At 42.6% G+C, this 72,089-nt stretch overlaps 1 protein-coding gene, 1 long non-coding RNA gene and 1 pseudogene across 4 annotated transcripts; 1 reads left to right on the plus strand and 2 right to left on the minus strand.

The window, feature by feature from the left end:
* LOC122496126 overlaps window positions 1–5,390 on the minus strand; it is a 7,505-nt pseudogene extending 2,115 nt beyond the window's left edge.
* Window positions 5,391–17,922: 12,532 nt separating this feature from the next.
* On the minus strand, window positions 17,923–21,628 carry SNAI2 (snail family transcriptional repressor 2). Of its 3 annotated transcripts, none has more exons than XM_043601040.1 (3): window positions 21,399–21,628; window positions 20,054–20,599; window positions 17,923–19,148 (listed from the first exon to the last, which is right to left on the minus strand). In XM_043601040.1, the coding sequence occupies exons 1-3, from the start codon at window positions 21,475–21,477 to the stop codon at window positions 18,967–18,969; spliced, it is 807 nt and encodes a 268-aa protein (XP_043456975.1). In that variant the 5' UTR covers window positions 21,478–21,628; the 3' UTR covers window positions 17,923–18,966. The 3 variants fall into 3 exon arrangements, with proteins under 3 accessions (XP_043456975.1, XP_043456977.1, XP_043456976.1); XM_043601042.1 differs by lacking the exon at window positions 21,399–21,628 and adding an exon at window positions 21,180–21,330; XM_043601041.1 differs by lacking the exon at window positions 21,399–21,628 and adding an exon at window positions 20,688–21,156.
* On the plus strand, window positions 19,532–33,398 carry LOC122495397. The gene is made up of 2 exons (XR_006300433.1): window positions 19,532–19,784; window positions 30,162–33,398. It is a non-coding gene; the product is annotated as an uncharacterized LOC122495397 (long non-coding RNA).
* The last annotated feature ends 38,691 nt before the right edge of the window (window positions 33,399–72,089 follow it).

The following is a 72,089-nucleotide window of genomic DNA, read 5'->3' on the forward strand; positions in this document are numbered from 1 at the left end:
CTTTGACAGTATTACTGCTTTGGGGGGGGGGGTTATGATTTAATCCATGTCACATGTGACTGTGTGGAAACATGACATGTGAAAACAGTCTGTTGAAGCACTTTGGTATGGCTCTGTGCTGTCGCTTATTATCAGCACTTTACAGAGAGCTCACGTTCAAGGTGATCAGCGGAATGGAGGACAACCTCCAAACTTCTAATACCTGCTGGGAATTATGCTAGTCTAAAATTTCAGGAAATCCCTGAAAATTTTTCTCAGAATTAGAATGGAGATAAGAAGAAGGGATATGGTGATAATGATCGTAGATTTCTCATGAAGTTAGCTTTGCTCCTCCTAATAAAAAAATGCTCGTAAGGAGCTGGCTGTCTCAGATCAGCAGGGTTTCCACGTTAACATGGAGGCACCTTTGAAGGTTAAGGGTTACACACAGGGATTGCCAAACCCCCAAGCCCCCTGTTCTGTTTATATAGGTCCTTGGCGGGATAGTCAGTTCTGTTTCATAACTAATAATACCCCCCACCCCCCACCCCCACAAAAAAAGAACTACATTACTGTGCAAAAACAACAGTCCTGTAAAAAATACTGATAGCAATAGGAATCTTCAGAAAACAGATTTTATTTCTTTCAAGTAATAACTGGGAGTGGTTGTGTATGTATCATTCATTTCCGAGCCCTTTTCTCAAATCAAAATTCAGATTTAGAGACATATCTCCCAGATGGGATGAACATTCAGCAGGTGTCAAAAACTCTCCATTATACTGAAGTCTCAAACTATGATGGTAAAACCTCCCACGGAGGGTTTTTTTGTTTGTCTGTCTGTTTGTTTTGCTTTTACAATTAGGATTTTTAACATGTTTGTCTCTGGCGCAGATCTGTTTTAACAAGGTAAGAAAATATTTCTCAAGCAAATCCAAATATTCACCAATCTGATGGGAAAATGTAAGGGTTAACTAAACCTTCTCCATTTGTGTCTGAGGCAAAGCTTTGGTACATAATTAGTTTTTCTTTAAAATGTTTCCTAGAGAGAATTTTCTCATCCTCCAGCATCCTTCTCCAGCTTGTGTGGGAGGGCAACGTGGCCTTCGGGCGAATCCTCCCCACCGCTCTGTGCTCCACGGGGCGGGAGCCAGGAGACCACAGGCAGGTGTCGGGCTCACCCCCTGCCTTTGGTGGTGTCCCAAACTCCACAAGGTACAGAAGTCCAGGAAAAAATGTGAGATCAGCCACCCAAGTCGAATGGAAAATTTCAGGATGTTAGAAAATGTGGGGACAGCTGATGGCTGAGGTCATGGCTCAGAATGATTTTTTGGTTTACCTGTTTACCCAATGCATTTCATCCATTCCAAAAGAAAAAAAAAAAAAGAAAGAAAGAAAAGAAAAAGGAAATGAAAACTCACAAGAAGAAAAAAAAACGGTTGTTAATCTATTTTGACATGCAGGATAATGAGTATCTTTTTGTAAAATTTATATTCATGGATTTAGCACGATCTGTGTGAGCCATATGACAAATCTCTCTAGAGTTTTTTGATTTTTTTCTCTTTGTTCTTTGTGTCATTTCTCAGAAATTACTTGAGTGTATATATTTGTAAGGAAATCAAAGCCATTATAGAGCTAGAATTAGACTAATAGATGAATATTTAAATTCATTTGAGATTTTTTTTTCAGAGAGGCAGACACCCCTCATTTGGTTGATATGCTTTGCGTCTATGCCTTAGGGTTTTCAAAGAGGTTGCTGAGGGCTCCTGGAGGAAATGGAAGAATGTCAGGAGAGGGTTCTCCATTGAATTTTTGGTCTACACAGAGAGAAACAGAGAGAGGATATGGAATTTATTCCACTTGGCTTCATTTTTGGAAACTTGACCCAATAAATGCTGGTCCCTTTCTTCTTTACATTCTCCACTTCTCATGGGCCCCATTGAATTTGCGCCTCTCCACCATGCCAGGCCCTACTCAGCACTGTCACCCTGCAGAAAGTAGTCAAATAGGTCATGTGGATATTCTCCCCAAGGGTCTTCCCCCAGTGAGTGTGTTTCAAGGGAATGAGGGGAAATGCCAGGGGCTGGCAGTCTAGAATATATGACAATGTCCTTGACCTAAAGATTCCATGTGGTGTTAAATCCGTTAGTGTAAGATCTCCCTGGAGTCTTCCTATGTTAAAGTAAACTTTGAGACTGCTTGTGGCGGGGTGGGGGGTGGGGTGGGGAGGTTAGTATACACCATGTGACAGAATTCTGACCAAAAAAATCTTTGGGAAACATCTGAAAAGATTCATATTTTCTGGAGCACAGTTTGGAAACCGGAGCCAGGCACTGATTTTCAAACTTGCTCAATGAGTGCCTTGGAGGAAGTTTGAACAGAAGCAAAGAGGCAGAATTCAGGCCTGTTTCAAGAAGAGTCTTTCTTACTCATTTCTTTTATATATCTGGCTTTTCAGTGACTAAGGTTTTCTTTGAAGAAAGGTCTCCTTGACCAAAAAAAAAAAAAAAAAAAAGATTCTAGAAATATTTGTGGATGTTCAAGACTGAATCTCAATGTCAGCTATTTTTTCCCCCTGGCTTTGCTACTCCTCAGACTTTCTTATGGTATTTTTGGAATGAAACCACATATTCAAACTTGAGTATGAAATCCAAAAGCCAAAAATGTCTGATATTTTTTCCCACAAGTGCGTTAGAACCATGAGCAAATGAAAGGACTCCTCTTAGTGGGAGATCACTGTGGTGGCTCAACAGAAGGAAAGAAAGACGAGGGCAGTTCTGTTGATTTATGTATAAATTCCTCATGTAGTTCATTAGCTGGACACTCTCAGCGGAGCACCAGGCTGTCCTGGGCAGAGGCTGTAAGTCCCTGAATTCACCACAATAGTCGCCTGCAGGATAAGGACGCTGCATTCCACGGGCTTGTTCCATGGACTTCCACAAAACTGCAGCACTGTGTGTGTAGATAAGGGAGGCCCATTAGAAATTGTGATTTTTAATCACAGGCCCAAGAAGACGAGCAATCAAATTTGAAATAGAAAAAAAAAATGATTCTTGAATATCAGCTTGTGACCTTATATTTATACTGCATTTTCCTAAATTTCCAGATCAAATACATGCATTATTAAGCACAAGTCTAAATTATTATTTAGATTTAGTAGGTGAAAAAACAATAGAGGCTGATAAATGGGCCTGGTTAGGGTCCCGTGGCCGTATTTGGCCCCTACTGTCCACAGCTCAAGATCTCCCAGGAGCCCCCTCACTGGGCTGGGGCAAGCATATTTGGAAGGGTACTTAAGGAAACCCCTGGTAGAATGCTGTAAAATCAGTTTCCTGACTGCTGGTGGGTTTTTTTTCCTCTTTCTTTTTCCTTTTTCTAGTTTTTTTTTCTTTTTTAGTTACATACTCTATAACTTGCTCTGGGCAAAATTCTCTCATCGGGCTGTGGGATAAATTCAAAATGAGTAGCAGAAATGACAACTTATCTTTATTTCAACATGGAAATGTGGTTTCTCCAGATGTTTCTAATGTTCCAAATAGGGATTTTCAAAGGCTGAACATTGCATCAAGGCTGCCAGCCTGAAGGACTGTACACAATCATGTTGCTTCTGTGTGTGTGTGTGTTGGGGGGGGGGGTGTTCTGTCTGTCTGTCTCTCTCTCACACGCACAGAGCACGCATACACATCGTAAATGTAGACAGTAACATAAATCAATGCGTAAATAAAGATCCATCCGAAATGAATCACCATTTTTCTTCTTTGACATAGTGACTGATCACAATTAGACACAGATAATAGGCAACTGCCTTATTGGTAGAGCTGTTAAGGGTATGAAAGGGCCTTAAACAACCCAGAGCATTGAGTGGTGGCTGAGTCACTCTGAAGGGTGGTTTCCAAGACCGCAAGAAATCAGGAAGGCAACCTACAAGAAACATCGAAAGCACACACCACACCATAGGAAAATCCCATCTATGTCCCCCTCCTCAACATACAGGGGAGAGAAAAAAGGGAGAGAGAGATGCGCGGAGAGAGAGAAAGACAGAAACACCGAGACAAAGAAGTTTCACAAAGTTGGAAATATGGTTTTTGTTAGAATCACTGGTATTGCTGTTTTAATCGCGCCTTTAACTTTTCTCTGGGGAGAGGTGGAACCAGTGGCCGGAGCATAAGGATTTGAAAAATGCATTAATGTAGTGACGCTTTGCCTAACTGCTGCCGAGGAAGGGCTATCTGAGTGTGCGTAGATATGCAACGCAACGCATTGTTTCAGCTTTGAGGTGCTTTATGATACCTTTAAATGTTTACAGTGAGACGTGAAGTTATCCCCACAACCGGCTAGGTCGTGTCTACTTTGGGTCATTCATTCAATGAAAATGTTCTGTTTATCTTTTCGGTCCTGGGATTGTGCAAGGCACTGGGAGGGTAAGAGCATCACGTGATCTCTGAGTCTGCATTTACATTTAGAATTCATAGTCCAGTGAGGAGCTAGGCACATAGGCAAACAATTGTAGCACACATTATGTATGACGTGCAGTGAAATAGACATAAGAAACTCGATGTAGGTCTGGGAAAGTCAGGGAGGCTTCTTAGGGGAGGTAGCAGTTGAATGAGATTCTAAGAATATGTGGGAGTTAGGTAGACAGATCGGCACAGTATGTATAAAAATGTAGTTGGCTTGGGAAACTAGAAATTGTTCCGTATTTCTGGAGTATGCAAATATATAAAACAGAACAAATTATTTATTTATTGAGGGAATCAACAAAAGCTTACAGGTTTGAGTTCATATCTTAACATGTACGGACGTCGCCTTGAGTATCATGTGCTAAGAAAGCATTTTTGTTTAAGTTACTCTATTGTGCTAGATTAGAAAGATAGAAATATACATTTGCTGTATTACAAAGAGAGAAAGCCAAAGCTCTGTTTGGTGACTTTTCTGCCATCTTTCATCATGGCTGAAAGAGGGTGGGATATTTGCATGAAGGCGATGCAAAGGCCTGATTGCTTATCCACTAATATTACGTTTCCCTTGGAGTTAAGCCAGTGGGCCCCAAATTCTCCCATATTAATTTTGCCTCCTTCATCAAGACTCAGCCTAGAGCCACAGCCATCCCATATATTCTTACTCAGAGAGGCTGAGGTTTGGTCAGAATTATTTGAGAGTCTACACAATCCCCAAATAGGCACTTTCTGAATTTGTAAGACCCATCGATCCTTCCCACCCTTTCTGCGTGTGCTGAGGCATGAATAGCCCACCGGGGAACCGAGTATTTAATGTGGCTAATGAATTGGCCATAGTGTTTTTGTGGTAGACAAGTCAGCTTCTTGGGTTCTCCTTGCATATATTTAGGAAAAAGTTATTTGTAATAGGAAAAAATTAAACAGAACACCAGAAACATCATCTCTTACCTTCCTCATAGTCTTCTGAGTGTTTACCTATTACCTGACCAAATATAGTCTTGTGATTACTAGATATAAGAAGGCCAAGAAGAACAATGTGGACGTTTTGATACAGCTTACTGAGGTTTTCTTTTTTTTTTTTTTTTTTTCTGATGCCCTCCATAGGTGAATTAGGTGAATTAAATTGGGGTTTGGATCCCATTCTCTGTTTGCTGGGATCTATGGTTGCTGGATCCAAAAGCCCAGGTAATTGTTTTATTTCTTCTTTATTTTCATATTTTTGTTTGTTATGGAAAAGAGAGTAAATAAAACTTGGCACCTTATTAAATACAAGTTTACATTTTTCTCTTTCCTTTTGTAAGTGATAAGGGTTGGTACTTTGGTCCTTCACTGGGTTAAATGGGCTCATTTATGGGAAAGGGCCAAGGTGGGCTTCCTGCCAATGTTCAGCTCAATATTTTTTAAGTTTATTTATTTATTTTGAGAGAGAGACAGACAGAGACAGAGAGAGAGAAAGAGAGAGAGAGCCTGAGCAGGGGAGGACCAGAGAGAGAGAGGGAGGGAGAGAGGGAGAAACCTTAGCAGTCTCTGCACTACCAGCATGGAGCCCCACGTAGGGCTAGAACCGTGAGATGATGACCTCAGCCAAATCGAGAGTTTGCTGCTTAACTGACTGAGCTTAACTGACTGACTGGGGCCCAGGCGCCCCACAGTTCAACTTTTTTTGTTTGTCTTTAAGTATTTTTAAATTTGGTGCTATTTTAAATTGAGTTAATACAAAGGTATTGAGGAGTCTATGTTTAGAAACTAACCCGATTACTGTGCAGACTGGCTCTCGAGAGCTATGACGTCTGCGTGTTTGAGTCACACACATAGGTGGTAAAGAGCTTTCATAACAAAACCTACATGCTCAGCACTAATGGGACACCATCTTCCAAACCCAGCTCCCACTCAGGTAGACCAAAACCCTGTCTATGTTCCATTTAAACGCTAAATACTATTTTCAAGAAAATGCCTCAGTTTGGTTTAGAATTTATATTTTTCAATTTCCTGGATTAAGAATTTTAGACACCAAGTGATTTAGAATTTTAAGTGCTGTAATTCACACAGGGATGGACTTATGTCTTATGAAGAGCAAGAGGCTATTACTGCATTTTAAAAGTTCTTAAATGTGATCTTTTGATCTCACGTGACGTTCAGTGTGACAATTTTGAAGGGTCTGCTTGACTAGGGAGAAGGACTGTGGTCCATAGGTGACATGTAATCCATTCTCTGGAAGGCAAATGTCTCAGAGAAGCAGGTTGAGACCAGTCGCACCACCCATGCCTCCTCTTGGCTTGGGTTTTCTGGCACCTAAATAAATAAGGACGTTCTCATTCTTGTGGATGACCCCTGGCAGCCAAGCACTAATTTCACTTTCAACAAAAGTGTCTATATGTTCTAGTAATTTGTTGCCCTTGTTTAGCGTCTGGTCACAAGGGAGAATTTTGACAGGCAGAGTCCAGGGGTGTCAGAGGCAATTGCATTTACCAAGACAAAAGTGAAAATCCTATTTCTAATCTTCCTTTTCAACTGGGCTTCAAAATCTTTTTCTTCTGCATGTCATTTGAACCCTCCTGATTGAGTGAAAGTTATTTTGGTTTTTCAAATTACTTGGTCTTTGATATAGACCCAGATGATAGGTAAAGGATATAGGGAGAGAACAAGACTTTGGGCATCGGATGTAAGGTAAGCAAAGTATTTTGTCCTGTGATTTTTTACTTTTTTTTTCTGATTTCAGAAGTAATTTATGATTACTTATAAGTATGTGTGTTATATCAATGCATCATATAGAGGGTGACGTTTTCAAAAATCTTTCCGAACTCATTGGATGATGAAGCACTTCGTGAACATTTTAGTGGCTTGTAAATATGAGAAACATCATTCTGACTTTTTTCAGCTTTTTGCATGGTTCTAGGTGAGACAGCAAAGCTTATGGGCATGCTGCCTATATGCTTTAATCCATTATGATAACATGGTTGATTCTCTGATCATACCCACCACAGGGGATTTTCTATTAACTCGTGCTGGGGGGTGGGGTAGGTGAGAGGGACCGCCAGTGGAAGGAATGTGTCTTTCTGGTAGGCAAAGACAAAATAATAAAATGGATGAGTATGTATAGATTGCAAGCTGGTTTTAGCTTTAAGAAAACAAGAATATACCGAGGGGCACCCGGGTGGCTCAGTAGGCTAGGCATCCGATTCTCGATTTCTGCTGAGGTCATGATCTCATGGTTTGTGAGATTGACCCTGCATGGGGTGCCATGCTGGGCATGGATTCTCTCTCTCGCTCTCTCTCTCTCTCTCTCTCTCGCTCTCTCCTCCTGCCCCTCCCCCACCTCGAAGAAAGGAAACAAATATTGAGCTCCGCAGTGTGCACCCCTGTGACGTGTGCTTATCATAGATTCGTTTAGTATCTTTGCCAGCACCTGGACTCGGGATTGTCCCCAGTATACACCAGATGAGACTGAACACAGCTCTCCCCACTGACAACCTAGGCGACAAAACTGCACCTCGAATCCGGATCAGTCGGATTACAGCCTTTGTACTACCCTCTGTGCTCATGGAACAAGACCAGAATGACCTGGACTGCAGCGCAGCAGCATTGATTGGTACCTCTTTAAAAAATTCTATCATACATATTTTGATTGCTCACCATTATTTCAAATGGCCCCGACAGCAATTTTTGCAGGACACATGAAAATGCAGGCCCCTTCTTGTTTAAGATTTGCAATTGGGGAAGAAAAAAAAAAAACAAAAAGAAGAAGAAGAGTAGCTGCCTTTAAAATCAATCAGGACACCTCCATGGAAAATTCCCTGGGCTGTTTCGCGGTTGGCAGGAGCGGAGGAGAGAGCTGGCATCCCGGGAAGAGGCACACGCCCGGCCCTGGGCCGGCCAGAGCTCAGCCCCGGAGTTGTCAAGATTTTCCTAAATTGTAAAAATCTAAAAGTTACATTTCAGAGTCGTCTTTTCTTCTAATTCTTTTTTATTGCCTTCTTATTAGGAAAGCCATGACACAAAAGATCCTTTTACAACTTTTGATTTAAAATGCAGATTCCGAGAAGGGTTTGCCTGGCTTGTTCAGGGAGGAAAATCTGTAGGTGATGAGTGTTCATCCTGCAAGTCACAGCCCAATTATGGCAAATGGATTTGTTGATTGTAGCTTATGAATTCAAGAAAATGTTTGCAAAGTTCCCAATATATTAAGAAAATTGCCCTGTGTTCTCACCCAATTTAACTTTATAAAGAAATCATTCTAGCTATGAAAGCTGTAATTTCTTTCTCTTTTCTTTGTTTTTAAGTCTTTTTAATGTTTATTTATTTTTGAGAGAGACAGAGCGTGAACAGGGGAGGGACAGAGAGAGGGAGACACAGAATCTGAAGCAGGCTTCAGGCTCCGAGCTGTCAGCACAGAGCCCCAAGCGTGGCTCGAACTCCCCAGACCTTGAGATGGTGACCTGAGCTGAAGTCCTATATTTAACCAACTGAGCCACCCAGGTGCCCCACTTTCTCTTTTCATTACATAAAATAGTTTTTCACTGTTCAGGGAAGCTCCCAGCCCACACCTTTTCACCACTCTGTATTTTATAGCATATCTTTCCAAACTCTTTAAAGGCCCCTATGCTGTAAACTAATTTGTTACAGGAATTTGTAAAACAAATTGGAACCCGTGAAAAGATTTGTGCTTTTGCCCTTTACATTTTTTTAAATTTTTTTTTAATGTTTACTTAGTTTTGAGAGAGAGAGAGACAAGAGACAGAGCATGACCAGGGGAGGGGCAGAGAGAGAGGGAGACACAGACTCCGAAGCAGGCTCCAGGCTCTGAGCCATCAGCACAGAGCCCGATGCGGGGCTCGAACTCACAGACCGTGAGATCATGACCTGAGCTGAAGTCGGATGCTCAACCGACTGAGCCACCCAGGCACCCCTACATTTTTTTCACTAGGAAGTCTTAGTACCTCTTTCCATCGAGTGCTTAATACGGTGACAAGCAGGCAAACAGTCCAAAGCAATGAATAGTAGTGAGAAAGAGAAGGGACTCTACACTTCTGTACGGCTCATGATTTATAGCTTGTGAACTGCGACAGCTGAGCCTCAGCGCCCTGCCCCAACCTCCCATGGCTGCGATTCTGTCCTTCTCGGAGGGTGGTCCCCAGACTGTATCAGCCTCACCTGGAATCATGTTAGAAATTCAAAGTCTTAGGTCCACTACAAATCTTCTAATTCAGAAACTCTGGCGGTGGAACCCAGCAATTTGGGTTTTAACCAAGCTTCTAGCTGATTCTGATGTTCTCCGAAGTCAGACCCACTGATGCAAGCCCGCACTTGCCACGTTGTTTTCTTTTCCCCTCACCCTTGGCCTCTGGAACCTCCCCTCTGCTCTCTGGTGGCACCCAGGTTGCTTCCATCCACCTAATCCCCTCTGCTCAAGAGAGATGGGCTAGGTTTCTCTGTTTCTGCTTCTGTCTTCAGAACACAAGAAGACTGGAAGTGTCTTTAGTCTCTGCTCGGCTAAGGAGGATCAAGGACATAATCCTCACTCTTGCCGCAGTAGACAGATGGGAAGGGAACCAGCAGTCACTAATGCTTGAATAGTTGTGTTGGCCTGTACTCGAAAGAACGTCTTTGTCGGTGAGTGTGTATAATGTACAATTATGATCAGTTTGCTCCTAAAGCAGAACGCAACCCAGAACTACATGGAAAGGCACATCGGGAGAAGGGCAGAAACACGTAACTCCACGGGCAGGCAGATACCACAAGTTCCATCACTGCCTCCTGCCTATAGGTCAGTCCGTGCTGCTCTACGCTACTCTCAGTGCAGCTAGATCTCCTGTTAAACATCCAGAAAGGTGATGACCATGTCCAAAGGAAGCATCAGATTAAGCAAGTCTAGGCTAATTGAACTTGATAGGTGGCCACGTTGAAAAGGAAGTCCACATGAGTCTAATCTCCACACGTAGAAACAGATGCCAAGTGATGCTTTGTGGCATTTTGTACTGTCATGCCCCCAAAGGACTTACATTGTCTCTTACCTATTTGGTGAATTCTTGCTGAATTCCCTTCATTATAATCCAAAACTTTGCTTCATTTAGATTTGGTACACTTAGGATATGGTGATCTCCATATTATTTTGTTTTAATAAACATGGTTTAAAATAGGCTCACCTTGGGGCGCCCAGGTGGCTCAGTCAGTTAAGCGTCCGACTTCAGCTCAGGTCATGATTTCGTGGTTCGTGGGTTCAAGCCCCACGTCGGGCTCTGTGCTAACAGCACAGAGCCTGGAGCCTGTTTCAGATTCTGTGTCTCCCTCTCTCTCTGTCCCTCCCCCACTCGTGCTTTGTCTCCCTCTGTCTCAAAAATAAATAAACATTTAAAAAAACTTAAAATAGTCTCACCTCATAAAATTAGAGAATATGATGTGATCAGTACATTGTTAATAAAATGAAATAACATCACCAAATTGTTCCGTAATATAAGAAATAGGACAATCCTTCAACAACACACTTAAGTGACACTCAATTTCATAATCAATTATCTTTTTATTGAATTTTGAATAACTTCAACTATTATAAAATAGAAACACTTGAAAGTGAGGAAGAGGTCCTGACGACCCTCACCCCAGCTCACTCACAGGAGGAGGTTCTACACTGAGAGAGACAAGGCCAAGAAGACGAGGCTACAATCTTCCCCCCACCTCCCCACCAAATCCTTGCTTGTAAAGCAAGGGTGTCAGTCTGACAAAGTGAGTTACTGTCCGCACCACCTACCATAGAGCAGTGACTCAGAGATTTTGCCCAGAGGGACAGGGTAGCCATAAGAACAGAAAACTTCCAAGGTCTGCCCATGACTTTATTAGGAACAGAGTGTAGGGAAGCTCAAGCCTAAGGGTGCTCTCCAAATCACCCAGTAGATTTTGATAGTAAGTGATTAACAGGACACTGGTAGTTTCACGACCACAATAAGCTAAGCTAGTTTATGAGAGAGAGAACCACAGAAAAAGGCAGGCATGGGGAACCCACCTGGGGTAGGGACAAACCTCAAAGACTAGTTTGACAAACTATCCCCAAAAAGGGGTCCTGCACTTAACCTGCAGAGCAGTTTATATCCCAGGACATTGTTGAAAGCAACAGAAGAGCCATCCAGCCAACAGTGGAGCCTAACATACGGGTGTGATACCAACAAATGCAGACAGCTCACAGAGAGATGAAGGAAAGAGACGGTCGAGGAAAGCCCTGCCAAAGCCACTGTTATCCCAAGATGATTGTGCATGTGTCCAAGGCTGCACATGTTGAGGGGCAACATCAGAGGCTCACACATGCGCACACAAGCACACACACACACACACACACACACACACAATTGAGAGAGAGAAAGAGAGAAAGAAGATTTACTTGTCATCAATTCAGAGAAAATAATTTTCATCTAAGAATTCCTATTTGTAATTTCACAGGAATAGTAATAAATAAAATTATGAAATGAAAATGACATGAAAAAAATTAACCGAAGAGCTGGAGAAAAAAAATACATCAGATAACTCCCACCTGGCAAAGTGTTAAATATTTTTAAAAGATAATAGAGCAGGAAGAGCCTAAGTAGCTTGCTCGCCCAAGGTGGCCATAGACATCCTTGTTCAGGGGGGATCCTACCTGACACGGACAAGGGAAGCCCACAGATCCTGAGGGACAATGGAGAGAAGGAGCCAGAGGCCTCTCAGCAGTGGCCCTCCCCCAATCACTGTCAGCTGAATCAACATGGGTAGTCCTTTCAGCTCAGACAAAAATTACATTTTTTTTTTAAATTTTTTTTTCAACGTTTATTTATTTTTGGGACAGAGAGAGACAGAGCATGAACGGGGGAGGGGCAGAGAGAGAGGGAGACACAGAATCAGAAACAGGCTCCAGGCTCTGAGCCATCAGCCCAGAGCCTGACGCGGGGCTCGAACTGCGGGACCGCGAGATCGTGACCTGGCTGAAGTCGGACGCTTAACCGACTGCGCCACCCAGGCGCCCCAAAATTACATTTTTTAAACAAATTTTTAAGTAGGCTCCCTGCCCGGCATAAAGCCCAATGTGGGGCCTGAACTCACGACCCTGAGATCAAGACCTGAGCTGAGACCAGGAATTGGATGCTCAATTGACGGAGCCACCCAGGTGTCCCTAAGAAGGCATTTGGTGCTTCTCTGGAGTGAGGAGGGAAAAGTCTCCTTGGTGTGAGTTGACTAGAAAGAGCCAGCATGCATTTCTGGGCCCTCCAAAGGTGGGTGAGGAGTGACCAAGGCTGGAGACATCCTCAAAACTTGGAGCAGAAATTCAAACACCCAAGCATGGACCTGGTTAGGTAGATCCAGGATCATGGCATTGGGTGACTTATGGGGAGCAGAGAGGTCAGGAGAAAAGTAAGCTGACTTTGATGGAACTCCGTCTTGTCCTGTCTCCCCCTGCCTCTGCCCTCAGTTAGGCAAGCTGGGAGCTCAGGCATGTTCTAGACCCCACCTGCTGATGAATCTACCTGTTGCTATACGGATGCTCTCCAGACACTTATGCTTACTTCAGATGAGGAACTAAGGTTGGGCAGATGAGGAGCTTGGGTTGGGTGGAGAGAAAGGCATGGGACTAAGAGCGGCGCTGGGGTCAAAGCTTAGTTCGTTGGCGTGAGGTACAAGGATCAACAGCACGGACATGACCAGGAGCTGGCTAGAAGTTCTGACTCTCACACCACGCCCCAGACCCACCAAACCAAGAAGTCAACTAGACGGACAGGCAATCCTGTGCACATGGAGAGCAGGAAGCCTGGGCCCGTGATAGGACCTCAGAGCCTACGTGTTAGCGACACGGTGTATGGCTGAAGGTGACAGCCGCTTTTACTATACTTTCTGACAAATCTAAAGCAAAGTCTTAGCACAATACAGGAGAATTTTAAACTTCCTGCTCATGTGATGGATAAACAGGTAGACATGTTGGAACTCATAGGAGATATCACTGCCATTCATTTTCTCTGTAAGGGAATGTGGCACTATTTTTGCTTTCAATCGAATTCTCTCCTTTCCACTCCTTAGAATTAAACATCGCTACCCCCTAACTGAGTGGTGGAAGAAATAGAACAAGTGGTGTTTCCTACCTGGGACGGGGTAAGTTCCAGCCCCAGAATGAATTTGTGGAGAAGGTCCCCCAACTCAACCGCTACAGTGTGTGAATGACTGGTTGGTGTCTCTGGCCATTGTCCAAGGAAACTGCAGAGCGATAATGCAGAGGGCCTTACAACCGTCTCCCAAGACTTCCCAAAGACCTGGGTGGCTTATGCCGACCGTCCTAACCAGAGGAGCTGGCTGGATTAGCTGAGCTGGTACTCAAAATACACGAATGCCCCCTCCTTAATTCACAGCCGCCCTCCCGCTCACTGCTATAAATACCTTCCAAGCCCCTTTGGAGTTGGTGGACCTTGACACACTGCCCTTTCCTCCTCGAGCCTCTCCTTGTTTGGGGTCTGGCTAAGTGCCACAACGGAAAAGCTGCCATGCTTCTTGCTTTCCACACGCACGCTTTCCACAAAGTAATTATTACTTCCTGGAGGGCTGAGGGGCTCACTCTGACTTTAGCCAGAGATTTACTCCAATGGTCGCAGAGTCTCCGCATTGGCAACGAAAGATTGAACGACAGGTCTTTCCCTCCATACGTATCCATCTCAGGTGAAGGGAATGCTTTTGTGCTTCACGTGTCTCTGATGAGAAGACAAGGATGATAGAAGAGTCAGCCTGTTTGAGAACCGTTGCTTCCCCCGATGACAAAACGCTCCTTCGCAAATTAGTTGTGCTCAAAATGTTTCCCATACCTGAAGCAGGGGCAATTTCTCGGATGTGGCTCGTAGCCAGGGAAGCCTTAGACTTTGCAAAATTATAATTGCCTTGTTACACCAGAGTGTCCACATTTTAGTGGTGAAAGGAATGACTGTTTAGCTTAGAAGACTTTTTAGGCTAGGAAGATAAAAGCCAGGCTGAGGAGTATGTGTGTGTGTGTGCGCGTGTGTGTGTGTGCGAGGGAGTAGCAGTGGCCTTCAGAAGATGAAGTGTTAATGCACAGAGGATGGAGACCAGCTGCTTTTCATCGCCACAGAGAGCAGACCGGAGGAAGTGGGCTCGCAGTCACCGGGAGAACTTCGGGGGGGGGGGCTGTGAACGAGCATGTCATGACAGGGAGGGTCAATACTGGAGGAAGTAAGGCCAACAGGATTTCTAGAAGGAAATTGGGAAATGGCCCTGAAGATTGTTGCATGTAATTGCATAATCCCTGAATAATGATCGTCCCTAAATTCACCCTTAAAATATTTAATCTAGGGGCACATTATCGTTGTTCTTTTCAACAACTGTCCCAGAATGCCTACAACTTATGAATCACCATGCTGAGTATAGTTCAGTGGCCTCTCTATTCCCTTGGTGCAGTGGAAGAGGTGGGGTCTTTGGAGCCAGAAGAATCCAGGTTTGATCTCAATTTTGCAGCTTACCACCTCTGTCGTCTGACCTTCATCATCCAAACTCTCTGAATTTAATACCCTTATCTGTAAAATACCGACTTCAGAGAGAAACGTTTCCCATTGAAGATGACACAAGTAGGTTTCCTAGTACCAGAGCAGATACATCCTCAGCGTTTAATAAAGCATTGGGTACTTGATAGCATCTACAAGGCCTCTTCGTGCAAAGGACCATGTAAGTACTTCCTTGTGATACTCCAGAGAATCTATTCCTATTTTACACCCAGGAAGCATAGACACTGAGGGGTTAAATACGTTGTGTAAGGACGTAAAGCCAGTAAGTTGGAGGCAGTGATTCCGTGAACGCATACGTTGCCTTTGAAAGCTGGTGCTCTTTTTACTAGACCACGCTGCCTCCTGTCATAGGAAACGAATTAAGGATACAGAGAACCCTTATCAGCATATGTGCCTATGATTAAAATCCACAGTTTCCAAAGCTCAGGCCCTCAGAAGCCCTAACAGACCTGATCCGCATGCACCGTGCTTGTCCCTCTTCACTGTTGTTGAGCAATCAACCTGGTGGGGGGGGGGGAGGCTGCCATCACTAAGTTAGTAGTAGCAGTTAGTAGTAGAAACTAAGTTAGTAGTAGAGACACTAGTAAATTTGTTTGGAGGGTCTCTCAAAGACCATCAGCTCTCTTTGTGGTAAAGGGGGATACACCTTTGTGTACCACACCTTTGTACCACACCTTTGTGGTAAAGGGGGATCTTTAGTTCAGATCTGCAAGCTATTTTTCACCAATTTCCGTTCTTGTGTCCATTCGTTTGTTCAACAAACATTTGTGGACGTCTGTGTTCCGGATGACGTGTCGGGCACCGAACATTTATGCCTAAAGGATGCTCTGTGCGAAAAACGGAAAGGTACCACCACACAACTGCAATGTGGGGAGAAGATAAGTACTACATTATAAATGGCACAAAGCTTCCAGAAAGAGCACATTTGGAAAAGCGTTTCAGAGTCAGTAACATTTGAGGCAGGTCTTACGTGGTGCAGAAGGTCAGCTATCTAGTCCATCCTAGACCTTGGTAGAAACACTCAAGATGCTATGGGGCACTCGGGTGGCTCTGTCGGTTGAGCATCCAACTTTGGCTCAGGTCATGATCTCACGGTTTGTGAGTTTGAGCCCTACGTTGGGCTCTGCACTGACAGCGCAGAGCGTGCTTGGGATTCTCTCTCTCCCTCTCTCTTTGCCTCTCCTTCATTCTCTCTCTCTCTCAAATTAAATAGAGGTGTCTGGGCGGCTCAGTCAGTTAAGCATCCGACTTCATCTCAGGTCACGATCCCACGGTTTGTGAGTTTGAACCCTGCGTCGGGCTCTGTGCCGACAGCTCGGAGCCTGGAGCCTGCTTCAGAATCTGTGTCTCCTTCTCTGCCCCTCTCCAGCCCACACTTTGTCTTTCTCTCTTAAAAATAAAAACACATTAAAAAATTAAAAAAAAGAAACACTATAGATGCTGAACAACCACTGAGCTCTATTTACAGAAAATCTTCACATCTGATGTACTGTCATTCAAACTCATGTTACCTTAATGAAAGTAAAGTATTTTGATCATGAAATTAGAACGGTGAGGGTAAAGTGGAAACACATTACAACATTATTGTAACTAATGCTTCACTGAGGAATTAAACCAATGAACAGACTCTTCGTTTTAGAAAAGTATCTGTTTTACACTTGAGGCACCAAGAAATGACCGGCCTGCATAGCGACACAACAGAGGGACATGTGGATAGGTGTGGTTCCTAAATACACTAAATATACTAACTAAAGTGGTCTTTTTACAACCTTAGAATACCCCATCAAGCTATTGGCCATTTCTTTTACGTTGATAATTTGCAGCTCTAAATAATTTTGTCTTTGAGATATATGTCCTGAGATATCCAAAAAAAAAAAAAAAAGTAGAATGTTAAATTAAAAGTTTTTCTTTCTTTCTTTCTTTCTTTTTTTTGTCAAATGCACACCTTTTATATGTTGGCTAAAAATTTAAATGTAACATACAGTGGAGTGTGTGTGACCATTAAGGGAATAGTATTGGTATTTTCAGTCGCTTGTTAATGGCCTGTAACTAATATCTTCGAGATACCGGTTCTAGTTTTCGTTGTATCACAAGCACATGAAAGGGAAAAGTCATAATTCTGCAGGCTCTGAGCATCCAAGGGAGAAGTGATTGATGGTAGAGGGAACTATCCTCATAATGGGTTTGGAGTTGGGGTTCAAATACACTGGTAATTGCCACAGTGTCTGTAAAGGTTAGTATTTTTACCTATGAGTTAGTAGCCAAGCATTTGGTGAGCATGTGCTTGTAAATGGAATGGCTGGTCATGCTATAATTTAAGTACATCTTGGGTTTGGGGAGGGGCTTGTTCAAAAAACTATAAAGGGAGACCTTCACTTTCTATTATCTAACCCTGCTCCCATCAAACCTGTCCCTTCTTTTATGTCACTAAATGTGGGAGCTGCTTTCATAGTTTAATTTTCCAACTCGTGTGATTTTTGATTAATCCACTTTTTCCTGATTTTTTTCATGCAGAATTTTTATTTTTTCTCTTACACCTTATCAAGTGATATTTCTTCTAAAAATCTTAAACTGTTCCAGTGGCTTATGCGATCATCACTCAATACAATGAGTGGTTGTGATTTGGTTTCATAAAGCAACATAACAAAGACATCATAGGTAACGAGTTATGAAAAGTATTCTTAAACATTAATAATATAGATATTTTTAACACTCAGTGTGATTTTTGTTAAAGGGATATACTAACAATCTACCACTATGATGACGTTGTCCTTTTGGACGCGACAGTATTATTTTAAGAGTAAAAAAAAAATACTGGCGGTATACTTTATTATAATCTAATACATAAAATAACACTTGATATTCATACAAATGCTATTCACTTTTTCTTATTAAGAAAAAACAATTCTTTGTATAGCAGTTTGACACTAATCACGAAGCGAAGTCTCTGAAAATAGTATACAAACAATAGATTTTAAATCAAAAATGTTTATTGTAAAAAAGGACCTTTAAAATTGTTTTTTAAAAAAGAAAAGTTGATTTCACAAGTCTTCAGGTTGTTTATAGACATCAGCTATAGACAACATCTCACTTTCATACAAAACTCATTCAGTCATATAAAAATAAACACAAATTTACATTGACTCATCATCTATACAATTAGTTTAAAAAGGCACTTGGAAGGGTGCTGTATGGATGCATTTAAAATAGTTTAAGTACATTACTGAGTTTCTAAGAATCCTTTCTTGCACTTATTCCCATCTTTAATTAATTTTAGAAAGTCATTAAAAATTCTTTAAAAAAGTAAGACATGGGGCATGCACCAGGAATGTTCCAAGCTAGTTTTCCCTCCTCCCCCAAGGCGCATACCCTTTATTGGCAAAAACAAAAACAAAAACAAAAACAAAACACTCTTAATACATTCTCTTGTGTTTCGTTCCTGTTCTTTTTTTCTCTCTTTCTATGTCTCCTAAAAATACCGTTTAAAGCATTACAGGTAATCACAAAGGCTTCAGTTCAACAATGATAACCAGATACCAGACATGTAGTGAAGTAAACTTGGAATACTTTATAAGGCACCTGAGATAGCGTCTGGCAAATTCGCTTCCTATAGAAAATTCTATTACAAACTCTATGACAAAGCAATACTGTTCGTTTCGGTTGAAATGATTTGGCAGCAATGTAAATCTTTGCATTCTTTCTTAGTGAAAAAAGACGCAGTGTGCTTTTTGCTTCAACTTTTGAAGAGAAAGATTCTTGTCTTTTATCCTCTCAATCTCGCTGTCAGTAAATATATAGTAATTTTAAACTTCACATGGAAAGGATTAACTTGGAACACATGGATTTCGTGCTCTTGCAGCTTTGTGTGTGTGTGTGTGTGTGTGTGTGTGCGTGTGTGTATCTATACACATTATTTGGTCGGTAAGCACAAGAGAAAATGCCTTTGGACTTTTATTTGTCATTTGGAGTCGGAGTGAAGAAATGCATTCTGTTCGAGTAAACATTGATTGCGTAAGTCAGTGTGCTACACAGCAGCCAGATTCCTCATGTTTGTGCAGAAGAGACATTCTGGAGAAGGTTTTGGAGCAGTTTTTGCACTGGTATTTCTTTACATCCGAATGGGTCTGCAGATGAGCCCTCAGATTTGACCTGTCTGCAAACGCTCTGTTGCAGTGAGGGCAAGAAAAAGGCTTCTCCCCTGGGGGTGGGGGTGGGGGGGGTTGAGAAAGAAAGACAGTCAGTGTTTTTAGAGGAAAGGTAAAGTCAGATAATGTTCACGAACAACAATCACATTTTGTCGCCAAAAAACTAGACTAAAACTCCGCAGAATAGATCCTTATGTCCATATCTGGCCCTCGAAGATAAATCCAAATATTGCGTTAAAAAAAAAAAAAACCACCACACCCAGAATCTTGCTACTGCTGCCCGTCACGCAGAAATAATTCACGTAGTTCTAGGACTTTCACTCATTAAAGCTTTCTGCTTCAGCAGGTGCAGCTAATGTTGAGCTCCTCCCAACATTTCCTAATATCTCCCCTTTCCCCTCCTTCTGTATCATGACTAAGGCTGGATAAATGCCTTGGCTCCCTGCAGGATGATTTTGTGCTAGGAATAACATATTCAGCAGCAGAACAGACAACATAATGAGACAGCGAGAGTCAACTCAGTTCTCCCTGTCCAGCTCGCTCTGGGGTGACAGCTATCGCAAGAATGTGACCGACAGAAAACTAGGGACAAACCTGCTTCGCCTACCTACCTGCCAGACCCATTGATTAAGATAGCGACGTCTGCGTTTGCCGGTTATTGGGAGCAGTTTCCCAGAACACACACTCAGGTACGTCTTTCCTGACTTTCTAACCGATCTATGAGACCCAACCTTCCGAATCTACTTTCCAAAGTCTAAATGCTGTTTGCGGTGTCTGGAACGGAGCGCTCTGTGCTCTAACAACTTTTTGAGTCATCAGGAAGTAGCTATAAAGATCATCCGTCATTAAAAGCACCGCGTCACTACTTAATGCAAGTCCGACAGCCCGACCGGGGCTTCGTTCTATCACACAGTAACATTCCTGTCTACGTTTTGTTTGTTTGGTTTTTTTCTCTTACCAGTGTGAGTTCTAATGTGTCCTTGAAGTAACCAGGGTCTGGAAAACGCCTTGCCACAGATCTTGCAGACACAAGGTAAAGTGTGGGTCCGGATGTGCATCTTAAGGGCGCCCAGGCTCACGTATTCCTTGTCACAGTATTTACAGCTGAAGGATTTCCTAGACTGGGCGTCGCAGTGCAGCTGCTTATGTTTGGCCAGCCCGGAAAAAGTTGAATAGGTTTTACTGCATAGATTGCACTGAAACTTTTCAGCTTCAATGGCATGGGGGTCTGAAAGCTTGGATTGTAGTCTTTCCTCTTCATCACTAATGGGGCTTTCTGAGCCACTGTGGTCCTTGGACGAGGTGTCGGATGGAGGAGGGGGGCTCACCCGCCCCAAGGATGAGGGGTATCCAGAAAGAGGAGAGAGGCCATTGGGTAGTGGGGAGTGGAATGGAACTGCCGTAGTCCACACGGTAATGGGGCTGTACGCTCCCGAGCTGAGGATCTCTGGTTGTGGTATGACAGGCATGGGGTAACTCTCATAGAGATATGGGGAAATAATCACTGGGGGAAAGAAAAGGAAAGGAGAGATTAAGGTAAAAAAAAAAAATAACTTGCGCAGCACAGTGAGGAGCCGCTTGGCCACACGCACCCAGGGCTTTGCGACGAAGTCAAGCGACTCCTTCCGGGCAGGCGCAGGCCTTGGGAAGCCGGTTCACCTCCAGCCTGGCCGCTACGCGGTCACCCACCGTCCTGGGGCGCCCACGTTCGCGCCCTGCGTACAGCGGGTGACAGGAGCTACAACCTGCGGTGCGGCTGGGGAGTGCAGCCCAGGGAGGGCCTCCACAGCCCGCGAGGAGGGCAACCTTGGACATCCCTTCAAGGATGCAGAAAAGGCGTCTTCCCTGCCTGCCTGCTCTGGGACCGCTCTGGGGACAAAGATACGCGCCGCGGGGCCTACTCCGTGCGGGGCAGGAGCCTCATCACCCGAAAACAAAGCAGCCACTCGGACCCTCGCCGACTTGCTCATCCTGCCCGTCCTCATGATGCCTGCGTCCGCCAGCTCCGGAAAGCCAAGTGGCCGGAGCTGGATGAAGGTGGCCTTGTCGGGGCGGAGTTCCGCCGGCTCCGAATTGGAACTTACCCCGGGGATCGAGGGAGCCTGCACGACAGTTCGGGACACCGTGTGCAGGGAGAGCAACGGGCGCTTGGGTTCTCCTGCGAGGCTATCTGAGCTCGACGCCCACCAGTACGCGTACAGACGCAGAGAGAGAGAGAGGGAGAGAGAGAGAGAGAGGGGAGCGCGCACGCGGGCATCCCCCCCCCCCCCAGGTTCTCCTGACTTCGGGGCGCGCGTGTCTACCTGTGTGTGTGTCCAGTTCGCTGTAGTTGGGCTTCTTGGAGGCGTTGAAATGCTTCTTGACCAGGAAGGAGCGCGGCATCTTGCCGGCGGGCCCCGCGGGCGCGGATAACGGTCCGGGGAGGACGCGGCCGGTCCCTAGAGCATCGCGCCGGGCCGCGCTCGGGCTGGGGCCGCTCAGGTGCGGCGGGCGACGGGCCGGCGCCTCTCGCGTCGCCGGGCTCCCTGGCGGACTGAGCCCGCTCGGGCCGGGAGGGTTTTTTTTTCCTCGCTTTTGCAAGAAGGATCCAATCACGGCGGAGAGGTTCAGGTTTCAGCTCCTCCCTCTGGGACAGCTGTGAACAGAGGAAGAATCTGTTGTCAGACGAAATTACCCTGGTCCAAAATGGGCCGAGCTCCGGGACTTCGGGGGGGGGGGCGGTGGGGAGGTGGGGGGTGGGGTGGGGTGGGGTGGGGGGGGCGGGGGGGGTGAAGTTCTTTCCAGGGAGGTGATGTTGCTTCGGCGGCCCCGCCAGCGACTCGTGCGCTCGGAGAGGCTCGCTGGGTCCTGGAAGTGTGGCTCCCGCGGAGGGCCTGGCCTCCAGATGTCGCAAAGCAAATGCCCCGGGACACGGCGTCCGCTGGCGGGAGGGAGGGTGGCCTGCGGCGCCCGGGGCCGGGAGGAACGCGCCTATATTTGGAAGTGCGTTCGGAGAGCTCCGACCGCCGCGGGGACCGGACGGCCCGCTCCGGGCCCCGGACGAAGGGCGGGGGCAGCGCCGGGACAAAAGCCCCGGAGGGCGAGGCGGGCGCCCCCGGCTGGGGGGTTTTTCCGCGACGCGCGGGGGGCCGGGCCGCGGAGGGCGCGCGAGCCGGGGCGGCACTTCCTCCTGGAAACCGGGTAATCCTGTCGGCCTAGGGGCTCGGCCGGCCCCACAGAAGGGCTTGGTGGCCCCTGGAGGGACCGCTCGTCGGCAGAGCTGGGACGCAGCAAAGCCAGCGAGAGTGGCTGCGCACACAGAGGGGGGCACGCGCAGACGTGCTTAGGGGCCGTGGGAAACGTCCCCCCCCCCCCCCCCCAGCTGCCGTCTGTCCGGCCGGCCGTCTAGCTGACGACCGTCTATCAGAAACGGGCCTTTAGGGACAAGGGTGTCATTTCAAGCATTGATCTGCTCTGTAGAGCGCTAGTTTCATCAGGATTCCCCTCGGGATCTGCCAGGCCCCTGGATTGTGCTTGCAAAGAGGGGGTGCCCTCTGGTCTGCCGCCTGCTTCAAGTTCTAAGGAGCTAGCTCAGGGACCAGCAAAAATACTTCCACTTTTTTTTTTTTTTTTTTTGTATCCGATCCGGAATCTAAAAGTCCGCTAAGGTGGCTAACTTTGAAAATAAAATTCCAACCGTCATTTCAAGCATCTCTGACCATTCCAGGCTTTTCTCCCCACCTTCTGCTCAACGACCCAGGAAAGGACAGATTTTCAACAAGCACCCTAGCTTTGTTTCTAACAGGTGCTAGAAGAAAAAAGTGAAAAAAAAAAATAATGGTGGTGAAGTCAAGACTTGTAAGAGGAAAACGCATTGTCAGGCTGCATAACTTCTTAATCTTGGGAGGAGAAAACAAAAGTGTGTGTGCCGGGGGGAGGAGGGGGAGGCTGGGAGGGGGCACTCGCAAGTTTCTGAGCGGATTTCAATGCTTCTTTTTTTTTCTTCCAGCAGTCATAATTTAAATGCCAGGGAAACGAATTTAGATGAATCTTTATGTTAAAAGGAACAGTATTTGTGGGAGACAGGAAGACATGAATATGTATTACATTCCCCTGCACACTATGAACCAGAGTATAATTCAGGGCAAGTTTTCTGAGCTTGCTACTTCTTGCGAGGGTTTGTTGAGATCCAGACCCCTGGTTTACCGCACGGGAGTCCTCCCTGCGCTGTCCACGCCACTCCCTGCAAAAGGCACGTTTTGTTACAAATGCGACACAGTTGAGAAAACATACATCATTTGCCCCTCTTCCTTTAACCCTGTCCAGTCCGCTGACGGTGGTGACGAGCGCCAGAAAGCATTTTGCTTTTGACTCTCTTGCTAGCTAGGACGGCGACCTGCTAACGCGTGTCTTGAAACGAATCCGTTCAAAGCGTTTGACAGTCATTTCCTCAGCTTGAAGAGAAAACGCAAAACGTGAATTTGGATTCCAGACGCGTAACCGGGCCGAGTTCCCCACCACATGCGCAGGGGGGCTCGTGGCACATGACACAGACCGGAGTCGGGACGTGTTGCCGCACCTACTGGGAGGGGCAGGTGGCGTTCGGGATGGTGCGCGAGGCATGTCGTTACACAGGGCTGCGTGGTAACTGGCTCCACGGAGACCTGTGTGAGGTCTGGTCCGCTGTCAGGAGCCGGGGAGCTGCGCGCTGATGGCATGAGTCAGACTGCACAGGTGCTCTGCTCAGACACAGCAGAGGGCATTTGGTGCCAGAGCCCCGCGGTGAAAACAGGGGAAGGGAGGTCAAGTCCCCACCCGAAGGCCAGCTGCTGGATTCGGCTAAGACCAGACGCAGGGCTCTTGTCCCGCAAGCCACAGGGATGACGCGGGGACGTGAGCTTTGCTCGCGGGCTAAGAGGCCCTCTTGCCAGGGGACAGAAATCTTCGCCCAGGCCACGACAGCAGCTTCAAAATGTTTCACTTGGGCAAAACAAATCCCAGGGGGTTTTGCCAATGCAAGGAATTAGTCCTAGGTTCACGTAACTAGACTCACCGCCACAGGGAGAAGAGAGGGCTGTGCTGACACAGCCCAGCCAGGGTGAAGCCGGGGGGCCCGGGTCACACGCAACACAAGGAAGGCGCAGGCTCGGGCCTCAGGCTCCTGAGAGCTGAACGTGGGGAAGGCGGGGGCTTGAAAATACCCCTCCCCGATGCGGAGCGCCCTAGAGGGCCCCTTCCTTTATGGATCTTCCGGGGGGTACGTGGGGCATGAGAAGCCCACCCAATCTAATTTCTTAATCGTTCATGGGTTTTATTAGTATGTGGCTTGATGTGACTTTATCTTATTTCCTCTGTGTTCTGAAGAAGCTCACAGCGGTAATCGGTGGAAACTCGGTGAATTAAAGGTCTGGGCCCTCGTGGGGGGAGGCCGGCCCTTCTCCGCTGGCTCCCCTGTACTGGTGGGTTTTCTCCTGGACAAGTCTTTTCCATGAAAGACGTATTCTTGCCTGGCCAGATAGGAGAATAAATTAGATCTAGGAGGCTCGGGAGTGCACCTCAGACTTGTTCACTTGGCCCAGAGATGTGAGCGCATGCAGATCTTTACGGATGCGAAAAGCAATGCGGCCTGACTACTTAGTTTGGGCAGTGGAGTAAATCTAGCACCAGAAGAAACCGTGGCTGGGCAGAAGCAGAAACTCTCATCTTGTGCTGCACTCTGTCTCCCAAGATGAATGGCCTCTCCTTCCGCTTCCATCGTGGCCTGATGGCGCTGGAGTGGCCAGGGCAGGAACTAACTCCCCCGACTGATACGACGTTGTGGAATGTCATTAGTTCGTGATAGCTGGAGAATATTAAAACACACTGCTGCCTTTTCAAACGATTTACACAAGAGCCAAGTGTTTGTGATATGTAACTTTGAAGTGTGAATGACACAGACATGATGTCATCTCCCGACGTTGTGTATTTGTTTCCTAATCGATTTGTATTTATATTCTTAATTCGTAATTTAATTAAGCCTCAGCTAAGACAAATCAACCTCCCAAAGAGAAGTGAGTGCTTCCTTTTAGTACCTGGGCTTCTCTATCTGTAAATTATGTTTAATACCCTTCCCTTATTTCTTTTAGAATGACTTGGGGACCAATATTTCCCAATATAAAAGGGAAAATAATCAGACTTAGCACAGGATTCTGCTTATATATTCTGAACTTCGTAACAAGGAGACAGACCCCTTTTCTCTGGGGATGTGGGTGAAACTCACATATGCACTCAACATACTTAAGTGTATCTACTCAGTGATGCCAACAGAGTCATATGTGAAGTTGTGTGTGTGTGTGTGTGTGTGTGTGTGTGAGAATTGGGGTGAAAAACAATAGCAAAAGTGATGTCAGGATGTCCCTCTCCTGCTTAAGAATTTCCATTATTTCCTGTGTGTTCCCAGGGCCACATTCTCCAGGTTAATAGACACTAGCATTGTGTGGAGTTAGTTCTAATGCTATGTGCTTGGTAAGTGCCAATCATATAAAATCAGTCAATATTTAAGATAACTTCTAACAGAAAGCCATGTTTAACATGGGACTAGCATTTGGATGAGATTTATTTTGTGTCAAATCACTTGTATTCAGACTATTCTTTCTAGTTATGATTTTATAATCCCATTTCCCTTTGGGTGGCTGTAAGATATTCATCTCATGAGTGTTCTGTTTGTACCTTGTGGAAAGTGTTGACGATCTTATCTGTTAGATGAGCAAGAAAGACGGTACAGAATGTTGACTTTATATTTTATGCAACAGCTCAGGGATATGTGGTTGCAAAGAGACACCTATTGGTCAACTTAGGGAAATTCATTGCTTTCTTTTTTTCTGGCCTTCTTCTCCGTAACTCTTTAACAAGGTCTGCCACCTTGTGGAAGATGGATGATTTGACTGACTCTGAGAGCATTAACTCCATCTCATGTGATTGCCCCAGTTTCAGGCGAATGCCATTTAACTGTTGAATTTTTAATTTTTTCTTTTTTTTCTAATTTTTTAAATTTTTATTTATTTTTGAGACAGAGATATAGTACAAGCAGGGGAGGGGGAGAGAGAGAGGGAGACACAGAATTTGAAACAGGCTCCAGGCTCCGAGCTGTCAGCACAGAGCCCGACGCGGGGTTTGCACTCAGGACTGGTGAGATCATGACCTGACGCGGGGCTCGAACCCACGGACCGCGAGATTGTGACCTGGCTGAAGTCGGACGCTCAACCGACTGCGCCACCCAGGCGCCCCAATTTGTTCTTAATTAGTAATGACTTCTATTGTTTGTAGAAACACGAGTGATACTATCCAACAAATTACGTTGGCTTTACAAAATAGGTGAGTTAAGGCAATTTGTGGTGTTCCTTGATGTACAGTTATGAATAAAGAAGTAGCAAAAATAACGGCGTTATATTCAAAACTTAGTAAGCACCTCCTGTGACTTATTTCCTATCTCGTCATAACGATCTCTACAAGGTAGAGGGTTGAAGGTGGGGAACAAGGCATCCCAGGAACATTCCGAATGACAGGAATGGAGTCAGGGATTTAGGCACAGTTGGCTTGCCCAACACCTTCTTGCGGGGCTCTGCTACCCCGCTGCGTTTGTAGGCTACCCAGTACTGGGCAGTTTGTGGCATTGTGGGTAATGACACCAGCTACCATTCATGAGTGCTTAACATGAGCTGGCCACTATGCTAAGCACTCCACACACATTGCTGTCATTAATTCTCCAGAGTGGCTGATCCCGCAAAGCAGATATTTTCATCCCTGTTTGCAGATGAGGAGACAAAGACGCAACTGAAGTGTCTTGATCAAATCACACTGCTGGTGAGGAACAGGTGGAGGTGGGATTTGCACCTGGTCTGTTTTGTTTCAAACCCTGCTCACTTCTCTTTGCTGTGATTGTCATTTCCCGCCACTGGGGTGAATTAGACTCATGACCAACTGCGAAACTTGTCCTCCTTGTCAATTTGCCTCCCTGCTTTCTTCCCCCCCGGGAGGATACTTACACGTGGTGTTTAGAACCTAGGGTGTGTGGAGCTTCTGTTTCCTCATCTGTCCCGTCCTCCACTGTCTCTGCTGCGTCTCCCTTTCTTCCTAAGTAACACGGGGTCATGGTTGCTTGATTGCAGACTTGCTACCGTTTACCTCCATGTGTCGGGTGTGACTTCTGGGAAGACGCTTGGACTGGAATCCTCTGTGTTTCAACGAGTAGCCGCCATGGTCTTTGGGTGGGCCGAAAGGGGCGACGGCTGCTCGTCGCTTGTTCTTGTTCTATAAGCGTATTCTTATAAAAATATGTGAAAAGTAGAAATGGGGTAGCCAACAATAGAGTAGAAAAACCATCATGTGGTTTTTCAAAGTGGGTGGTGATGACCTTTGTTACTTCAGTCTTCAATGAGATCATGTGGGGGAAACAAACCCATGGATACAGAACCGGTATGTACCAATATAACGGAGGAGTTCTATCATCTGGAAGTGTCTCTCTCTCTCTCTTTTTTAATGTTCATTTATTTTTGAGACAGAGAGAGACAGAGCACAAGTGAGGGAGGGGCAGACAGAGAATCTGAAACAGGCTCCAGGCTCTAAGCTGTCAGCACAGAGCCCGATGCGGGGCTCGAACCCACGAACCGTGAGATCATGACCTGAGCCGAAGTCGGATGCTCAACCGACTGAGCCACCCAGGCGCCCCTAGAAGTGTCTCTTTATCTATGTGTATGTGTACGTGTGTATGGAGTGTGTGCATGCATGTACGTGTGTGTGCATGTGGAGTGTGTGCGTGCGTGCGTGTGTGTGCGTGTGTGTGTCCGCGTGTCACATGGCTGCCTCGGTCCCGGCTGGTAAACCTGTAGGGTGGGTTGTCCACCTTGGTTTACAAACAGGACCTGAGGCCCTTCCTCCAGGGGAACAGGGAGTCAGGCTCAGCAAGCCTGCACCTGTCACAGCTCTGCACCTGTCACGGCAGTGTGTCTTTTGGCTAAGCACCCCAAGGTGCTGTGGCTCAGCCAGGGTAGACCCTGGAAAGTGGATTTGCTAAAACGCTGTGAGCCTTTACAGGCTAGACACTACTGTGTTGGCATCTTTGAGGCAGAGACGATAAGAAAGAACATGCAGAGGGCGGCTCACGAGGGAAACGCTACAAAGTGTTGATAACTGAGGGGGGCAGGGCACTTGCTTTAGTGGCAGCCAGGCCGACAGGTACCGGCGGGGCCTGAGACGTGTGGGTCCCCGTGGGAGTGGACGTGCTGCCCTGTGAGACGCAAGGGCCTGCCGGATGCTCCGCTTCTCAGCGCAGTACCGGGAGCGCCTGCATGGGAGTAGTGTTTTCTGGAACACATGACAACGCGTTTCAGAGCGAGACTGGAGTAGTCGGAGGGAGAACACCGCATCTTCTACAGGGATACTGAACCCTCGCCCTGAAGACCATAAGGGACAGTTTTGTGGGACTTTCCAGGATGCTCAGGTCCTAAGTCACTGGGAAGGAGACAAGGTGTCCCTTACACACTGAGCTAGGGACAGGGAGAACGAGTGGCCAGTGGGCGTGAGTGTGCTCATTTCACTGCTCGCATGGACGCCAAGTCAGAAATGACTTCACTTCGCATCTTGCCTCTTTCTTTGCCTCAGATCTGAGTCATCAACACGTCTACATGGACGTGAAAATCGAAATCCTGTAAAACAGCAGACTGTGAAGCTTTCCAAGACAATTGAGAGAAGCAAACTCTGAATTATGCTATGTTTATGATTATCTCCCTCGCTCAGGTCTTGGTTCATAAACTTGGGGCGCCTTTTTCCAAAAGCATATGTCTGTCAGAGAACACAGGGTTTGTGAGAGCTTTCCAGACATCTTCAAGAACTTTTCTACGTTTGTCTGCTCCAGAGACATGGCTTTTACCACCAGTCCAACCAGTGACAACGTTTGCAAGTCCTCAGAAAGAAAACATCAAGAGCCTGGTCAGGCAGACCCTTGTGGGTGTTTGGAATCCCCACCAGTATATAGAAATATCCAGATTTCTGCCTAGATAGAAATGTCATTTCATATGCTGTGATTTTTTAAAAGTAGACATTTTCCTAAATTATACCATGGCCGTTTAAAAGAAACATACCTCCCCCGCACACAGGTAGAGTGATATTTTCTAGAAATGCTCTTTGGCTTGCATTTAAAAATTAAAGTCTTGGGGTGACTGGGTGGCTCAGCTGGTTGAGCGTCTGACTTTAGCTCAGGTCATGATCTCACCGTCCCTGAGTTCAAGCCTCGTGTCGGGCTCTGTGCTAACAGCTCGGAGCCTGGAGCCTGCTTCGGATTCTGTGTCTCCCTCTCTCTCTCTCTGCCCCTCCCCTGCTCGTGCTCTGTCTCTCTCTGTCTCAAAAATCAATAACAAACATTTAAAAAAATAGTAAAATAAAAATTAAATTCTTATCTTAAGGTCGGTACGATGATGGGAAATAAATATTGTGTTCACTCATTCCTTTGGACCTTAATACTCTGTCCTGGAATGTAAACCTCACGTTGGCACTAAAGGACAGTCGGTCCCCAGTGCCCAGTTGACAGGTGAGGTGGCGATCCAGTGTGGCTGGCAGCAGACAAGGATTAAAATCTAACACCGAAGTCATTGTTAATGTAACTCTTGCCAGTGCTGAGAGGTAATGGGCTGACTACAGAAATGTAAGACCTTCTAGGAACTGGGCTGGTGGGCTCCTTTGTCATTGTGGACCCCAGACAGAGATGCCTTCCTTCCCTCTCCAGCCCTACCACGCGAACCCAAACTCTACTGAGGGATGGAATTCATTATTGCGCTTTCAGAGAGAAAGCTGGATTGCGCTGTGAATCATTTGGAAGTGATCATGGATGACAGTGAGGGCATGAGAATAATCCTAAATCTTCAGGTTCTCTTGAATCTTTGGAATTGAACTGATGATGAGTGAATGATGGTCCAAAGCCTGCAATTATCCTTCAGACAAGTGTGAAGGGATTTGAGTCTTTAGAGGAAACTGAGACAGAATAAAATCGTCCACCGTTGGAGCTGGGGACCTTAGCAATCCAGTGCGATGCTTTCTCTTTATTTTTTCACCAGGGAGGGCACGAAGAGGCTTGCTCAAGGGTGTGAACCTTCTCAGCATCTCAGAGGATTGGATCTGAACTGTTCGGACTTCTAGTGTGAGGCACTAGGGGACAGCAACACTAGCTGGGGTGTGCCCTGCGGCGGGTTGTCTTTTATTCGGAAGTGTAATTGATCAGCTTCCGCAAACTCTCTTTGAAGGCCTTTGAAGAAATCAAAATAGAAAGAAGGGCTAGATCTCTATGTCACAACTCTGATGAAAGTAGTCCCCTGTCCTGCTCTGGCCTCCCCCACCTGTGAAGTGGTCCATATTCAATTTTGGTTTTCATTCTTACACTCCCACACCTGGTAGAGAACCAGAGCAGGTGCCCTCGTGCCACGTTGAGGATTGTTCAAGCAGCAGGTGTCGCCTCACACGACAACTGCACTTCCATCTTGGGAGATGTCAGCTGCTGGTGAAAGAAAATAACAGAAGTTTCAAGATGCCTCGATTTAATGATTTTAGACCAAGGTGTGAAAGAAGACTTTTAACCCATAAAACCCAAATGGAATATCCTTCGGGATCAGGGAGATGCAACGTTCAACATGATATTCTGCCCCCCGGTTTTGGTTTTCTCTGAATTTCCGTTGGCTATAAGCCATGATTTTGCAACGGCTTAGTTGGTCTAATGCACAGATACTTGAATTCTGACTTCCAAATATATGAGTATGATGGTGTTCCCGAAGATGGGTTGCAAGTTTTTTAGTCCCTGACATCTACCACAAAGCCACCAAAGAAACATGTGACCGAAACGGGACAGAGAACTTGCTAAGCAGCTACGGGGCAAGTTCTCTAATCAACAAGAGCCCCCCCCCCCACAAATCCCTCTTGTAGAGACTGTAAGAGTACGACTGTTGGACACAAAACAATAATCCTGACTCCGCCACATACAAAAAACATTTCCTTCATTTCTAAATATGATAGTGAACATTTATCGAGTTATGATAAGGAAGAGAAATGAAGGATATTTATGGTAGCCAGTTATCTTTAAACATATAGGCTCTGGTGAGGTTCCTTCGTATAGGGAGGTCTCAGAGCCAAGTTGTTCGTATCATTCTGTGACACAAGTCGAAGTGACTCTTGTATCTGTCAGAATAGAGACTTGATACTGGAGGAGAGTCACCCAGAAGCCCCAGGGAAGTCACTGATTTGACAATGATGTTGAAAACCAAGAGGGCTCAGCATGAAACGCCTGGGTCATGGCGACAGGATTAGGTATCGGTGTGACGAGGATGGGTGTCCCACAGTAGGAAGGCTGCCAGAATGCGGAGCACACAGGGAGCCCTTCTCCAACTGTGCAGTTATTAGCTTTTCTGAGGACACCTGCTGGAAAAATAACTGAGCTCGAATACCTACAGATCTGACTCTCAAATGGAACGGAAACTGAACAGCTGTAGACTGTCAGAGGCAAATTAGATTTACCACTCAGTGAACGGTCCTGTGTATTGTGTACGTCTCTTTTGAAAATAGGATTGAGCGGCTTTTTTCTCCTGTGTACTTGGACTAGAAATGTTGGCTGTTTCCACCAGCAGTGGATTCCTCATGGATTCCAAAGTAATTTTTTTTTAACTAATAATCTGTAAATTTTAGGGACCGTCATGCTCTTCATCATCATCATTTCTTCATTGGACACTTAAATTTGTGTATTTTCCAGATGGTTTGCCAGATAAACCTATAGTCAATTCAGGTAGATGAACCACTCAAGAGGTTCAGCATGATTGTGAGTACATTTAGGTGAAGAATGGCTCCATTTTTGATGTGGAAATTAAAGCTAAAACTAACATAAATCCTATTGTTTGTAGGAAGCAATGTTTCTTAAGCTGTACCAGCCTAAGGACTAAAAAAGAAGGGGCAGTGAATAAAAACCCTTGAAGAGTAGCTCTCCTGCTCTGTCCCACCAGTTTTGTACAAAGACCTCCCTTCTCAGATCCTGTCCAACTCCTGCCCGGAGTCCTCGGGGTGCCTCCTCACTCATCCATCTTGGTAGCCATGTTAACGTCTATCCCCTTTCCTGGTCCAGAGTCAGGGCTCCCACAGCCACCAGAGCTGCTAAACATGCTGTGCAAGTTGTCAATGCCATCACAAAATGTCCCTGAAGTCCCTGAAGGGGAATGTTTACTCTGATTTCCTTTCCAAAAGCAAATGTACCTTGCTCAGTTCCCGTGTCTGTGCTCCATGTGCTCCAGCCCTCAGCAGGGAGAGAAGCTCTCAGCCCGCACTTGTTCTGTTTGTAGCTACACAGATCCTTGAACATATGGTTTCAAGGTCTTTCAAGGTCTTTCTTACAAATCCTCATATTTTTTTTCTTACACTTTATTTTAGCCCCCATTCTGGAACTTAGGACCAAGAAATGAGGCCATGGGGGTTTACCCAGAGGACAATATAAGTGACACATACTGTGCTCAACGCAAACTAACCTTTCCTCTTTGACACGGAACCAGTTGTCTTCAGATTTGCACCCTTTGTGATTCAGTTTCCCATGGAAGGCTTCTTGGTCTTTCAGGCAAATAGACACCTGTTGGGTGATCTCTCCCCACCCAGCAGATATTCCCTGATGGTTGAATGCCAGGATAGACCTAACGTAGGTCCTTCATTTAGAAATCCTGTTATATACAGATTAAGACAATGAGAACTATTGCTGGTTGGTGAATCCCCAGAAGAGTAGACCCTCCCTGGGACACACTCAAACCACCACCAGTGATGTGCCCTTCAGCTCTGGGATTAATGGAGTTTAAAAAATATACACTCTTTTCCCCTTCACTTTATCATCGCTAGACATTTTGAAAGGTAATACAGTTACTACACAGACATACGGGTAGTGCTTGTAGTTTATTCGAACCAGGGGCATTACATAGATTTTTACGTAAGTTAGGAAAAGAGGAACAAGCTTCAATGACTGAAAGGATGGAGTGCAAATAAGGGTGAAGGTGGACTGTACATTCAGTTTTAGTAGAAGTAATTATTCTTCAAGTTGCAGGGATTTCCAACTCTTCCTCCCTCCTTCCCTCCCTCCCTCCTTCCCTCCCTCCTTCCCTCCCTCCCTTCCTTCCTTCCTTCCTTCCTTCCTTCCTTCCTTCCTTCCTTTTTTTTTTGCCTTTTTGTTGTATATCCTTAGAAGCACATGAATATATATGGAATATACATAATATCATATAGGTAACATTTTTTTCAATAAACACTTATTGACTGGCTCCTTTGAACCAAGATTTGCACTGACTGTGCATATGAATCTTATTTAAATCTTGTGACAACCCTTTCAGACAGGTACAGTTTATTGCTTTGCAACTGATGCCATGGAGACCTAGAATTCACATACATGACAGTCATTCTAACTCTTAGTCTACTGTTTTTTTAAATGATATTAACACAACAGCCATTTATTGACCTCCAATAATTTGCAAATCAAACAATAATGACCCCTATGCAGACTGGGGTAATCATGTTTGGTTAAGGATATAATAAAGAATAACATGCCATGGTTAACATGGCATGGCATGCCCATTGGATTACGCAGTTTTAGAGTCCCGTCATGATTGCAGACTTCGAAGTTCAACAGGATTGGATTTAAATAGTGACTAGTATCATTAGCGGAGTGACCCCACGCTAATTATTTAATTCCCATTTACTCACTGATGAAATGGGAATATCGATGACTACCTTGCAGAGTTGTTCTGAGGACATGAGATGATGTCTGTAAGATGCTAACTATAGTACCCAGCATATAGCAGTAATAAAAGGAGCTATCCTTTATTACGTGCTTACTATGTGCTAGGTACTGTGCTAAGCAACTTAACATGTTTTGTTTTATTTAATTCTCCTACAACCTCTTTAACTCAGTCCTGACAAAACTGCTGTTTTGTACATGGATTGCCCACATAATCACACAGGTTCTACAGACAAGAGTCAAATGCCTTTAGCCTGGCTGCAGAACCCTTGTTTTCGTGTGTTTAGTTCCAGAGCCTCTGCTACTACAAGACCGTTAGCAGAGGAGCCAAATGAATGATAGCTCTTGTGTCAGCAATCATACGACACCCTTAAATGACATCGCTTTTTTGTTACAAAAGCATTTTTAAGAGAAACTATCCTAACAATTCGAAAATCCAAACAGCAGCAGTTATATTTCAGAAACATCACGGTTGATGTTTCCGTGCTATGATTGTATGGTGACCCTTGGTAACTTTGTTTCATCTTGCTTTGAAGCATCTTAAGACAGGTTGGAGTAGAAGCAATTTTAAGACTTCTTTTAAATCAGGTCCTGCCTCTACTCTGTCTGCTGTTCTCAGGTTGGTGTTGTTTGTTACTTACTGCACAAGAGGGCAGTGGATCTGAGCCAAGATAAGCTATTGGGACCTTCTGTCACTCACCAGCCAAAATTTAACAGTACAGTAGACCCTTGTTACAGCATGACTCATCTGCAGATTTGGATACATTGCCGGTCAACCTACGTCTTCCAAACATAACAAGGACACCTGCCAAAGTCTCAAATAATATGGTTAGTCTATAATGCGGTATTAGTCCTATTTCTTGGGACTAGAGTTATAAAGTATGAAGGGTCATAACTCTGGGTGCATTGCTGGAATCAAGTTTGTTACACTGCAATGGTTTAAAACCTATTGAAAAGCAGATGACTGAGGTAAATGGAGTGTGGGAGAGAAGAAAGAGATTGAATTTCTCCCTTTACTCTTACCTTCAATGATGGTTACCTGGAATTTATGCATTCTGAGCAAGGAAGTGTACAGGGCTTTAGAAAACTTGATGTACATATTAGTTCATCACTTACTCAACAAATGTTTATCAACTGCTCGGTATGTGCAAGATGCTGGGGGAACCGTATTGAGCAAAACGGAGCCCTGAACTCATGGAGCTTATAGTTTAGCGGGGAAAGGGGGACTTATCTGCTGCTAAGAATATGAACTACAGATTCAGGGCATTGTAATGAGTGGAAGACACCACACAATCAAGATGTCGGTGCTTTGGAGTCAGGATACTTCTCTGATGAAGTGATACTTGAACTCAGCTCAGAGAGTTGAATAGACATGGACTAACTGTAAGGTGTTGGGGGAAGCCATCCCAGGTAGAATGATGAGTGGGTGGGAACCCAATTAATACCCAGAAGCCGGAAGAGGCCCCTGTGGTAGCACAGAAGGGACAGAGGAAAAGTGTTGCTGACAACATGAGGTTGAGGAGGAGAGGCTGAGTCTAGCAGGCCATCGCTCGCCATGTTGAAGACACCATCTTCACTCAATGATAGACGGGAATATCAGGAAGGAAATTCTGTATATAAATATGTATGTTGACATTTCACGAGAAATATAAGATACTCATAGTGACAAATACATCACATTTCAAGCAGTCTCGCTTGATGAAATATCAAAAGTAAAAGTCTTCAACCTTGCTACTGCTCTCTAGTCTCATTCCTTGGAGACATCAGTGTTTACTATTTCTCTAAATTATTGGGCGTTCTCTCCATGAGTTCAAATGATAGTCCTTGCTTTATTAATGTTAAGCAGTATCTATTGGTGCCCCACCAAGAAGCTGGTGCTGAAGGGGTACGGAGTTACTTTTCTTCCTCCTTCACTCACCAATTTTTGATGTCGGAATTAAATTTTTTGTAGTTTCTTTTACAACTTTGTGTTAGACACTTACACGCAGTCTTGATTTTATAGTCAAATTTAATAGGTAGAGTGACTTCTACTTTATTCTTCAAGGTTGTTTGAACTATGCCAGGGCCTTCCCATATAAATTTTAGAAAAGGCTCTGCTGTGTCTACCCAATACCTTGTTGGGCTCGGAGACCAAATTCTGACTCCCTGGGCCCACCTCCTAGTTTAGGGGACACACATAGAAAGGCTGCTGCCTATCCCGGTTCCTTGTTGCCCTGAAGCCTGCTCTCATGGGATGTCGTTAGCCTTGCCAGTCAAGAAGTGCTTCCTGTTAAGTGCCTGATTGCTTGCTGAACGAGGCAGGATGTACATGAGAGCTAACACCACTTCCTGCACCGGTTTAGAGCTCCTCCTCAGAAACTGCACTAACAAACTCACTGGCTATCTCTTCAGCAGCCTGGAATCAAGGTCAACTTGATATGGTTCAAGCCTATGAACGAGAAGAGCCTGCATTCCTTACCAGGGACAAAGAGCCTAAGACCCTGATGGCAGGAGGTTACCTTAGGACAAGGAGAAGGGACTATGGGCGTTCACCATATTCCAGCTCTCAGTGCACGCCCATAGTCCCTTCTCCTTGTCCTAAGATAACCTCCTGCCATCAGGGCCTGAATTTTGCCTCATTATGATGTTAAGTCTCCACTGAGATGTAAGCAACAGGATGTATGTTACATATATGTTTACTTAAAGCACATGCTTCATCTGTCCTCATGACTAATCATAAATTTCCCCACCTTTTTATCAAGATGTGTGTAAAAGATTCTTTGGATTTTTCTCCTATTTAAGTCTATTCCAACACCACATTGGTTCCTTCAAATTGTGCTTATTGGAATTCTTTTATTGTTTGTTCGTGTATGTTTGTTATAAATGCAAAACCGGTCAATCTAAGGTAAACAAACGTACCATGTTCATTCATTAATTGGACTTATTAGAGAATACATACCACTCTTTTTTTTAATATTTATTTATTATTATTGACAGATAGAGAGAGGCTGAGCATGAGCATGGAAGGGGCAGAGAGAGGAGACACAGAATCCGAAGCAGGCTCCAGGCTCTGACCTGGGGGTTCAATGTGGGGCTCGAACTCACAAACGCGAATCATGACCTGAGCTAAAGTCGGACGCTTAAATAACTGAGCCACCCAGGCACCCCTAGAATATATATCACTCTTAAGCTTATCACCATTTACATTACAATAAGTTCCCACAAACAGGGAACCCTAGGTTAAGTATATATATATATATATATATATATATATAGGAAACGGTTCCATATGTGTATGTGTGTGTGTGTGTGTATATATATATATATATATATATATACACCTAGCAATCACCTTGGCACTCAAGCACATAAAAACATAAAGTTGATCATCAACACTTTGAGAAAAGATTATTGATCAAAGGGAAAAATGATAAAAGAAGTTTCCAATATGTACTGTTTGTGGGCCCTGCTCCTGGGCTCCCAGGGAAGCTATACTTTAATATTTATGTAGGTTAAAATGACATGATGAAACCTCAAAGCGTCAGTTATATTCCTTCCCTGAGCACACATTGTGCATCTGGCTCATTAAAAAAAATAACCAAAAAGGAACATTTCAAACATAAAGATAAGAAAAACATATTTATCATATTAAAAATTATTTTTTATTCCTTTTCTTTTGATTGGCATTTGTCTAACCTATCTTTTTGCATCCTTTTCTTTTAATACATATATATTGGGGCGCCTGGGTGGCTCAGTCCGCTAAGCGTTCGACGTCCGCTCAGGTCATGATCTCGCGGTCCGTGAGTTCGAGCCCCACGTCGGGCTCTGTGCTGACCGCTCAGAGCCTGGAGCCTGTTTCCGATTCTGTGTCTCCCTCTCTCTCTGACCCACCCCGTTCATGCTCTATCTCTCTCTGTCTCAAAAATAAATAAACGTTAAAAAAATTAATACATATATTAATATATATTAAGATAAATTTATATTATTTATATATATTAATATTTAAAGTATCAACTAAGTTCTCGCTTTTTTTAAAATCCAATCTGACAATTTCTACCTTTTAAGTTGGCTTTCTAGGCCTTGAAAACTTAACACAATTTGGGTTTATGAGTTGAGTTTTAATGTGTCATATTGATGGTTGCTTTCGATTCCTGTTCTCTGTGGAACTGCCACCCTTCTTTTCTAGACTTGCTACCATCACAATACATTGTTTTTATTTTTTTCCTTTCAAATGTCAGTTATAAATTAAGGAGATGAAACCTGAGATAAATTAATTTTTAAATTTGCTCTTACACTCATGCTTTCCTTCTGCTTGGGAGAATTCCTTCACATTTCTCGCAGTGCCAGTGTAAAGGCAAATCCTTTGGTTACATTCCAACATCATTTATCGTTGCCTCCTATGTAGCAGACACTCTACTGGGATTTTTCCCTATCTGTTAATCAGGGTTTTCTTTTTTGTAATTTACATATAATTGGCTTATAACGTTGTATTCGTTTCAGGTGTACAACAAAATGACTTGATATTTGCATATATTGCAAAATGATCACCACAATGTCTAGTAAACATTGGTCACCATACATAGCGGCAAACATTTTTTCTCGTGGTGAGTACTTTTAAGATCATCCCCACGACTGATTTATTTTTTAACTGAAAGTTTGTACCTTTTGATTTCCTTCAACCATTTGGCCCACTCCCCACCTCCTCTTTGGAAACACCAGTCTGTTTTCTGTATCTATAGGCCTGGTTATTTTTTTGGTTTGTTTCCTTGTTTTTTAAATTCCATATATAAGTGAGATCATGCAGTATTTGCCTTTCTCTGTCTGACTTATTTCACTTAGCCCAATGTCTTCAAGGTCCATTCATGTGGCCACAAATGGAGAGTTTTCATCCTTTTTTATGGCATATAAAATTTATCCGTTTCATGTGCATTTAGATTGTTTCCATTCTTGGCTCTTGTTTTTTTTTTTTTTTTAATTTTTTTTTTCGACGTTTATTTATTTTTGGGACAGAGAGAGACAGAGCATGAACGGGGGAGGGTCAGAGAGAGAGGGAGACACAGAATCGGAAACAGGCTCCAGGCTCCGAGCCATCAGCCCAGAGCCTGATGCGGGGCTCGAACTCACGGACCGCGAGATCGTGACCTGGCTGAAGTTGGACGCTTAACAGACTGCGCCACCCAGGCGCCCCTCTTGGCTCTTGTTAATTCTACTGTAATGGATATGGGAGTACAGATATCTTTTCAAATCAGCGTTTTTATTTTCTTTGGATACATCCCCAGAAGCAGAGTTGCTGAATCTATGAGAGTTCTTCCATTAATATTGTTTGGAACCTCCATACTATGTTACAAAGCGGCTGCACGTGTTACATTCCCACCAACAATGCGCAGGGGTCTCCACATCTTCACCAACAGTTATTATTTCTTGTCTTTTGATAATAACCATTCCAGCAGGTGTGATGGGGATATCTCATTATAGTTTTGATTTGTGTTTCCCTGATGATGACTGATATTGAGCACCTTTTCATGTGTCTGTTGGCCATCTGGATGTCTTCTTTGGAGAAGTGTCTGTTCATGTCTTCTGCCTAGTTTTTGATCAGATTGTGTTTTTGCTATTGAGTTATACGAGTTCTTGATATATTTTGGATATTCACCCCTTATCGAATATATGATTTGTAAACATTTTCTCCCATTGAGTATGTTGATCTTTCATTTTGCTGATGGTTTTCTTTGCCATACAGAAGCTTGTCAGTTTGATATAACATTGCACGTTTTGTTTTTGTTGCTTTTGTTTTTTAAGTCAGAGCCAAAAATTTATCTCCAAGACTGATGTCAAGGAACTTACTGCCTATGTTTTCTTCCAGGAAGTTTTTGGTTTCAGGACTTACACTAAAGGCTTCAGTCCATTCTGAGTTGATTTTTGTCTCTGATGTAAGATAGTGATGCAGTTTCATTCTTTGGGTGTGTGACTGCCCAGTTTTCCCAGCACCATTTATCCAAGAGACTGTCCTTTCTTATTGTATATTTTTGGCTTTCTCAGGATTGCTTTGGCTATTTGGTATTGTTTATGGTTCCAAATAAATCTTGTGATTTTTTGTTCTATTTCTATGGAAATTGCCATTGGCACTTTGATAGAGATTGTATTGAATCTGTAGATTATTTGGGGTAGTATGGACATTTTTACAATATTAATTCTTCCAATTCATAAGAATGGAATATCTCCATTTATCTGTGTCTTCTTCAATTTCTTTCATCAATGTCTTATAGTTTGTAGTATACAGGTCTTTCACCTCCTTGATTAAATTTATTCCTAGATGTTTTACTCTTTTTGATGTAATTAACTTAACTTTTTTTTTTTTGAATGGCATTCGTGTTGTGCGTGGAATTCTGTGCCGAGAATGGTTTTCTCTCTTAGTTACTTAAAATTGTCTTTTTTTAGGTAGTTAGAGAAAATTAAATATCTATTATGTTGTTACTTTTATTTTTAATATATAAAACTAAACCTAATCTTAACTAGTATAGCAGATATATTAGTGAAATAATGACTCATGACAATTCAATTAGAAGAAGAAAATAAATGAGAAGGCCGGTAGAAAGGAGAACTCCAAGAACTCAATTAGTTGAAATCTTTTAAGATTTAAGAACAGATCTAAGGAATCAGATAAGCAAAAAGTTGAATTGGTGGAAGTCTGTAATCAGAGAGTGGGATGCTGGAATTAGTGTTTTTGGAGGTGGGGCAGTTTTGAGTAAAGTGGCCACTCCATGGGAGTGGTGTATGGACGGACATAACCTTGAGGAGAGGAGAAGCTGGTGTGTGATAGGTTTTCATATGCAGCAATAAATAACAAATAAAAGAATGGAAAATGACTTGAAGAATTTCACAATTTTTTTTCCATTGCTGTTTGTTATCTTGTACAAAGAATTATACATACTTTACTAGGCAGACATTTTGATCGATTTGAGTTTTATGCCATTACTTATTTTTTTCTTTCTTTTGTTAGTCAGTTGCTTCACTAATTAACAATTTTGAAAAACAAATCTACCCTTATGCATCATAAAGTACCCAAGGGAATGGCTATAAACTAATTATTGCTGATTTGGGCTACATTTTCTTTCTTTTTTTTTTTTTTTTAGAACAATATTTTTAGAGGGAGATACCTAGAAGTGAGACTGTAGGGACTATCCGTCTTTTCATAGATAATAAGTAGGTTAAAAAAAATAGACTTATTGAGGTACATTCTACATTTCATGAAATTAATTACTTTAAAATGTACAATTCAATGGTGTTTTAGAAACTTTAATGAGTGCTGCAACCATCATCGTAAATCAATTTTGGAACATTTCCATGCCCCCAGTAAGGTCTCTCGTGCTAACGTGCAGGTGATATCTTTTTGTACTCCTAGCCCCAAGCAGTCACTAATCTATTTTCTGTCTCTGTAAATCTTCTTTTATGGACCTTTCATATAAATGGAATCATACCATATGTTGTCTCTTGTATCTGGTTTCTGTCACTTTACATAAATGGTTTTGAAGTTCATCAATCTTATAGCATGTATCAGAACTTTATTTCTTTTTCTTGCCAAATAATATTTCATTGTAATGATACAACACAATTTATTTAGCCATTTATTGACATACTAAAAGAGGCAGCTTAGATTATCGATTTGAGATCATTCTTCATTTCTAATACAGACATTTAAAGCTGGATTAGAAAAATTAAGCACTGCTTCAGTCATATACTGTAAATGTTGATAGGTTGTATTTTGTTTTCATTCAAATAGAAATGTCTTACCTCCCTGGTAATTTCTTCATTCTTTTTTTTTTTAATTTTTAATGTTCATTTATTTTTGAGACAGAGAGACAGAGAGAGAGAGACAGACAGACAGAATGCAAGCAGGGGAGGGGTAGAGAGAGAAGAGACACAGATTCCGAAGCAGGCTCCAAGCTCTGTGTCATGATGTGGGGCTAAAACTCACGAACCGTGAGATCATGGTCTGAGCTGCAATCACACCTTAACCAACTCAGCCACCCAGGGGCCCTGATAGTTTTTTCTTTCACCCATGTGTGTGTGGTTTGTAGCTTAGAAAGCTACTGTTTAATTTCCAAATATCTATGCTTTCCCCAAATTACCTTCTGTTATTGATTTCTAATTTGACTCTGTTATAGTCTAGTCAGGGAATATACTTTGCATAATTTCAACCCTTTTATCTTCATTAGGACTTGTTTTATGGTCTAGTCGAATAGTCTATACTGGAAATATTCCATATGTATTTGAAAACCCTACACTGGGTATTGTATGGAAACCAATTTGACGATAAATTTCATATTAAAAAAAAATGAAAACCCTATGCATCTTGCTGCTGGCTGGAATGTCTCAAGGTGCCTGTTAGTTCAAGCTCATTGATAAAAGTCTTCTTCTACGACTTGGCCAACTATTATTTTTACTGTGTGGGAGCCACAGTGTCTTATTTCTTTGTGTGTCTTAGAATATTTTGGTGGAAATTGGGCAACTGGAGAACATAATGTTGTAACTCTGGAAACTAGATTTCCATATACCCCTTCCCCCAAGGTTTGTGGTTCTTGCTATTTTGTTATTATTTTTCCTTATTGACTTTCTTGGACTAAGTCTGTAAAGTCTGTATTCCCTATCTTACGTGATCACTGAAGTGTCTTCTCAGTTAGCCTAGTTTTTAGCTAATGGTTGGTCAGTGATTTTCTTAGATGCCTTGGGCCAGTGAGTCTTCCACTCCTTTCCAAGGTGGTGTGTGTGTGTATGTGTGTGTGTGTGTGTGTGTGTGTGAGAGAGAGAGACAGAGAGACAGAGAGAGAGAGAGAGAGGAGAGAATGACATCTTTGACATCCAAGTATTTTCGACAATTCCTCCTTAACTTTCAAGTTTTCTTGCACCAAGCCTCAAGGTCAGCCAGAGGTGACTGGGCCCCCTTAGGTCTTTCTTGCATATGCACATGACCTTCCATACTCCTGGAATAGTCTGTGCTTTTAAAAGCCCTCTTTGAACATCTCTTTCCCCAGATCATTCTTTATAATTTTTGGCCATGCTCTTGTTTGCGCAAAATGGTATCACAGCCTGAGGCAGCTGCCAATGTTAAACAATGGCCGCTGATTATTTTCAAAAATTGCCCTGGGGGTAAGGCTTTTCAAAAGGGCAAAGCTCCGAGGTCAATTCATGAAAACGCTGTATGAATGTGGCTTTTCCAAGGAGCTTCAACAGGTCAAATAGTGACTATACTCTGGGGATTTTCTAGAAGCTCCGGGCTTGGCCTGTGCCATGCTATGCTACCAGACTGCTAGTTCTCAAGGCTGCTTAAGACCAGGGAGAAGGGGGAATGGGAAGAGAGCAACTTCAAATGCCATAAACCCCACTGCTCTTACTGAGGTTCAGTAGTTTTTCCTGTATAAATGCTCTTCAGGTTGTTGTATGCGTTTGGCTAATTTCCAGAGTTCTGTAAAAGCTGATTTTGTTAATTTACTTAGTATTTTTGTTGCTTTTATGTGAACGCATATGCATTGAGGTTTTTATTCCTCCATGCCAGGAGTCCTGTCCACATGAAGTTGTTAAATACAATACCAACCTATTTTCTTGCCAGTATATTTAATATTAGTAATCTTCTGCTAAGACTTCCTATTACATTTAGGATTCACATATGTTTAAAAATAGGGGCACCTGGGTGGCTCAGTAGGTTGAGCGTCCAACTTCAGCTCAGGTCATGATCTCCCGGTTTGTGAGTTCCAGCCATGCATGGGGCTCTGTGCTGACAGCCCAGAGCCTGGAGCATGCTTCAGATTCTGTGTCCCCCCTCTCTCTCCACCCCACCCCTACTTGTGCTCCATCTCTCTCTGTCTTTCAAAAATGAATAAACATTAAAAAAATTTAGAAATAAAGATCACGGCTTTAAAACCACAGCGACTGGAAACATGAGTAACCTTAACCTTAGGAATACCTTCTTTTAATATTGGACAAATACATTTTGCAACACCCTCAGGAGAGATTAAGAAGAATGAAAACAAGATGAACATTAGGTGAAAAAAATAGGAACAGTTATAAGGCAAACAATGCAAATGCAAATTTGCTGACTGTTAAAATAAATAATTAAAAATTTGTTGATGGAAAATAAAAAAGAACCCTCTCAAAATAATGTATGATAGTTCTCAAAATACATTCCATGAAACAATGGACAGGAAACAAGATGGGCAATTGAAGTAGAATTATTTCAAATTGAAAAGAATAATGATCATGAAATACAACATGAATATGGGAAGAAAAGGGTTTTAAGTGCGTTTTTAGACAGGTAAACATTCTGGATTTAAATAGAAGAGGGAACGAGGGAAGAAAATGCTTCTACATTTTTAAAGTATTAATTCAGGGATCAGACTAACTCATCTTCGTCTGTTACCTGACTCATTTCAATCATTTTTTCACCCCTACCTATGCTAATTTCTCTTCATAATCTTGCTTCTGAGACCAGGCAGGTAAGCAGTTGGCCACCACACATTTGGAATCCCCAAAAGATTTTTAAAAGAGTTTGAAATCTGCAGACGATGCAATTGGTTTGGATGTTCGTGAGATCGTGTGCCTTAAATACTTCCAAACACAGCCTGCAATTGGGAGGCACAGCTTTAGGGACCCTTTCTCCGTATCACCAGGCATATCCCACCAATGTGGAGGGAAGTGAGTGAAGGGGAGACAAACAAGGTCATGAGTGATAGTGCATCATCCACATCTAGAGTTCTACGGTCATGTGTCCTATAGTTGCACACTTTCGGCCTTCTCTTTGTAGCCTCGTTGTGTCCTCAGTGGACACTTGGCTCAGGCCTCCTTCCTGCTATCCGACTGATGGGATGTGTATCAGGCCTCCATCCTGCTATCCGACTGATGGGGTGTGTAGTTGCAGGTCTGCTCCACCGGAACTGGCCCCGACAGGTTCACGCGTGAATATGGAAGTCTTTTGGGAACCAGAGTGAGGAAGAGTTTATGGGAGACCGCTGTGCCTCACCAGGCTGAAATGATACTTCAGAAGGATGGAATAGCAGCTCTAACTAAACTTAGTTAGAGGAGGAGCAGTGCACCTTAGTTCACACGCAGCTGGGACCACGGCCCGTGGTCACAGAGATGCCATCGTTGATTTGAACACCGCCGCTGAAGTGTGCTTTTTCTACCTATCAGTAGGAACCTGCAAGAGCCGATACAAAGGACAAAGAACACACTGGGAACCGCTCAGTCTGGCTCATGTACTCCTCCCTTGGGAGAGGGAGTGATGCCTTCTTCACAACTGTGTATAGCTTCCACGGGATACAGCATCAGGTGAATTTCTAAAGACGGTGCCGTCTTCCAGTTAATATATCTTAGAACTATGTAGAGACAGTTTATAAATGATAAGTTGTTTTGTTACTCCTCTGAGCATCAATCCTTAGGAGGACTATTCTCATTCTACCTTGAGTAGGGAACTTTACTTATGACAGTTTTGTGGTAGTGGCTGGTCTGCACTTCTGGGTGTGACAATCCAATTCGTTTTCATATTTTGACTCCTGGCAGGTCACGTCCGTTGTGTGGTCAAAAAGTTTAGGCAGCTTTCCAAAGTAAAAAGACTGAAATTATCTTGCTAGCTATTAAAACAGCGATCCTTTGGTATAAGCACCGATAATTCTGATGCCCAGTAGGGTCTCGGAGGGCTGTTGTGGACACGTGACCATGTGAATTAAGCGAAAGGAGGGTTTTGTTTCTAAGTGCATTGCCTACAAATGCTTGTAGTTTTACTCTCTTTGTACGGCTTTTTGAGCTCCTTTTTAAAAAATCTACTCAGGAATGAGTACTTTGGGAACATGCTCAAATCTTTTTTTTCCAATTAGCTTAGACACATAGCACAGCGATCGATAATTAAGCAATTCTACTTCCAAGTTGAAAAATTCGTAGAAGTCCTCTCACAAAGATAATGCTGCTCTTCTACACAAGTGTTTCTTGAGCATAAAAATTCATAAAATTATTTTAAGTCTTGTTTCAACCGAGTTTAGGCTTTTATGAAAGCACCCCTCCTGATATTCTATATCTGTGATCAGAGCACCCATAAAGTCCTTCTGACCAATCCCTCCCCTTTCCCTACCCAAGACTTCTTCCCTGCTCTTCTCCACACCCTAGAAGGCTAGCCCATGTGGAACGTATTTCCTGGACCCTTGGCTGGCTGGGTGTGAAACAGTAGGTATGGTAGCAGGAGAAAGAAATTTGGTGTTTCTTTCCTCCTCCCTTGCTTCAATCATGCCTCCTTCTGTAAGAGAGAGTCCCCAGGCAGCCCTCCTTCCGAGCACCAGCTCCTACCTGGTTTCAGTGTCTCTATTTCCTCCCCTTGTCCCTTCAACCCCAAGTGTGGCGACAGCTTCCTGCTCTCACTAGTCTTGCTGTGCCTCATCATCTCTTGCAGTTGTTGTTTGTCATTTTATTTTTTTTACATTTATTGATTTTTGAAAGACAGAGACAGACAGAGTGCAAGCAGGGGAGGGGCAGAGAGAGAGGGAGACACAGAATCCGAAGCAGGCTCCGGGCTCCGAGCTGTCAGCACAGAGACCGACGCGGGGCTCGAACCCGAGAACCATGAGATCATGACCTGAGCCAAAGCCGGATGCTTAACTGGTGGAGCCACCCAGGTGCCCCTCATTATCTCTTGTTTGAACATTTACTCCATACATATCTCTGTGAGTTGTCCCCACTTTTAAATACTTTCGTTTGAACATTTGAGGTGAATTCTATTTTCTTCTGGAGTCCTGACTCATCTATTGACGGACATGTGTATCCTGGTACCCAGGTAAAATGTCCTTGGAAGCAGAAGGGCTTATGTATCATTTGGGATAGAGTAGATTGGAATGTGGAAAAAATAATTTAAAAAAATGACTAAATATTGCTAACTCAAACACATAGGTTTATTTCTTGCTTACGTAAGATGCCCATTTTGAGGAGACATCTGGAGGTCAGGGGATGGGGTGAAGGGGTTTTGAGTCCTTATAGACATCCAGGGTCTCAGTTGCCCATCACAGAGAAAAGAAAAACAGAAGTGCCACGGAGCTTGCAAGAATAATTAAATGTCCTGGTTTCACAGTAACACACATTAATGCTTCTCAAACCCATTTGGCCTTAGAAAGAGTCACATGAATTCACTCAACCAAAAGGAAATCCAATCCTATCATTTTCCCTAAGGGCTGAAAGCTAAAACTATTTGGCAAATAGCGCTAATTACAACTAAGTCTGTACTGTCACCACATATTGAGCTCATTGTCCCTCCCCAAAGCAAAATATTCCTACCTCTTCTTAAGGGACAGCCCAAGGATAATGTTCCTTGGGGCAGACATTTTGGAGCCCTCCCCCCCAACCCAGGAGGTGGGGTTGTGTCTTGTTCAGGCTTTAATTTTTCTTCCTGGAGCGCCTTGCCTTGATCTCCATGGTCCTGGCCTCAATATGGGAAATTCCTCCTTTTCCTTTATCCTTCTTGGCTACATCTGAACTCGACATTGGGATATATTTCCTCCATGGGGATGAAGCAGCTTTCCAGGCTTTATTTCTACCCGTAGAAAGCTAGGAACCAACGGTTCTTTTATTTCTTACGTGGTCACATTCTCTTCTAGTCCCAGTGGGTGGGTTTTTTAGGCAATAAAACTCTCAAAGACTTGAGTAGTTTACCCCATATTTGATTCCAATCAACTCCACATATCAATAACCATACGCACACTTATTTTCTAGGCATGCGTTTTAAATTTGCTGTATTTCTCAGCTTTCTGACCTCATGTCTTTCCCTCTGTTAATTTTAATTCTGGTTTTGGAAGCTGAACACACAAGTGATCTTATTTCCCTAAGGGATTTGTTCCACTTGAAAGACGTATTTATTGCCAACGCTGTAACCGGTCATCGCTCCCAAACACCTCATTCCATCCTGATAGTGTAACGGTGCATGTGGCATCTGAGCATTGGCATGTCTTTAGTGCTTTTAAGCTGTTCCAAAATGTGGCTTCATCAGTGATTCAGATTAACGTTTTGGTAGGAATACTTCAAAAGCTGGTTTGCAGCCTTCCAGTTCAAGTATCCAATCGGCAGAGACAACCTACCAGTTTGTTCCCATTTGACAATCATTTTGCCATTTTAAAAACACCTTTTTCACTCCCTAGGTATCTGCAGGGGTGCTTTGTACGTCCCTCACATGACCCCACCTGTTACCCTGACTATCCTGAGGGGGCCCTGACCCAGGAACTAGTTCCAGGGCGCCTGGCTGCCCGGTCAGAGAGGCCAGCACGTGCACCCTTGGTTCCCTGCTCCCGCCTGCCCTCAGTTTCCAGGACCTCTAGGCCTGTGTGAACATGGGCCACCTCAGCCCAGCAGGCCACCCTCCTGGAGCCGGGGGTGCCCCTTGCTGCATTCCCGCTGCAGAGACGTTTGTGACAGGGTGATACTCAGTACTTGTGTGGGAGGCTGGTCTCCAAGGTGCTTCTTATCAGTGGACTTTCTGCCCAGGATGGCAAGGGTCAGGGGTGCCCGGGACAAGTGGCTTCAGGGAGACAGGAAACGCTTTCTGGAATGGGATGGAATCGGGCATTGCTGCGAGTCCCCAGCTACCCCCACCAGAAGCCGGTCAGTCTCACAGGTCCCGGTCCAAAAGAACCATCCCGCGGTGCCCAGAGGCCGAGTCTCAGTGGAGGAGAGCGGCTTGCCCCTCCCACCTGCCAGCAGGCCTCAGGCCCTCTCGGAGGTCGGAGAGGGTCCGTTCTGGCCCAGGAGGCCTTCTGTCTGGAGCAGCGCTTCCCCGCACTGCTGCCTTGAGGATGGCTACTGCCAGACCCCATATCGTCCTGCCGTCCTTATGGGACAAGGGCCTCTCTGGAAATCATTACTCCCAGGTGCGTCCCATCCCACCTGACAATGGTCGGGCTTGCAACAGCGTCCAGGGTCCCTCAGGTTCTGGCCAGAGATCCCCAGAGATTCGCTGTCCGGGAAACGAACTGCTCTGTTTTGGAGAGGAGAGCCCCTTGTTTTCCCTAGAGGCTCCCGCTTGTGGCCCCAACTATCCCGACACCCCCCCTGAGCCCGGGACCAATCCATCCTGGGGAGCCTGCCTTCGGGATTGGAGGGGCCAACTCATACACGCGTGCCTTTCACCAGCCCCCTGCGCTCGGGTTTCCCCGACCTCTAGGCCTGTGTGAACAGGTCTCCCCTTAGCCCAAGTCCACCCTCTTGTAGCCAGGGGTTCCTCGTACGGCACTCGCGATGGCAAGAAAGGCAGGGCTTTGGAGTGAGAGCCCCCGTGGCCCTGTGGCTGGGCGTCCATGTAAGGGGCTCCTGTGGGAATCAGGTCCCCCGGGGGATTCTCATCAGCGAGCTTCCCTGCTGGCTTGGGGTGGCAAGGCTAAGCAGTCCCCGTGAGACCTGGCTTCAGGTGAACTGTTAACTTGGCTTTGGAGCGGAGTGTCCCTGGGCATCCCTGTGAGTCCGGCGCGAGTCCCCAGTGGGGTGCCTGCCCGTCCCTACTACGCTGACGCGGGAACTGGGCCCAGGACGCCTGGATGCTGAGTCACAGTGGCTCCTGCTCTGCAGCTGGCTCTGTGTACGTGCTCCAGGCATCAGACCCACACCCAGTGTTGGGTAGAGCCCATGCTTGCTCAGCACACTTCTTTCCCGAGGCAGCCTTTCTCCCGCTAACCCGCTGGAGAAGAGACTAGAATGGTCATTATCATTATACCCCACGTGGGCTTCCTGGATAGAGGCTTGTCCAGCAACCATGATTTCCAGGTTCTCACAACTCAGGTAGCCCTATTCAGGCCCAGAAGGGCTTCTGAGATCCCAGGAGGTCTGGCATCAGAAGGTGGCATCCTCCGCCCTGTTTGGGAGCAGCAGGGGCCCTTTCAGGATGTATCTATCTATCTCCATATATCCATCTACTTTCATTTCTAATTTCATACATATTTAAAACATACATTTTAGTAAATTATGTAGGGTGTATAACATATATGGATCCATTTTTTGGAAAAAAAAACTTTGCAGTAAGAAACTAAAATTAAGGGTAGCATCTTATTTGTGAAAATTAAAGTTGAGTAAAGTTATATTCAAGAGCATTTGTTTTTCCACATTTAAAAAAGTAAGGAAGATTACTGATTAAAAAAATACTTACCATTCACTCATCTTAAGGCCATAACAGTGTACGTGTTTTTGTGAAGTAATTTTTGGAATGGGAAAAGAACCTCAGCTACATTATTTCTGCTCTTAGAAGGGAGATCTTTTAGGAAGAATCAAGGATGAGCACATTTAGTCATCTGTGAAACTCGTGGGTTTGAACTTTGAACAAAAAAATCCATTACTGGAAGATTATATGCTATGTTTGTCTTACTGTCTAAACTTGCTACTGTACCAGGTAAACCTTGATATAAAGTCACTCTCACATATGCTTAATAAAAATTTACGATAGGTCAGACTTCTGGTTGGCATAGGAGATTCAGAGAGATTCATAAAGTGTTCCTGTTTTAAGGGATCCTATCCTTTAGAAGAAGCACTGGGTAAAAGAAACAGCCAGCTATGTTGAAATTAACTTGCCCCAAATCTTTGATAGGTCAGATTCTAGAATGTGAAGATATTCTATAGGATCCAGACTTTCTCTTAATATTTATGATAGTGATATGTTGCCTACACACATTACATTACTTTAACTAACCAAGTTTTATTTCTCAATTGAGGACCATGTTTTACAAAGTTTTTGTTTACTTCATTTAAGTCACCTTAGGAGAGTGGATGACTAGAGTTCAACAAAATCCCTCGGATCAAAATGTTAAGTGACTGCTTACTCGGAAACTCACCCATTCCAGAGCATTGGCCTCTAAGTCTTTGAGATTTGAATTTGAAGTTCAGCAAAATTACAAATGGCTGCATCTCTAGTCTTTGTGTCTCTCAGCAAATGGTTAATCTGTGAGAAACAATATTCCACTGAGATATTTTAACACAAATGCATATTTATCTTTGTCTATGGTAAAAATAGAGTGGGTTCTGATAAAATTTGCCATGCTCTATTTTATAGGCAAAACAGAGCTCTTCGGGGACAGTATGCAAGAAATAACCCAAGAGGAAAGCCAGAAAGAGACAAAACTCGCATAAAACGAAAAGAAAATGCATCTCTCATCTTCAAAAGAATGACATGAGGCCTCCAACAGACCATCTTTCTAGCAAAACAACCATAATTAGTGAAAATTATGGGAAAAAAACCCTAAAAGCCTTGTACATTGTCTTAAGGGCATTCGGCAAATGGAGAAACGTTTATTCAAACTTACTAAGTCTCATTAAAAGCAGTGAGTGAATGTAGCATTTGAACCCTGACCTACCCCCCTCTACCCATCTGCTCAGCATGACAGGAGCTCTACTCCTGGCCAGTCAGCTCAGGACATAGGGCTCCCTCTCCCAAGAGTGCTGAGAGAGCCTTCCTTCACACAGCCCTCACTGAGGGCAGAAAGTCTATCCCAGGAGCAGTAGGATGAGAACAGGCCCCATCCCCCTCTCCACATTCTGCTCACAGAGTATAGACAAACCAAGAGGAACAGCGGTGCCCTGCTCACAGGTCTACTCACAAAGACAGGCATCACTCAGAAGTGGGCTACTGTCCCCATGCCCTGGAACCATGGCTTAGAGACTTTGCCCAGGGCAGGAGGCAGGCTGTGAGAACCGAGAGGTCTTGAGCTCTCCCCAAGGGAGCCAACTAAATTTGGAAAAGTACGGGGTGGGGGGGGGGGAGCTCAAACCTGAGGATGGTGTTAAAAACAATAGAGATTTTGGAGGTAAATAGTTCAGAGGACGCTGGTGGCTCTGCAAAAGCAACGAGCCAGACCACAGTCCGTTAGTGGTCACAACAGAAATCCAGGCACGAAAAACCATCCTGGGTAGGGATGAGCTTCAAAAACTTGCCTAAAGTCTACCACGGCAAAGAAACTTGAACTGAATTGGATCAGACCGTGGACAGATTTATGTTCCGGGGGAATTGCTGAAAACAATACAGCAACCAGCCAGCAGTTAGTGGAAGCCAACAACTGGTGTGATGGCGTCACAGGCAGCCAATTTAACAGAGAGATTAGGGGACGGGAGAGGCAAAGAGAAATAAAAAATGTTGTCACGCCCAAGTGGCCGTGCCCACGTGCAGGGCTGGGCCTTCTGGGGAGCGACATCAGATGCTACACACTCTGGTGGCAATAGAAGCCAGTGAACAATTCAAAATACGAAACAGTTCAAATAATAAACCAAACAACAAGCAGATAAACCGAATAAACGGGTGAAGAAAAGCAACAAAAATCCCCAGACATAAAGAACACAGGAAAAACCACAGACCAGCATCTCCTATGCATATCAACAGAAAATCTTCAACAATATAACAGAAAGCCACATTCAGCAACATATAAAAAGTATGGCACATTCTGATTAAGTGGGATTTATCCCAGGAATGCAAGGTTAAACATCAAAGAATCAATTTAGGTAATACACCTTATCAAAGAACAAAACCACCTGATCATCTCAACTGATGCCAGGAAAAGCTTTTGACAAAATCCAAAGCTCATCAGGATAGAAACACCGGACAAACTGGAGTGCAATAAAACCTCCTAACCTCATAAAGAACACCCACGGAAAGCCCACAGCCTACGTATTTAATGGTGAATGACTAAAAGCTTTTCCTCTTGAAAGATGTGCATTCTTTTTTTTTTTTTTTAATGTTTATTTATTTTTGAGAGAGACAGAGACAGAATGCGAGTGGGTTAGGGGCAGAGAGAGAGGGAGACACAGAATCCGAAGCAGGCTCCAGGCTCTGAGCTGTCAGCACAGTTTGACTTAGGGCTGGAACTATGAGCTGTGAGATCATGACCTGAGCCGAAGTCAGACGCTCAACCGACTGAGCCACCCAGGCGCCTCGAAAGATTTGCATTCTTAGTAAGCATCCAAAACGATGCTGATGTAGCTGGTCCACAGATCTGCATTTGTCAGTCTCCGTAAAATGAGGAAAAGTAGTTTCCTATCTGATGCAGTTAGAACTAGGGATTAGCATTAGCTGCAGAGGACAAGCCCTAAATGATATGCACAGACCTTAACCCTTTCATGGACTTGCCTTAGCTCGGGATACACCAAAAGTAACAAGGCTTTTGGTACAAGTAGTTTATTTAGGGGTGGGAGGTACTTCTAGGGAGCGGAGGCGCAGAAACAGGATGACTATAGCACCAACACAGAAAGAGTAAAATGAACACCTCGCTATGGGAGTCGAGGGCTCTATTCATCCAGGGTCTGCATGGCTCCGTCCTTTGCCCTTGTGCCCGAGATCAGAAATGGGTGGGAAAATGTGAATTGGAGCCCTAATGACATCTGCAAATATTGACCTTGTTCCATAACGTAATACTTTGTCTTAAGTCATACCAGTATTTATTCATTCCTCAATCTTTCAATGCCGAATGAGCACCATGCAGCTTGGCTTAAATGCAATTTATTTTGGGGGTCCTTTGCGGCCAACTTAACTTCTCTTTGCTTCAGTTTCTTTTTTTTTTTTTAATTTTTTTTTTAACGTTTATTTATTTTTGAGACAGAGAGAGACAGAGCATGAACGGGGGAGGGTCAGAGAGAGAGGGAGACACAGAATCCGAAACAGGCTCCAGGCTCTGAGCGGTCAGCACAGAGCCTGACGCGGGGCTCGAACTCACGGACCGCAAGATCATGACCTGAGCCGAAGTCGGCCGCTTAACCGACTGAGCCACCCAGGCGCCCCAGCTTCAGTTTCTTTATATTAACCTGAAGATAACCTTAGTAATCCTAGTAACTTGTATTATAAGGAATAAGTAATTATTACATATGAGTTAAGGAAAAAAAACTATGATACAATTAGAATTCTCAGTAGTTGTTATCCTTTGGTTTTATAAGACTAGCTGCATTTACCTGTGGTTATTGCATTAAACACAGCCGTAATGATTTGCACTTTTACTTATGTTAAAGTGGATCAAACTTTAAAAGACCCGTGGGGTGATGAAACTCAGAATGTGTTTTGGTTGTTACGATTTTTCTTCAATCCTTTATGTTTGTCCATAACACAATTTAATATTAGTGATTTGCCTTCATTGACTCTTTCAGCACCATTTTTGAATCACTGTATTTATTTGTATTTTTGAAAGCACAATATGCATAATGTACATTATTCAAGAGGGACAGTGACCAGGCTCTCTCCCTTCCCTGTCCTGGATCTTTCAGGTTAATCCCCAGACTTAGCAGCTTTTCTCATTTTCTTGCATTTCCTAGTAGAGATAGTCTATGCTTCAGAAGAGTTTTGTTTTGTTTTCTTGTTCGTTCTGTTTTTGCTCCACGTAAGTAAAACTTAAAATTTGTGTCTCTTTGTACCAAAGGTAGCATAGTATGTATAAGTTCTGTCATTCATTCCTTTTTTCTCTTAGAACTTGAAAATTTTTTTTTTGGTGTAATATAATTCTTATTGAGATATAAAGCACCAACCTGTACACAGTTGAATACATTTGGAGAAATGTATTTACCTGACAGAGAAACTACTATAACACAAATCAGGTTTTCCTGTTCTTAAGTTTTCCACACGTGCAAGCACATACAATGCTCTCCTGGCTTATTTTGTTCAGCAAGTTGGCGGAGATTCATTTCTCTTATGGTTGCATCTATCAGCAGTCTATTCCTTTTTATTGCTGTACAGTCTCGTGCTATAGGAATACATGAAAATTTATCTGTTCATGTACCGATGAATATGTTTTTGAAAAACCAACTTTAATGAGATATAGTTTTTACATAATAAATGCTCCCTTTTAAGTGCACAATTCTATAATTCTATACATTTTGACTGTGTGTGGGTGTATGTATGTGTGTATAATCTACATATAGAACAGTTCCAGATCGGAACCCCGGAAATTTCCTTTATTTTGATCCACAATCCCAGCCCCTCGAGGGGCAATCACTATTTTGAGTTCCATAATTATAAAATTGCTTTGCCTTTTCTCAAATTTCATCTAACTGGGATCCTAGAATATCCACTCTTTTAAGTCTGTGGCTTCTTTTGCTCAGTATATTTTTTGAGATACATCCATGTTGTGTGTTCATGCCTATTCACTGATGAGTAGTATTTTAATGCATGGATATACTGCAAAATATTCACCTGTTAATAGATATTTGGATTGCTTTTAGGTTGGGCTGTTATAAATAAAGCTGCTATGAACATTTGTGTACAAGTCTTTTTGGTGTACCTATGTATTTAGTTATTTTTCATAAATAACTAGGCGTGGAATTGCTGCATCATAGCATAGATAACAGTATGTTTACCAAATTTGTTGATGCAGAAAGTCAGGTGCTGGAGCTAAAGTTATGGTTATAGGATCAGACTATTCAATGAATTTGAAAAAGTGAGAAAATAAACTGAAAATTACAGGGTGGAATTGTTTTAGGTAAAAATGTAAAGGTTAAATACACTTGGGAAATTAACTACACATAGAGAGATGGGGATACCCACTTATGTCAACACATGCTTATGATTTTGTTGCCACGAGAGGTCAAACTATACTTTCTCGTGGCAGAAATTTCTTGTTAGTTTTGATATTTTTATAAACCTAAACTAAACTAAAGATCATGTAGCACTACGTCATCGCCAAACTTAATTGTTCTTTCTTCACATTACTTGGTAGAAATGAGTCTCTGGGAAGAAGTGTTTTAATTTATGAATTAGTTTCAGGCAGAGGATTAAAATTGGTAGAGAAGGCATGTGAGCAAATCACTTCTCACATATCATTTAATTTTTAGGAAACTCTGCAAAGAGCATTATTATCAACAGTGTTCAGGTGAGGGAGCTTAGTGTATGAGATGTTAAGTAACTTCCCGAAGATCACAGAGCTGAATTTGGACACTCAGATCTGGTTTCATTCTTACTCTTTTCCACATCTGACTTCCCCAGTAGGTAGTAGTTGCTGGTCATTGGGAATATCATTAATGAGTTACGTATTGATTCTGATTGTAATTTATTCACATTCTACCAAAATTCTGTCAGGAATTATTTCCTAAGAGAAAGTCAGATAGATTCAGATGAAGATAGTTATACATTTGTTTCGGCAGTGTATTAAAAGAGTCCCTTGGGGGCGCCTGGGTGGCGCAGTCGGTTAAGCATCCGACTTCAGCCAGGTCACGATCTCGCGGTCCGGGAGTTCGAGCCCCGCATCAGGCTCTGGGCTGATGGCTCAGAGCCTGGAGCCTGTTTCCGATTCTGTGTCTCCCTCGCTCTCTGCCCCTCCCCCGTTCATGCTCTGTCTCTCTCTGTCCCAAAAATAAATAAACGTTGAAAAAAAAATTAAAAAAAAAAAAGAGTCCCTTGCAACCTGAACTTGAAACCATAATTCATATTTCTAACTTCCCTCTGCAGAAAGGCTAGCCGACACATATTTCAACTACTGGACTTTACCAAAAAGAATCGATTTCAATCATTCTCTTCCATAGTTAAACTAAGGTTTATTTTGAGCTTACTTTGAACTTAAAAAAGTCTTTCTACAGGAATAAGACCATACTTTGAACTTAAAAAAGTCTTTCTACAGGAATAAGACCATGTTACAAATGCAAATATTATACCCAGATAGGTGTTTTAGAACTGGTGACAAGAGAATTAAAACTGTTTAAAGTTAAATTGAGTAAACTTAACCGTTCCTATTGTTAGACCTAATCCTAATACATCGTCGGCTTTGATGGTTGTTCAAGAACTGAAAGTCATTAATTCTTTGTATACATCCCATAGGAAGGAATATAAGTTTTATGTAAAAAGAATGGACTCCCCAAACTTTTTTTCTAATTTATTTTCAAATTATCAGTTGAATACATGGTAGGGTTTCATAAAATCATTAACACTGAGTTTCCCTCCTTGTCTTTTAAACAGATAAGTAAACTACTAAGTGGATTTCAGCCAGAAGTCACTTCGTCTGTGAATAAAGGTTGTCTGTTCCAAGTGTTTGATATGAGATAATTTGTTCTTCAAAAAGAGCTGGAAAACAGTAAAATTTTTAAGATAACAGTTTTTGCTTTTACATTTTGGTTTATTTACTTTTTATTTTGTTTTAATCTTTTGATGTATTGAGAAATTCTAAATTAATTGATTGCCATATTAAGCAGTCCAGTCATATGTTTTATGTGTCTATTTTTTTGTTATTGTTCATTTATCGGAAGCTTTGTTAAAGGCCAAAAAATGCTAGTTTTTAAGTACACCAATTTTATTTTCCCCTAAAGCTGATCGTTTCACTGGGGATTCTTAGAAAAGAAAAAAAAATGCTAGTCTATTTATTCTATTTGTAAATGATAGGCTGTCTCAAATATTTTTAAGAATTGACATTCTTTAAAACTTGGGAAATTGAGAGAAATAGAAAAAGATTTGTTTTATGCTAACAGCACGGCAACTGAGCCTTTGCTAAAATTTTGTTGTACTAATTTTTAAACTTTTATTCCTGGTTGTGATAATCATGTCCAGGCAAATTTGTGCTCTGCTCTTGTATTTGGCGTTGCACCCTAAGGATTTCTCTGTCTCATTAAGTAATCCTCAGGATTGTACTTTGTAAATAACTACATAATTTTCCATCATATTTCCATATGATACTGATGTGTTTTAATATCTTCTATATGTGGACATGTTGTTTCCACACTTTCACTGTTACAAAGGATACTATAGTAAATATGTCTCATGATATAGAAAATAGTCCCAGAAATAAAATTATTCTGCCAAGGGGTATAAACATTTTCATGGTTCATGGTACAAATTGCCAAAGTTCCAGATGTCAAAACTGAAGCAGATTGTGCTCAGATAAGCAGTATAGGAGCAAATCACACCGTTGCCAAACTGGGACAGTATTGTTTTTACTGTTGATGTTTCTTTTTAGCACATGAAAAACTTACCTTTCACACTTTAAGTGTTTAGCTATTGGATTGCCAGGAAAGTCGAAGCCTTTTTTTCCCATATGTTAAATTCCTAGGCACTATTTCCCAACTAATGAAATGCCTGTTGATGTCCTTTGACCACCGATTTATTGAGATCATCAGTTCTTATCAACTTATATGAACTCCTTATAAAAGTGTTAATAATTTTCATATAACATTTTCTGGAAAAGTGTTCCCAGGCGTCATATATATATATATATATATATATATAAAATCTTTTTGAGATATAGAAGATGAGTAGTGGGGTGGGTTTAATGATTAAAGATCCATGTTTTGGACCTTCTTGTGTTTAGATTCAAATCTTGTGAATTTAGGTTAATCACCCAATGATAAAAATAATATAGGAAAATATGTGATATTTACTATGTGTATGAATTATGAGAGATGAGAAACTTAAAGAATCTAAGTTGTTTATGGCCATCCGCCAGTGGTATAGTCAGGAATACAAACAAGGTATTTCTTATCTCTGTGTATATGTTATAAAAAGCCATGCTAGGGGCGCCTGGGTGGCTCAGTCAGTTAAGCTTCCGACTTCGACTCAGGTCATGATTTCATGGTTCGAGGGTTCGAGCCCCGCGTCGGGCTCTGTGCTGACAGCTCAGAGCCCGGATCCTGCCTCGGATTCTGTGTCTCCCACTCTCTCTGCCCCTGCCCTGCTGTGTTCTGTGTCTTTCTCTATCAAAAATAAACATTTAAAAAAATTTTTAAAAAGCCATACTACATTGCTTCTATGATTATCTATACCATCATGGAAGAAACTGAAATAATAAACATCACCAGATTATAATAAGATGATGTAATATTTATGGGACTTTTAGGAAGTGTGTGGCATATGGTAACTCCTCAAACAGCGGCATCAATTATTATGTTTGTATATAGTCCACTTATGAATGTATATACATATGTATGTATGTATGTATCTATCTATCTACTAATCTATATCTATTCCATATTTATTATTGGTTCCAAAGAATGTGAGGAAAGCTTTTGTTACACATCTTTTTAAATTCAAATTAATTACGTACTTGAGAAATATTTATTGAATATTCGCGCTGTGATGCTTCCTTGAAGACCATCACTGCTTCCCGAATGCCCCTCCTCTGACCCTGTTGTCTGTCTCTTTTTCTCGGCTGCACATCCTTCCAAGAGCTCTCCCCACGTCCAGGCCTTTGTGGACTGCATGCCCGGTGTTGACTACAAACCGTCACGTTAATTCTGTTTATTTCCACCGAGCTTCAAAGCCATGCCTCCAACCCGCTAATGTCCCTCCAACATCCCCGATCCCACACGAAACTGGCCATGTTCTCTTGGCCTCTGATCCTGCCTCGCCTTCGGTGCTCGTATCCCCCTGGGAGCATCACCCTGGGTTTTCCAGCGAAGAGCTTCATTGTGACCCTTCTGTCTTCTTCGCCCTGCACTCAGTCACCAGCCCTGTTCATCTTACTTCCTGCACCCCTCTGCCCCTGTGAGTCTGCCCCCTGTCCTGGGTCAGGCCCCTGTCAGCAATCCCTGGGATCAGCGACAACGCTTTGCCTTGTCTCCCCGGTTCCAGTTTCCTCTCTTCCATTCCATCCCAAACACATAGTGCAAACTATCCTGCAAACCTCGACATACGACTGCCACTCCTGCCGAAAACGCTTCCGAGGGTTTCCTTTGCTTTCAGGGTGAGGCCCGAGGTCTCGCACACTTGGAAGCTTTGTGCTTTTCCCTCTGCTGCTCACGAGCCCCCTTCCTCCACGGCCGCCCCGTCGTCGCCTGTGACCCAGACTCGCGAAACAACTCTGTGAATACACTCCTGGGTTTCACCCTGCGCCACCTTGCCTGCATTGGTTCTCATGGCCCTTTCCACCTGTCGGTTCCCTCCACCCCGCCTTCGCCGGACGAGAGCACATGCCTGACAGCTGTCGACTCGGATATCCCTTCTGTGAGCTGTCCTTTCTGAGCTCGGAGTTGTGCTGGTCTCTGCGTGGCACTTCCCCCCAGACCTAGACCAGAGTCCTCTTGGTGTCGCCCACGATGTCGTGTTCACCCTCGTACCCCCAGCGCCTATCCCATGCCTGGTACACGGCACGGCCTGAATACGTGCCCCACGTGGGAAGAATTAGTTTGTTGTGAAAGAGCAAGAAGGCCTTCTGGTTGCCAGAGCGCCTCAAGGGCCCTAATAATGACAGCGTTCCTGAGTTCCTTGTCAATAGCTTCTTCTGCACTTCAGGTGCATCCTGGTAAACTGGTGTTAATCCAGATATTAAATAATAGATGCGAATAGTAGCAGGCCCATGTGATAGACAGAAGCTGCCTATCTCTTTCACCCTAGGAGCAAGGGGAGTGATCGCCTATGGTGCCCAGTTATAGCACGTTATTCCCACTGGACATCTAAATGTACAAGGTCTGGCGTTAGACTCCATGAGGACACAGACGACTAAAACAGGTCCCCTGCCTTTGGAGACAGTCACCATTTAAGGGAAAATGGACATGGAAATGGGAGTAACTCTACAGGAAAGACCTGGAGAGAATTTGCTGATATCATCACATACTAACCTTGCTAACGTGATGATATTAGATATAGAAAAGGGATTCATTTTTCCGTGTCCCTTATCTTTGAGTAGTCTCCATATTTCTGAGTCAAGGAGATGGAAGTAAGAGAAGTAACAGGGATAAACACATAAAAATCTCACCTTCCAGGGGCGCCTGGGTGGCGCAGTCGGTTGAGCGTCCGACTTCAGCCAGGTCACGATCTCGCGGTCCGGGAGTTCGAGCCCCGCGTCGGGCTCTGGGCTGATGGCTCAGAGCCTGGAGCCTGTTTCCGATTCTGTGTCTCCCTCTCTCTCTGCCCCTCCCCCGTTCATGCTCTGTCTCTCTCTGTCCCAAAAATAAATAAACGTTGAAAAAAAATTAAAAAAAAAAAAAAAATCTCACCTTCCAAACCAGTTTCCATGGAAACCAAACAAAGAATAAGAAAAGATATATTATATATTCAACTGCTTTCAGGAACAGTGACATAAATCCGTAGTTTTGAAATTTTGTTTCAGTTAGAACTCCTTTAATATGTTGAGTGTGAAAAGCACATGGGCTAGATACAGACCCTGAAATGTGCTGAAATGTTTCCACTTGTAACCATCATTTGCTAAATTTATTTATTCATTTAACAATATTACTGAGTCCTAGTATGTGCCAGCTTCTGAAGGTACACCCCGTGCAAACTTTCTCGAAGAGAAGGGAGATAAAGCACCTGGCCAGCTGGTGAGCACTTACTTTATGCCAGAAAATTCCAGGTGATCTGTGTGTGCATCATCTCATTCTGTAAAGTATATATTATTACACACACTTTGTAATGGTTTTGTAAATATTATGCATATTTGAAGATGAAGAAACTGACACTGAATTATAGTAAATATTTGCCCAAGATCATGTTTTTAGAAAGCAAGCTAAACCATGATTTTCAAATCCAAGCAGTCCATTCTTTTTTTTTTTCCCAAGCAGTCCATTCTTTAAAGTACTTTCTCTCTGAATTCTTCTGTAATATCTATCAAATTCTAAATAGGTGGGTTAAATCTCCATCATTCTGGTGGAGGCAATCCATTGGAAGGACTGGTGGAATATGTTGTACATCGTGGCGATATGCCTTATTTTATAATTCTGTTAAATGTATAAAACACTTCATATATGGAAATATATTACCTGGAAAATAAAAGTATTATGAAGGGGTTCAGAATGAGCCAGTTTTGCATATGGATTATTTTCGGCTGACATCAATCAAGGCCCAAAAGACTCAGGAAGAACTTTAACCTCCCTTAACTGCCTAAGGGGACCTAGATAGAGGGCTAGTCCAGGAAGAGAGCTATCACCAGAGGTAACTACAGAGTCTGAGCTAGGTGTGCCAAACTAGGGGCTGGGGGGCAGCTGGGAAGGGCCTGGGGATCAATTTCTCTCTCTGTGTCCCACTCTCTGCATGGCATAGCAAACATCTGGTTACCAAACATTTGCTTTGTGAGTTGTCTTCTTCTCATTTGAAGCCCAGGACCTCCTTCCTTTCTCCGCAGCTCAGGATGGCATATAAGCCTCAGTTGTCTGAGTGCCTGAGGAGCTCACATTCTATGGCGCTCCTGTGCATATGTAATTACATTTGTTTTTCTCCTGTTAATCTGTCTTAGCTCAAGTTATCAGCCAAAAAATATCCTAGAAGGGTAGAAGAAAAATGTTTCCTCCTCAACAATATGAAATGGAAAAAGTGTCATAAAATATATATCTTAAATTACACACACACACACACACATACATAAATATATACATATAACTTAAGAACAGTTCTTCCATTTCACATATTTTATTATCTCAACTTTATATCAGTGACATTTTGAGAAAACTCTACCAAGACATATACCAAAGATTACCTTTAAGTAAGTAGACCTACTTAAAGATTAAAGAAATAAAAAGATATGTTAAAATCTGAATGCTCTGTATATTGGAAAAAATATTCTAAAAGACTGACATTAACTTGGGAAGAGAGTTTATTTTGTAGAGAACGTTGTGTTCTTGAAATTTTCTGTGGCTTTCCATCCAGTTATCTGATGGGGACACAGTTGCCACCAGAGGGCAGTATGGACTTATAATCAGTTCAAACCTATAAGAAGAGACTGTTCTCCCTTTCTTAATCCAAATATCTATGTCGTACTAGATAAAATCTCCAAAAATATTTGTATAATATGTATTGGAATACATGATATTTGATTATCCACCTATTATAACAATGTACAGCAGTCAGATATTCTTTTATAAACATGGAAATCTGTTTTTAGGAAGAAAGAAATGGGTGAGCTTGAAGCAAACCCTCTCTGATTTCTCGAATTCCCTTGAATCTGGCTTTCAGGGCTTTAGAATTGCTATATTCATTCCTGACTGTATTTCTAAGAACATACACCTCTGTGAATGAAACAAAGTGGCAGTAATTTCTCCATTTGGGGATTTTAAGATCAAGTGTGTAGAGAATTGTAGAGAAAAAAAACTGTCAGTCATTTTATTTTTGAGGAATGAAGGAAAAAAAAAGAAAACAGCAAATACTCATTAGGCAATAATTTCAGCATTAAATGGTCATCTTTACAGAGGCAAGTAAATGAAGTGACTTCCTTCTTAAGATTCTTAATTATTAGCAAGTTTAAAGCTGGTGAAGGGTGGGGTAAGGAGTAGGCATCATTCATTTACAATGAGTTCTAGATAAATCAACTATGGCAAAGCAGTTTCTCTCCACTTAGATGCCGGTAAAACCCATCCAATTTGGGAACAACTCACATGAAACCAAGTGGCAAACACTTTGTGAAAGTTACTAATCACAAGAGCACTTTGCAGTTTATACTTTTGCAAACCTTCTCTCGTTAAGTGCTCACACAACGCATTTAACAGATGAATAAACATGCTTAGATTAAATAATAATCTTGAGGTCAGACGGCTTGTGCCTGACGTGAGTTCCCCACGGGAACAGTTATTGTTTAGGACTAAATCCTAAATCTCTGAATCCTTAATCGGTTAACTGCAGTGGTTGCAACTAAGACTAAATAAATCTAGGCACAGGAGATCAGTTTTACCACAGGCTAAGGCTCAAACAACATGCCTAGTCTTGTATCCTGATGCACTAAGAGTAAAGGCCACGCTGTTTGTTTTAGGAAAGACCCTCAATCCTCCCTGGCCACCAATGGTGGTCGCTGCATTTACTCCAAAGAGAAAGTCACTAGGAATTCAGAGAGTGTCTTTAATTCCCAACCTGGAAGGCATCCTGGGGGTAAGAAGCGGGGATAAGGAAGTCTTTTCCTCCTGGAGAGGCTGCCTCTGTGTTTCCATCTGGGAACAAGGAGCTGAATAGCCCCTCTGCGCACACCCCCCAATCCGGAGGTGAACAAAAGCAATCGTGCCATTAACTGAGTTTCTGCAAGAAATCATCCCCACCCCTCCACTTCCTTTGTGCCGGATTAGATCCCCAGACGCTCGTCCGAGTTTCTTAGAGAAGCTAGTGAGGACAGTTTTATTGCCAGACCTCATGCAACAATATAATCAAACATTTTTTTGTCATAAATGTCCTCTTCAAAACTGCATATGCCATGAAAGCATGGAAAGGGCATGCCTTTATTTAAGGAAATTAAATAGTGAAAACAAGGAAATCTCCCGCACCTGCATCCCTGCAGGGGAGATAAGAACAATTTGGTTTGAAAACATGCTCAGGAGGCCAAGGCTAGTGATTACATTTGTATTGTAGAAATCACTCTCTGCCTTTCAGACAGAGTCAATTATTTTTCTGAACACCTCAGTCTGCTTGTAAAGTCTTCCTGGCAAAAACCTCACAGGCACAACTGGATCTGAATATCTTTCTTTTTCATTTCACAGATTGTAGAGTGACTCTAAGACTAAAACTGATTTCTTTTTTAAGTAATTCTGTTCCTCCGAATTCTGATATGCTCCTTGTATATGCGTGTCTGCACACACTTGGACACACAAATGGTACAGTTCATGAAACAGTTTCTGAGCCCTTCCCACTCACTGGCTGTGGCTGCCCCTTTGTTAAGTACACATTCTAAGACCCAATAGAGCTGTCCTAGTCCTGCGTGGGCCTTGAGTATTTTGGCAACCGCACACACAAGCTGCCTGGGACGTGCTCCAAATTGGGCTGTATGACCCGGACATTCCATGGCTCCCTGTTACCTAATTTGAATAGCGACAGTTGAGATTCTCAAGTGGAATAATTCACAGCATAACACAGCTTTCTGAGAAAAAGATTCATGTTATTATATAATTTTCTATTCTTATGTTTGTATATCAATATCAATTATATTTATATCTCATGATTATGTAATTTCCAAACTTTTATATATCCCCCCTCAAGAACTGAGCTGGCTCAGAAAAATCACATGCAAAATACACGCAATAAATGTCTTTTCTAGATCCTAGACGATGGGAGTATTAAATTGTATCAATAGAAATCAGGTTTCCTCGTCCACACTAAATAAACAAAGACCGTACTTGAAAGGGGGCACCCCATGGGTCCCTCTCCTGGGTCTTGGCTGTCGGGAACCCCCATTTGGCTGAACTTGTCAGGCAGGTTGTTCTATTTCTTTATCATTTCCTCTGTCCAAACTCAGCTGCGGCCTGTTCATTCAGCATACTCCAAAAACAGTTCCTAGTCATTTATTTGAAGTAACATATGATTGATTTATTGAGCTCAATGCCTATGCTGTTTCCATAAAGAATAGTTCTTTAAGGATGGGTCCTTCATGCTGAGATTTACAGTGTCGGTAGAAAGCCAGTGGTGAAAGGCTTGCGGGACGGGAGGGGCTTCCCTAATGCCATTTAGTCCAAACCGTATTGGCCAGCAGTTACTTTGCTGACTTGTGGGAGGACCACCGGGTCCTTGAGGCCTCTGGCTCGAGGCCAGAGGACAGGCCCCTCCTCTCCCGGTGACACTAGCACTCTGGGGATCTAGTCTGGATGTCAGCAGTCCATCCATTGGGACTGCGGAGTGTGGGCTCTGATGCATTCTTCACAGCCCTGGTCAGCAAACCCTGGCATTTCAAAAGTTTGAATTGTGTGGAAGGAAGTCGCATCTTCAAAGTTTCCAGGTCCTGACCCAGGCCCAGATCGAGGCGTGTGCTTCAAAAGCGTGAGAAGGCATGGACATTTAACCAAACAATACACTCTGAACAAACGAACATGAAATAAATGTATCAAACTACCTAAGTCTTGAGTAAAGGAAGAAAGAACTTGCAAATATGTACAATTTGGTGCCATGGAAGTAAATGTTAAAAGTGTAGCGATGGAATCCTAATTTATAATTTGATGGATACGTGCATATTTCGTGCAGCTATAGAAACTTTCAAGAGAAAATCGCACACGGACATCGGGTCAGAAGTTACTTGGGAGGAAATAAAAAGAAGCTACTTGAGAGGGACAGAGGGGCAAGGGTGTGGGTTGGGTTGTTGTTTGTGTCAAGGCAATAACTTGTGACATATTTTGGATATGGGATACAAGTGTCTTTAGATATTTTCTCCATGCTTAAAATATTTCACAATTTAAAGCAGTAGTAAAATACGAAAGAGGAATAAACACAATACTTTTGTTATTTATATATATTTTTGAATATTAAAAATACCGCTGTTAAAATTCCATGGTAGAAATTACTCCCTAAGTATATTCCAAATACCATATATTTTCACTTAATTCTTTCGAAAAGGTTATTTGGTTTCCAGGAATAAAAACAGATAGATGAAGAGGTAGGTGAAGGTGGAAAAGATTGAGGAAAGAATCCTCCAAAAAGTACTGTATTCACAAAGCACGTGACGGACTTCTTTAAAACCTAACTAGATCCTAGGAGATAATAATAATAATAATAACAACATTAACAACAACAGCAGCAGCAGCAAGGATAACCACCATTTACTGGGGCTTCCAAAATCCCAGTTTATGCACATTCTGCTTCGTCTCTGCCAGAGCCATTGCACTGGGATTACATTTATATTTATGCTCATCAATTGCCCCAGATCCTGCCTTTGAGTAGCTTGCTTCACATTTGGACCATCACTTTCTGGATCGGTTGTTTTTACTGGAGTTTTCGTCTCTTTTTTGTATTGATAAAGGACGATACGCCTTCACTGTATTCTAAAAATTATCTCGAATCTTTCTTTTTTTAAAAAATATAATTTCTTGCCAAATTGGCTAACATACACTGTGTCAAGTGTGCTCTCGGTCCGTGGGGTCGATTCCCGTTGTCCATCGCTTACATACAACACCCAGGGCTCGTCTCAACAAGTGCCCTCCTCCATGCCCATCACCCATTTTCAACTGTGTGCGTCTATCCCTTCTTGGAGACAAATAAGCGAAACTCCCACCTTTTGTTCCAGTGGGAATTGATTGCAAAGCTGTCCCCCTGGGATATCCCTCCTGGGATCTTCTAAATTACACATTGTCTTCTGAAACCTCCTCTTTCCCCTTTCTTTGCTGTCATGCTCATTTTTTCTGGAATACTTATTGAAGTTATTTCTGCGGGGAGGAGGGATAAGAGGTAAATTTCTAGTCCTTGGTGGGTGAAATGTCTTTATTTTTGCCCTCATACATGATTAATAGTTTGGTGGGTAAAGAACTTTGAGTTCAAATCGGTTCCTTCATAACCTTGCAAACACCGTTTCATTGCCTTTCAGAATCCATTCGGGCAAATGAAAAGTCTCAGAGCAGTGTGATTTGAATTCCTTTGTAGGAGAGCTGTTTTGTGTTCTTTTATATCTCTGAATCTCAGGATCTAAGGGTTTTTACTTTTCTAAAATTTAATAACGATGTCTTTAGTTTTATATCACTTGTTTCCTCTTCCCTACTTGTCATTCAGCCCCTTCAATCTAAATGTGTATCCTTTTTTTTAACACCGAATTTTTTGTTGCTGTTGTTTATTTCCTCTCTCCCATCTTAATCAGAGTTTGGCCATCTGTATAAATCTTGTATATATATTTTCCTCTTATAGTTTTAATGCCTTTGCTTTCCTAGCACCCTTTTTAAACATTGATTTCATATTCTGCCCTTCTTATTGGCGCTTTTATTTTAGCAATCCTACATTTATATCCAAGTTCCCTTTCTTGTTATCTTACTTTACAAATTCAAACACTACTTGAATCTTATTGAGGACATAGTTATAATTTTTCCAGTGTTTTCTTTTTTGTCCTCAGTTATTTCTGTTTCTAACTATCTAGATCAATTACTTTTAGGCTGTCAATTGTCTGCAAATATTTGAGATCTTTGACCTTCTACTCTGTTACGACTTGGTTAAATTAACACTTAAAACTGGAGCACAGGGTGCCGGATGGTGAGCTGTGGTTCAACAACAGAGCATAAGAGAAACTGAAATATAGGAGTTTATTACTCACAGGTACTGGGGGAAAAACACTGCATGCTTCAAGGGATCTAGCTACACAGAGAGGTCAAGGCAGCGTGTAGACAGAGAGAGAAACAGGACCCGTGTCGTCTATCTTTATCAGGGTCCATGGGTGGAGTGCTTTGGGGGCTCCAGGGCTATAGTTGGACTAGTCAATTCAAACCAAAAGAATGAGGTGTTAGGTAAGACCCACTGGGGACTTAGTTGTCCTCCAGTGCTGACCAGATGCACTGGGGTCCCAAATAACTGTCTCCTGAATGAACGTCCAGAACAAATACAAATATTGAACCAGCCCTGCAGCCCAGGAATGAATCCCACTTGATCATGATGAATAATTCTTTTTTTATACTGTTGAATTCGGTTTGCTAGTATCTTGTTGAGAATTTTTGCATCCATATTCATCAGGGATATTGGCCTGTAATTCTCCTTATTTGTGAAGTTTCTTTCTGGTTTGGGAATCGAGGTAATGCTGGCTTCATAGAATGAGTCCAGAATTTTTCCTTCTGTTTCCATTTTTTGGAGCAGCATGAGAAGGATAGGTATTAATTCTACTTTAAATGTCTGGAAGAATTCCCCTGGGAAGCCATCTGGCCCAAGACTCGTATTTGCTGGGAGATTTTTGGTAACTGATGCTATTTCTTCACTAGTTTTGAGTCTGTTCAACTTTTCTCTCTCTTCCCATTTGAGTTTTGGTAGTATGTGGGTGTCTAGGAATTTGTCCATTTCTTCTAGGTTGTCAAGTTTGTTGGCATATAATTTTTCATGGTATTCTCTGATAATTGTTTGTATTTCTGAGTGATTGGCTGTGATAAGCCCAATTTCATTCATGACTTTATCTATTTGGGTCCTCTCTCTTTTCGTTTTGAGAAGTCTGGCTAGGAGTTTATCAATTTTATTTTTTCAAAAAGTCATCTCTTAGTTTCACTGATCTGTTCTACTTTTTTTTTTTTGATTCTATATTGTTTATTTCTGCTCTAATCTTTATTATTTCTCTTCTTCTGCTGGATTTGGGGTTTCTTTGCTGTCCTGCTTCTAGTTCCTTTAGGTGTGCTGTTAGATTTTGTAATTGGGATTTTTCTTGTTTCTTGAGACAGGCCTGGATTGCAATGTATTTTCCTCTTAGGACTGCCTTTGCTGCATCCCAAAGGATTTGGTCTGTTGTGTTTTCATTTTCATTTGTTTCCACTTATTATTTTTAGTTTCTTTTTTAATTGCCTGGTTGACCCATTCATTCTTTAATAGGATGTTCTTTAACGTCTATGCATTTGGAGGTTTTCTAAACTTTTTCCTGTGGTTGGTTTCAAGTTTCATAACATTGTGATCTGAAAGTGTGCATGGTATGACCTCAATTCTTCTTTATTTATTGAGGGCTGTTTTGTGACCTAGTATGTGATCTATCTTGGAGAATGTTCCACATACACTTGAGAAGAATGTGTATTCTGCTGCTTTTGGATGAAAAGTTCTGAATATATCTGTCAAGTCCATCTGTCCTAGTGTATCATTCAAGGCCATTGTTTCTTTATTGATTTTCTGCCCAGATGATCTGTCCATTGGGGTAAGTGGAGTATTAAAGTCCCCTGAAACTACCGCATTCTTACCAATAAGATTGCTTAGGTTTGTGATTGTTTCATATATTTGGGTGCCTTCAAATTTGGTGCATAAACATTTATAATTGTTAGCTCTTCTTGGTGGATAGACACTGTAATTATTATATAATGCCCTTCTTCGTCTCTTGTTACAACCTTTACTTTAACATCTAGTTTGTCTGATAGAAGTATGGCTACTCCAGCTTTCTTTTGACTTCCAGTAGCGTGACAGATAGTTCTCCATCCCCTCACTTTCAATCTGAAGGTGTCCTCAGGTCTAAAATGGGTCTCTTATAGACAGCAAATACATGGGTATTTTTTTTTATCCATTCTGATATCCTATGTTTCTTTTATTGGAGCATTTAGTTCATTTATATTCAGCGTTATTATCAAAAGATATGGATTTATTGTCATTGTGTTATCTGTAGGTTTCATGTGCTGTCTCTGGTCCTTTGTGGTCTTTGCAACTTTCCACTCACAGAGTCCCCTTAGGAGCTCTTGCAGGGCTGGTTTAGTGGTGATGAACTCATTCAGTTTTTGTTTGTCTGAGAAAAACTTTATCTCTCATTCCATTCTGAATGACAGCCTTGCTGGATAAAGGATTCTTGGCTGCGTATTTTTCCTATTCATCATATTGAATAATTTCTACCACTCCCTTCTGGCCTGCCAAATTTCAGTGGACAGGTCTGCTACTACCCTTATGTGTCTACCATTGTAGGTTAAGGCTGTTTGTGACTAGCTGCTTTCAGAATTCTCTCTTTATCTTTGTATTTTTCCAGTTTCACTATGATATGTCATACAGAAGTTTGATTCAAGTTACATCTGAAGGGAGTTCTCTGTGCCTCCTGGATTTCAATGTCTGTTTCCTTTCCCAGATTGGGAAAGTTCTCAGCTGTGATTTGTTCAAGTACACCTTCTGCCCCTTCCTCTTCTCTTCTTCTTCTGGAACTCCTATGATATGGATATTATTACATTTTCAATGAATAATTTAGTTCTCTAATTCTCTCTTCCTGGTCTAGAATTTTTTTCTCAGCTTCATATTTTTACATAATTTTATCTTTTATGTCACTTATTCTCCCTGCTGCCTCTTCAGTTCTCACTGTCACTGCCTTTAGTTTATTTTGCACCTCATTTACAGAATTTTTTAATTCATCATGACTATTTTTTAGTTCCTTGATCTCTGCAGCAATAGATTGTCTGCTGTCTTTTATGCTTTTTCAAACCCAGCAATCAATCTTATGACTATTATTCTAAATTCTTGTTCAGTTATATTGTTTATAGCTGTTTTGATCAATTCCTTGGCAGTCGATTCTTCCTGTAATTTCTTTTGAGGAGAATTCTTCTGTTTCATCATTTTTGGCTAGTTTTCTGTCCCTTATATGTTTTAAAAGCTTGTTATGTGTCCAGCACCTGCGAGCACTACTATATTAAAGAGGGGTCATACGCTGTCCAGGACCTGGCCCTCCTTTTTTGGAGAGTGTTACTTGCTCTCTCTTGTGACTCTGGTTGCTTTATCTCCCTACTGGTAGTGATGTTTTGGACCCTCCACCAGTTGTGCTTTGATTTGTTCCTTGAAGTAGCCCTGGAAAGGAAAACAAACAAACAAACAAAACAAACAGAAAACAAAAAGAAACAAAACACAAAAAGCAAAAACCAGAAACACCAGCTATAAGTAAACAACGGGGTGGGGGCTGTATGGATGGAAGCGGCCTTATCCCAAACAAAGAGAGAAGTGACAGGAGCAGGGAAAAAGAAAAGAAAAGAAAATTGACCAGAGAAACTATATGGCTTAATGCAGAGAGAGAGAGAGAGAGAGAGAGAGGAAAATAATGAAGGAGATATAGAACAGGTATAAAAAGAATAGATTAAATATGTCTGCTTAAATAAACCAACAAGCAGAATAACCAGAATAGAGGAGGAAAGAAACAAGAAGGAGAAAAGGAAGGAAAAAAATATATGTGTGTGTGTGTGTGTGTGTATCTCATATATATCATATATATCTAATATATATATCTCATATATGTCATATATATCTAATATCTCTAATATATACCATATATATAATGCATATATTGTATATGTCATACATATATGATACATATATCATATATATCTGATACATATATCATATATATCATATACACCATATATGTATCATATCATATACATCATATATACCATATATATCATGTATCATATATATCATATACATCATATATATCATATCATATATGTATATCACATATATATCATATACATATCATATACATATCATATCTCATATACATATCATAAATATCATATCATATATATTATATACATATATATGATATATATCATATAATATATATCATACATATCTGATATGATGTATATGATGTATATGATATATATGATATGATATATATGAGATGTATATGAGATATGTACATGATATCATATATATGATATGTATATGATATCATATATAAGATATATAATATATCATATGATATATATGATATATATGATATATATGATATTCTATCATATATAAGATGATATATTCTATCATATATAAGATGATAAGAATATATATCTATTCTATCATATATAAGATATATATATCATATATATGATAGAATATCATATATATGATATCTTATATCATATATATCTTTTATCTTATATATGATCTATCTTATATATGATCTATATATCTTATATATGATATATATCATATATACGATATCATATATATCATATACATATATCACATATATATCATATACATATCATATATATATCATATATATTGTCTCAGAATTAG

Source organism: Prionailurus bengalensis, chromosome F2 (assembly GCF_016509475.1).
Source record: "Prionailurus bengalensis isolate Pbe53 chromosome F2, Fcat_Pben_1.1_paternal_pri, whole genome shotgun sequence".
Taxonomy (NCBI): domain Eukaryota; kingdom Metazoa; phylum Chordata; class Mammalia; order Carnivora; family Felidae; genus Prionailurus; species Prionailurus bengalensis.

What these genes read in the sequence shown, in the direction of transcription:
- SNAI2 (XM_043601040.1), bottom strand. Translation starts at nt 21,477, where the DNA reads ATGCCGCGCTCCTTCCTGGTCAAGAAGCATTTCAACGCCTCCAAGAAG. An exon ending in CGAACTGGACACACACACAG is followed by an intron (nt 20,600 to 21,398) that starts GTAGACACGCGC and finishes TCTTTCCCCCAG; the next exon opens with TGATTATTTCCCCATATCTC. An exon ending in ACACATTAGAACTCACACTG is followed by an intron (nt 19,149 to 20,053) that starts GTAAGAGAAAAA and finishes CCCCACCCCCAG; the next exon opens with GGGAGAAGCCTTTTTCTTGC.